This window comes from Carassius carassius, chromosome 27 (assembly GCF_963082965.1).
Source record: "Carassius carassius chromosome 27, fCarCar2.1, whole genome shotgun sequence".
NCBI classification, from domain to species: domain Eukaryota; kingdom Metazoa; phylum Chordata; class Actinopteri; order Cypriniformes; family Cyprinidae; genus Carassius; species Carassius carassius.
In genome coordinates, this window is record NC_081781.1 from 6,537,227 (window position 1) to 6,609,315 (window position 72,089).

The 72,089-nt window shown below is 35.4% G+C and overlaps 3 protein-coding genes across 7 annotated transcripts in view; 2 read left to right on the forward strand and 1 right to left on the reverse strand.

Annotated features, from left to right (window-relative positions):
* The window catches only part of LOC132106540 (E3 ubiquitin-protein ligase RNF217-like), a 13,942-nt gene extending 4,299 nt beyond the window's left edge, over nt 1-9,643 (forward strand). Inside the window, exons 2-6 of the mRNA XM_059512302.1 lie at nt 3,403-3,633; nt 3,775-3,939; nt 6,606-6,807; nt 7,596-7,667; nt 8,834-9,643. Of these exons, the coding sequence (XP_059368285.1) occupies nt 3,403-3,633; nt 3,775-3,939; nt 6,606-6,807; nt 7,596-7,667; nt 8,834-8,913 (750 nt within the window). The 3' untranslated portion in view covers nt 8,914-9,643. The remainder of the gene's footprint in view (nt 1-3,402; nt 3,634-3,774; nt 3,940-6,605; nt 6,808-7,595; nt 7,668-8,833) is intronic.
* Nucleotides 9,644-14,998: 5,355 nt separating this feature from the next.
* LOC132106549 (tumor protein D53 homolog) lies at nt 14,999-32,036 on the forward strand. Of its 5 annotated transcripts, XM_059512324.1 has the most exons (10): nt 15,016-15,118; nt 17,387-17,431; nt 17,919-17,942; nt 22,071-22,186; nt 22,687-22,835; nt 27,398-27,499; nt 29,859-29,873; nt 31,254-31,292; nt 31,602-31,662; nt 31,839-32,036. In XM_059512324.1, the coding sequence occupies exons 1-10, from the start codon at nt 15,100-15,102 to the stop codon at nt 31,953-31,955; spliced, it is 687 nt and encodes a 228-aa protein (XP_059368307.1). In that variant the 5' UTR covers nt 15,016-15,099; the 3' UTR covers nt 31,956-32,036. The 5 variants fall into 5 exon arrangements, with proteins under 5 accessions (XP_059368310.1, XP_059368311.1, XP_059368307.1 ...); XM_059512325.1 differs by lacking the exon at nt 29,859-29,873; XM_059512327.1 differs by lacking the exons at nt 17,387-17,431; nt 17,919-17,942 and having other exon boundaries at nt 14,999-15,118.
* A 1,144-nt stretch (nt 32,037-33,180) lies between these two features.
* hddc2 (HD domain containing 2) lies at nt 33,181-36,068 on the reverse strand. The gene is made up of 6 exons (XM_059513478.1): nt 35,929-36,068; nt 35,733-35,854; nt 34,851-34,953; nt 34,714-34,782; nt 34,488-34,626; nt 33,181-33,542 (listed from the first exon to the last, which is right to left on the reverse strand). Exons 1-6 carry the CDS (start codon nt 35,971-35,973, stop codon nt 33,409-33,411), a joined length of 612 nt encoding a protein of 203 aa, XP_059369461.1. The 5' UTR covers nt 35,974-36,068; the 3' UTR covers nt 33,181-33,408.
* Between the last annotated feature and the right edge of the window lie 36,021 nt (nt 36,069-72,089).

The following is a 72,089-nucleotide window of genomic DNA, read 5'->3' on the forward strand; positions in this document are numbered from 1 at the left end:
TAAGTAAAAAAGCAAAGCTTGTTTTCAGCATCATGAACGTATCAAGTTAAAAATAGTTTTTACATGTGATCCAAGATCCCTGCATTCCATTCTATTTTGTTGTGCCCCTGTCCAGCTGTATTTGAACCTAAGCATGCAGTCTGTGTGAATGCCTGCCTAAACCAACTCAGTGTCTGTTGGACCCTAATCATCCTAATTATTCAGGTTTTCCTTAAGACAGACTAATCATTCAGACATCCCAAATTTCCAGAAACATTGGATTAAAATGGCAATTATAGCATTTTTTACTGTATATGAACATATGATGTGCATATGTGTGATGCATTTATTTAAAGGGGTCATATGATGCACATTTTGTAAGTAAAGCCAGTTCTGTAATCAATAGTAAATTATCATCAATTGCTTTCATATGGAGCAGCATTCGCTACACACAGCCGTAGTTCTCACAAGTTCCGCAAGAAAATCACAGATGATATTATTGCGCAATTGTGAAATCAAAGATTGGTAAAAGTTTTACTCTGTTAATAGAAACATTTACAGGGATATCTGCTTCGGCATTGTAAAAGCAGCATTTAAAAGGCACGGTACTGGAGTAATGCCTACATTTTTATGAAAATGTTTTCTGCTTTTGAATTTTTGCTTAGATGGACAATATATGCCTCAGTAGATTTGATATAAGGAATCAGATTGTGTAAACGTTTGTTAGAAGATTTGTATAGTTGGTTTCACTGACCTTTAGTAGACTTGCAGAATAACTGATCCATTTAAAAACTGTATGAATGTATACAGTTTCTGCTCGACCGAATATTACCTACGGCACTTGAGATGTATAAGATGAGGTGATGCAGGAAATCTGCTGAGAAAATAAAAAAATGTTTAGTTACTTTCTATATTGACATGCAACTTACACCATGAGGTGTGTGACCCACCACACCACAGTTTCTCGTGCAGTTTGTCTTGCGTATGCAGCATAGTTTTCTTAAGTCATCTAAGGATAGGACTCTAGATTAATTTCATCCGTACCTGGTTAGGGCTAACATTAGAAACTAGATGTGAAAGATAAGTGCCACTAATACATTTTTATGTCTGTTCTGCACCTTTCCCGCAACAATTTAGTTGCTGTCTTATGTTTACTGTAATAAATCGGATTTATTCTTAGCAGGCATGTGGCCGGCCTCAAAGATTGAGTTCTAGACTCTTCAAGAGGTGGTGCAGGTCAATCAGAAAACATGTCAAAGTTAATACAGGATGCCAGTGTGTGACATGGCAAGGCTGAAAATCAGACTCTCTGTCCATACTGAGAGGATGGTTCACGCCTGCGGTGAGTGCTGAGTGCCGTTATTGTTCTAGCTGTGTGGTCGGCCCATTAGCAGCAGGCTGACATGTGTAAAAAGAACTGGTGGGTGGCCCCGGGGAGTTCTAGCACTGCTGTCACCAGTTGGTGCCATGTAAGGGCTCAGGTAAGGGCTCTCATGGGAGTGCCAGATCTCATTAGAATGCCAAAGTAAACTCCAAGCACACTGGGCTCTCAGAATCTCACCTGCTGCGAGCACAAGATGCCACACAATCAGCCACGAGAGCCCTTCTCTCAACATGGGTATTGTTAGTGCTGTTTACCAAAGCCATCCTTCGCATTAGTCAGGTGCTTCATTTAAAAAATGTCTCCAGCAGCGTCCCAAAACTAGTACAAGCCTGTTCAAGCTGAAGTTATAGGTAAACTAAACCTGTGTCCCTATACATTGTGCACTCAACCATCTAGTGCATGAGATTGAAAAGTTTATTTTGTTATCCACCACAGGAGTCTAACAGGCCCTCTCCATAGGTGTAAAGAAAGCTGAAACAGTTGAGTGCATGAGGTGTCCAATATTTCCAGGTTTTTTTGTTTGTTGTTTTTTGTATAAGTGCATCATCCACTTTTAATTTCACTTGCTTGAATTTTTAGTGTGACTACAAAATTAACAAGAATATTGCACAAGAACCGGTATGCAAATTAGGACGTGCCTTATTTGACTGTTCTCACTGAGGTGATTTTGAAATTTTTTGAGGAGCATTTAGCCTTTTTTGATTTGATAGGACAGTGTATAGAGGACAGGAAGTGAAGTGGGAGAGAGAGAAGGGAGTGGGTTTGGGAAAGGTCCATGTGCCGAGACTCGAGATACCCAAAGCACAATGTCGCTGTATGTTGACACGCTGCCTACGAGGCTGTCGGTGCCAATGATTTTGACATCCTTAGAAAAAAGATCTCAAAGTGATTCTACTTGTGTGTAAATGTATCCATTTAAATTAAATTAAATTAAATTTATGCATTTAGCAGACGCTTTTATCCAAAGCGACTTACAGTGCATTCAGACTATCAATTTTTACCTATCATTTAGCCCAGCAATCCTCAAATCTGGCTCACGAGATCCACTTTCCTGTAGAGATTAGCTCTAACCCCAATCAAACACACATGAGCTTGCTAATCAATGTCTTCTGGATCATTAGAAAATCACAGGTTGGTGAGTTTAATCAGGGTTGGAGCTAAACAGGAAAGTGGATCTCGCGATCCAGATTTGAGGATCCCTGATTTAGCCCAACTGTAGTAGGCTAAGTGATATTTGTGCACTAGTTTGTGTACTAATTTGGACTTAAAGTTAGAATGCATTGCTTCCAGATGTCATGGCAGATCTTGACCAGTCCCTTTTCTTTGTCACCTTAGATAAAGTCCCCTAAATGCTGTTGCTTGAGCATAAAAATAGGCAGGTGGAGAGTAGATTATTTCTTGCAATGGAAACGTTCACTAATCCTGTCATCCCAGAGGGGGGAGCGGGTGAAGATGGGTGGGGAACCAGAGACAGCAATCCTCTCACAGGGCAGGTGCTGATAGTAATAGTCCTGCAGCTGTAGGGTTACACCAAAGCCCTGTTACATGAACAATCAGAATGAAATGGATCTCACTGATCCATGAGATCCCTTAACTCCCTCTAGGAGACTGGGGAAAGGTCATTCAACACCGATCCATTTATCAACAGATCATACCGCATTCAACCTGTGCAAACTAGACCCTAGGGTTCGTTCCTACCCACTGAGCCCTCTTCAATCACATATTACCGTTCTTCAGTGATTGTCTGAGAGTTGCTCGTTGACTTGGAAGTACCTCAGGTACAATGCTGCTTGTACAGTGGCTATTTAAGTTGCTTGTGTACACAGATTGTTTGCACTTCCTGCTTGCTTCTGTCCTCGCTTGTAATCACTGATTAAAACCCATGATTTCCAAGAACACTAAATCAGATTCCATCCGTCACAAACAGGGTGGATTACATATTTAACTGCACTTAGAGTCATGCAAAGGTTTACCACTGCATTAATGCTGCGCTCTTTAACGTATTTGTCTGATTGCATGTTTTTTTTTTTTTTTTTAAGGTTCATGTAGGTCGGGCACACTTGGTGTGTCCCATCACAGAGTGCAGTGGTTTCTTGGAGGAAAGTTTGGTGGTTTCGCACCTGTCCAGTGAAGAGCTGGCAAAATACAAGTACCTCTTAGAGCTGAGCAGACTGGACTTCAGCACAAAACCATGTCCCCATTGTAGCCTGTTTACCTCCCTGAAGAGTCATAGCCAACAGACGTCCTCCAAGAGTGAACATAAGTATAAGGTCTGTTTTTTTCGCTTGTTGTCCATTCTGTAGTTACAATGTGGAATTATGTGTCTAAACTGAATCAGAATGAATTTGTTTGCAAAAAGGCTTTCTTGAGTAAGCAAACTGTGTGTCTGTCTCTTCAAATATTCCTTACAGATTCAGTGCACAAAGTGCCAGTTTGTCTGGTGTTTTAAATGCCATGCGCCATGGCACGAAGGCCTGAAGTGTCGAGACTACAGGAAAGGAGACAAGCTGTTGCGTCACTGGGCCAGCGTTATCGAACACGGCCAGAGGAATGCTCAGAAATGTCCACGCTGCAAGGTAATAAACATGCTCTACAAAAATGCACTATATATATATGAACTAGATTTTCATACATTTTTGGACATGGAAAAGTGATTACTTTATGTACTGTAATCCAATGTTCATAATACCACATTTGGTATGGTATTGACATCATAACCATGAGTATATTGAAGGGTTAGTTCACCCAAAAATGATAATTCTGTCATTAATTACTCACCCTCATGTTGTTCCAGTCCCGTGAGACCTTTGTTCATCTTCAGAACACAAATTAAGATATTGTTGATGAAATCTGAGATTTTTATGATCCTGCATAAATAGCAACAGAGCTACCACATTCAAAGGCCAGAAACGTTGTAAAGAGTGGCACATCGTTAAAATAGTCCATGTGACATCAATGGTTTGACCGTTATTTTATAAAGTTATGAGATTACTTTTTGTGCGCAAAAAGAAAAAAATGATGTTTTTCAGCCATTTATTCTCTTCACCAATTCAACAATCTCTTCTCTGAAATGTAAATTTTTTTGTAACACTATAAATATCCTTACTGTCATTTTTTTGTTTCAATTTAATGCATCCTTGCTGAATTAAAGTGTTAATTTCTTTTATAAATAAATAAATCTTAATGACCCCAAATGTTGATTGGTAGTGGAAGTAATTTGCATATAGTCTTGGTAATCTATACTAGGGATGTCCAGATCCGATCACGTGATCGGAAATCGGGCCCGATCGCGTGGTTTCAGACTCGATCGGAATCGGACGTTACCTCCCGATCAGGACTCGGATATATATATATTCTCATTCATTTTTAACACATCTTTTGTTATGCAGTGGCACAGAGTTAGACCCTTTTGACTCCACACAGAAACAGCAACGCGTGCGGCATGACATCACTTTGTTTTCAAGAGCTGGTGTGAATAAATATAGATTCAAACTCATAAAGAGACATGATAGTTTGCGCATGACCTGATATTTCATTCGGACCCAGAATACAGCGAGATGAACATCACAGAGCGCTAAACTCTCATGCAGTGTGTGTTTCATTCATACTCGAAGCCAGAGCGCACTCTCGCGCTGATATCAGGAAATTCCTAATATGGACAAAAGCGTCCAGCTATGCTGTGGTGCGCACAGGAAAACAGAAACATATGCAAACACGAAGACGTTAATATACGATCACGACAATAAATTGTTCTTCAAGTCATCTCCAGCAGGTGATAAATAAAGTATGAAAAATGCAGTGCTGATTGACATAGTATTTATTACAGTATAGAAACTGTTCTGCATTATTATGTCATAAACAGTGTTTGTAGTATATTAACAAATCATTATTATTTGTTATTGTCCAGCATTTATAGATTTCTAAGCCAATTAAAAGCTAGAAATTAGAGAAAAATTAAAGTTGCCTATACTACCAGTCAGAGGTTTTTGAACAGTAAGCTTAAGGTTTTTTTTTTTTTTTTAAGAAGTCCCTTCTATGCACCAAGCTTGCATTTATTTGATCCAAAGTACAGCAAAACAGTAAGATTGTGAAATATTTTTACTAGCCTAATTAAAATAGCTGTTTTATATTTGAATATATTTCAAAATGTAATTTATTGAACATCCTGGATCTGTTTTTTCGCTCTTCTTTATTCTTTTTTTATGTATTATAGAAGTATCGGATCGGGACTCGGTATCGGCAGATACTCAAAATCAAATGACTCGGATTCGGACTCGAGGACAAAAAAACCTGATCGGGACATCCCTAATCTATACAATAAAGATCAATTTGTAAACATGAGTTATATATAATATAATATCTTAAATCAATCTAACTAATGTTTATTTGCATAACTTGAATACAACTTTTTTTGTTAGCTATTGCTTTACCTAATGTCAGAAGAACCTTATTGTGAAGTATGACTGAAGTCTTAAAAAAACAAGCATTTTAATTAAATTTTAGTCGGAGTGAGGTGGAAAACTCTTGTCACAATTTTAAGTGCACAAATCTTTACTGGCCTTCAGGTGGAAAAACACAATGCAGTGTAAAATATGCCCCATATAAAATAAGTAGGAGTTACATACAGAGTCAATCATTGTAAAAACCGAATGTTCTCATCTGAGATCGTGAAGAGCTATTGTTTATTGTGAGTTTTTATTTTCCTTTCCTCGTATCTAACTTTAATTACTGACTTGGGAAACATGGCATTCCAGTCATAAGACTGGAGTCTGGGCAAAGTGGTCCTGAATTAAAGTTCTTCTTTCCACTGACACAATTTCAAGAGATCAACAAGTTCTACAAAGGCGTAGCTGTTTTCCATCCAGACATGTGCATTCATGGTGCTTTGGAGGATACATCAGAATATGAGTGTTTGGCATAGTGCACATACCTGAGCCAGATACCTAAGGGCTTACTAGTCATCTTTCAGTTGAGAACCTTCCCTTTGTGAAGGAGTTTCTCAACCCACAATACTGAGAAGTGCATTATTTGATGGAATAATTGCAGTGTAATCATTGTAAATTATAATTTTGTGAGCTCTAGGCTTTCATTAATTGAACATGTCAGTCGCTGGCCCAGATTCAAGAAAATTTGCCCCCCTAGCCCACACGTCTGACTGGAAAGTAAAACAATTAATGGCTGGATGGTGTATCAATGTGAATTGATGACTCATTGCCAGATTATTTCTTCTTTATACCAACAGATCCACATTCAGAGAACAGAGGGCTGTGATCACATGACCTGCACGCAGTGCAACACTAACTTCTGTTATCGCTGCGGGGAGAAGTACAGGCATCTGCGCTTCTTTGGGGATCACACCTCCAACCTGAGCGTGTTTGGATGCAAGTACCGCTACCTGCCTGAGAAACCCCATCTGCGCCGGCTGGTCCGAGGCTCTGTTTGTAGTGAGTTTGCAGCAAAGAACACAACTTGATTTATTTAAATTCTTTTGGAGTACTAGGGTTTGCTTTGGAAAAATAACATTGGATATCATTTCATATCATAATGTGTTTTTAGGATTCCAATATACATGTATTTTACTGTATATCAATGTTTCCTACTGGACTCAATCACATTTGGAAATGATAATTCTTTAACTGTACATTTTTTTGTTACAACTACCAAATTGACAATTTTATTTTGCCTAAAACAAAAACCAATTAACATCAGTGTACAGACATACTGTGTGTATATGTAACTGTAAAGTTAAATATGTATACTTTTTAATTTGTATATAGCTGCATTTTTACGCAGACAAACTATATGTCCACTTCTAGGTTATTTCACAAAAAACAATGGTTCTGATGCAACTAGAGCACCTAAAGGAGCAGTTTACACTGTTTCTGAACATGCTAGTTTAGTTAGCTCCCTAATAACGCTAGTTAGTAATAGAACAGAGATATGACAGACTCTATGATATGCTTTCAGTTTGCATATCTGTGCATACTTTATGTAAACCTGTGTTTGAGTGGTGTCCTCAGGCTAGTGCTATGAACCGTAGTATAATTCCCAACCATTCATACATCACAGACACAGGTGTTTGGTCTACAGGTCACAGGGTTCACTTTAACCAACTGACATGCTGAGAAAGACAAATGCACTTCACCATTTCTTTTTAGTCCAGCAGCAGATAAGAATTGTAAATGTGTTTGTCTTTGTGAGCCTGAATGCTTTTCTGTTGCTCGTTTCACAGTGAGTAAAGTGCTGGTGGCTCCAGTGGTCATTGTCCTCGTGGTGATTGTTGGAGCTCTGGCTTTGGTCATTGGTAAGGATTGTGTTACACTTCCTGATTCTTACAAAGCCTGTCAGGAACATGTCTGGGTTGTATTTTATTCCAAATTCAAAAAGATTATGTAATTTGCTTTTTATAACAATTCTGTCAATTTTTTTTTAGCATTTTCATGACAATTAAGCCCTTTTTCAGTTTTATACTGAAAATATAAATGTGGTTGTAACATGAAATACAATGACTTGATTTACAAATTAAAAAATGTGGAAATGCAATATGCATATTGGGTATTATTCAACTGTCTAGTTGAATTAAGGAATTTATACTTTATTTATATATATTATAAAATGTAAATATTGATATGCATCTTGGCAATATTTGTTTTCTTGTCATTAATTTATGTGTTCATATATTCATTTAATGTGGGGTTTTTTCAGTATATAACAGTACTGAGTTTCACTTAAGCTTTAATAAGGACATTAAAAAGTCTAAGGAAATTGCATGAAATTAAAAAAACTTTTTAAGTATTTGAAAACCGTCTCACAAAATGAATTGCACACATTTGGGAATTCTGAATTTGAGGAAAAAACCCTTCATAGACTAAAAAGTGTTATCTTTATAATCATGAAAATACAATTGAAGAATGAATGAAAAATAAATCATATAAATAACTAAAATGTAAAAGTCTTTAATAAAAACAAAAGTCTGTTATTACTGCTGCAAAAGACTCTGCAGTTTATCATTCTGTTGTAAACAGCAGAAGAGATTTGTTCTCCACTTCTGGATGCAAAATATTTTAGCAAAACATATTTTTAAGTTAGATTTTATTTCAGTTAGAAATATTGTGTTCCCAAAAATATCAATATACCATAAAAAATAATTTCTAAATATCAATAGCTCAGCTTCCGCAGAAGTTCTAAAACTGTATTTATTTGTTACAATGAACCTATCTATCTATCTATCTATCTATCTATCTATCTATCTATCTATCTATCTATCTATCTATCTATCTCTCTCTCTCTCTCTCTCTCTATATATATATATATATATATATATATATATATATATATATATATACTGTATTTGAATTTGAATTTGGTAAATTTTTCTGTAAAGCACATTATTGGATAGATGAGTTTCTTGTTTTCAGTCTTGTTTCGGTGTGACCGAGCCGTCCTGTGTTGTGACTGATCTCTCTGCAGGCCTGTTTGCTTTGCCTATCTACTACACCTGTAAGAGGAGGAAGAAGCGCACACAGGGGTCGGGCCGCTGGCTGTGCTGATTCAGCTTGGGTCATCCTGCTCAGGAGCTGGACACACAAACACCCTAAAAATAGCCCTGGGTGCCAAGTGACCGAACACTGGCCACTAAGATACAGCAGTTTTCCTGTTCACTGCATCTCGTGAATATCCTCATTTGCACACTGACCCTTTCCTCCACATGCCGTTTTTGGCATCGTGATCAAAGACTAATTGAGTATATTCTGTTTTCGGTATGTTTTATTTATAAACCCCAAACGGATTTAAATTCAGTTCATTTTTAGGAATGGAACTATAGACTGGTAATAATTTTCTGCAGGATGTACTGTATTATGCTTTGTAGCCACACAGCGTGAATGATTTTGTCCTTCTATCTATTTATGACGTACATCAGATGTTATAATCTGTAAGCGTTTTAGTGCTTGATGATGGAGAGTTGATGAATTAATGTCTGTCCCTCTTGATCCCCTCTCTATTCCTCCCTGCCCTTCATGCTGTGCCAACATCCGCAGGAATTTGCATGATCAACAAAACACGTTTCTGTCTACTGCACTGTGGAAAACAAAGGGTCCAGAATTACAGGGGACCCAGAGCTCCACGCCAAGACATAGGTCATCTGGGTCATGCAAATCAGTACAGTGTCATGCAAAAGTGTTCAAGTTCTGTGTTTGCACAAATCTAAAGCTGTAAACCAAACATAAAATACACTGTGGGGTCAACAAAACCACTCCAAGACCACTTTTGAAAATGCAATTTTGAATCTCTGTAATTTAATATTTAAATTAGTCCACTGCAGTTGTTAAGTTAATAATATAATTTGTAAAAATCTGAAATGTTTTTATCAATACAAATTATATTATCAGCATAACAGTTAAAGTGAAATTAAATGAAAAATGCACATGAATTGAAATGTAATATTTACATTTAAATAATTTCTCTGATAATATAATTTGTAAGGATAAAGAATTTTTTTATGTTAATATAAGTAATAACCTATATATGTAATATATATAGTTTTTATTAAAAAAATTCTTATTAGCATATATATATATATATATATATATGTGTGTGTGTGTGTTATCAACATAACAGTGAAAACATTTGAAATTAACTGAAAACTTGAATTTAGCCATATTTTAATAGTCTATTTTAGCAGTCCTGGATTGTTTTCAAGTCAGCGTGAAATCTAAATTCACCCTATTTACTTTATTTATATTCAACATCTTATTGTGAGCGATTCATCTGTGCATGTGATATCTGGGGATATCTGGGGTTTGAGTGAAACCTGATCGTGGTATCCAGCATGATTTCAGAAAGATCCAAAGAACATCTCGGCATCTGTAGTTCACATGATTAATATCAGAAATATGTGACCCAGAAATTAAGACTTGTTGAGAATATTCATAATGTTGACTTCAAACCCCACACTGAATCATAGTGCATGCCTTTCACCTTGAACAAACTGCTGGATGCAGGAAACATTTTCTAATCAAGTGTATATTATTCTTTGATATGTTCATTCAAATTGAAAGTCCATAATATGGAAATTTTTACATTCATTTCTAGTATGTTTTAGCTTTGCACACTGCTCAAGACTGTCAGCCCAAATAGGTGTCCCTTTGCTGTATATTGCACAGTGTTATAGATTCATATCCACTGCAATCCATTGCCACATTTTGGGTTTATTTCAGTCTTATGCTCTTACAAAAAACACATACTGTAGCATGTCAACAAGTATATAACCTTGACCATTAGACATAGTATATTAGAGTACATGCAATGAAATTTAAACAAAAGGCAATCCCTAAAGCTTTAAGTCCAAAGTCTGTCCCATGTTTTGATTTGAGCTTGCCATTTAATACTCAAACAAAAGCTTGTCTGGAGGAAAGCCAGAAAGAGAGCTCAAGAAAAGTGTTGCAGGAAAGGTTGTAACCATAGAACTGTGGTCTGGCTGGAGGATCAGGAATATTAGTATTAAGGCTTATAGATACTCATTTGGGAAATCCCCTATACAAAATCATCAATGCAATGTTACCTAATTCAACTCTCTGATTATAAGTGGTTGCCAGGTTTCATTGCAAAGCTGTTATCCATGGGATTTTGGAGACAATCAATTATGAAGATGCACTCAGTCCAGTAGTGAATGCCACTGTTATTCTCAGGGAGAATTTCGTCACATCTGCTACACACTGCTTTATCACTCCAGTGCAGATAAATGAATTATCTGTTCGTTTATAGAGGAAGACACAAAAGAAATCGGTCAGAATGTCAGCTTGGGCTGTTTTGTGACATGCTAACATTATAAAACCGAAAGGTTTGACTGCCAGTGTGGTGGCATTGTTTTTATTTTATTTTTTATTGTTCTCCAGAGACGGTGCCTTTTAATAGTGGGATTGAACTTTACTGACAGGAACTCTATGAATGAGTTTATTTTGTATGTTTTGAGAGCACATCTACTGTGTTTGATTTTCAAAGACCGTAATATTTTATTCCCTAAATATACTGTAGTATGTGTCTGAATCTATACCACAACACCTGACTTACATTTGTTTTCTTCTCTTTTTTAAATGCATAATGTTTTTATTATTATTATTATTACTATTATTGTTTCATTTGCTGCTGCACTTTATTTTCAGATTAAAAGAGTCTATTCAGGCCTGCAGACAGCAAATATGTCTTTTTCATATTTAATTAAGAATTAAAAGGAGCTGCCAACATTTGGTCTCACTTGGCTTTTAATTAGTGGTGTTTGCTAAGAACAGTATCAGTATTATAATTGTTAATACTCCGGGTTAGTGATCTGGGGGGGACTACACTGTATATTATTTTGCCATGTCTTTCATGCTCACAATTTTTGCTCCAAATTCACTACTGTTTAGGGTCAGTAGTTCAGATTTAATTTAAAAGTTGTTTTTTTAATGAATACTTTTATTCACCGAGGACACATTGATCAAAAATGACAGTTTTAAAGACATTTATAATGTCACAAAAGTTTCCTCTGTCAAATAAATGCTGTTCTGCTGAACTTTTTGATCAAAGAATCCTAAATTGGTCTGTTTGACTGTTTTCAACATTAATAATAATAATAATGTTTCTTGAGCACCATATCAGCATATCAAGAATGAAGGATAGTGTGGCACTGAAAACTAGTGATGTGCTGAAAATGTAGCTTTGCCAGCAATAATTTATATTCTAAAATATATTAAAATAGGAAACAGTTATTTTAAATAGCAATAATATTTCACAATATCAGTGTTTTTACAGTATTTTAGTGAAATAGAAACTTCTATCAAAAACATCTAAAAATCCAACTGCAAATGTTAAAAAGTTAATCTTACCATGCTACAATGATTTATTCTAAACATGTATATTTTAGCTAATACGGTAGAGCCAGAAAAACAAGTTTACACGTTTATCACGTAGCCTAACAAATTCGTACTATAGCTACAGTAGGTGACTGCATCAAGGAAGTCACTGCTGAATGAAAGCTTACTGCTGTGATTTACATGTGCAGCGAGATAAAATATATGCAAGTCTGACCACACGTTGGAGTAAAATAACTATTGTCTTCTTTTTTCTCATCTACAGAGCTGTTGTCCCTCTCATTATGTGGTCTGGGTGCAGCTGTCAGCTGAACTACCAGCTGTCACTTGCTAAGTTTAGAAACTTCAACCAAGTGGCAGGCTACAAGCTTTTACAATGAAACGCATGAAAGCACATTTTGATATAGCGCCATTATGCCGAATTCCTCATGTCATTCCAAACCTGTATGGCTGTGGAAAACAGAAGGTGTTTTGGAAAATGTTTTAGTTTTTTGTGTCTATATAGGCATAATGGATGTGAGTGGGTTCCAATATTGTTTCTGTTCAATTTCAAATAAAAAAGAAGGTCATACAGGTTTTGGAACGACATTTATAAGGTGAGCTATCCCTTTAAATCAAGGATTGCCTACATCCTTATCTGCATAGCGACCCTGATGTGCCGTTTTCAGCATCTTCCATTAGGATATCATTTTTATCCATAAGTGAAGATCACCATCTGGACACATAGGATTCGACCCCCACGTGTGGTCAAACAACATCAGCAAGCAAAGATTACAACCTGTGTGTCACATGACATGACTCACGCTTTCCTCAGATTTCCTTCTTTGTCCCTCCCTGCTGGTAGTCTCTGATAATGCACATTCCAGTCAGATCAATTTCCTGCCTGTCTAAGCACTTTGTTAGGGTTTGCTGGCCGAGGAGCTGCTTCCTGGGGACAGCTGACTGACTGACATCCTGTTGACACCAGCTCCACCACTATAACAGGCTCTAATAGCACTTCAGGCCAATGAAGAATGACAACGAATATCAATCTCTGTCAGTGTAATACAATAAAAGCGTGACTCACAAGTGTATGTTGTAGTTCTTACTCTTAAAACATAGCCTACTGCAAATATTACTGGCTTATTGACGCTTCCTCGTCTATCAGTAGTTTTTGATTAATTGTATTTATGTTTACGAGTCATGAAAGCCTATAAGCTAAATGAATATTTCAATGAGCAAACTCAAATGAAAATGGGTTGTCAAATAAATGTCATGTTTTGGCAATGATGTTTTTGGGAACTATTGTTTCTTGCGACTTCTGGATTCATATTTGAGCATAATGCTTTTTATTCGCCAAAATTATATATATATATATATATATATATATATATATATATATATATATATATATATATATATATATATATATATATATATTATGATTGTGTTGTTGTAAAGGTTTTCATGTATTAAATGTTTTTTTGTTTTGACCCGACATGTTCGTTAAAATAATATATAATATTAACAAGTAAATGCAACAATTAATATCATTAACTTTTTCAAATAAACACATCTAATTGAAAATGAAAGTAGGATTTTAAACTTATACCTTAAAGCAAAACATCATTGGAAGACATGGCAAAAAAGAAGAAATTGTTAAGTTTAAAAAGCAAATGCCATGAAAATCTCATTTCGTCATATCAGTCAAATAGCTTAATATTTCCTTAGTTCTGTTTACACAAGCTAAGTAGTTGAAGTAGTTTACTGACACCTGGTGGTCAAAAGGAGATTTGAAAAATAATAATATTTAACAAAGTATATGCACGCTTCATTATAAGCATGCATATACTTTGTTAATTTTTGTTTTTCAAATCTGCCTTTGACCACCAGGTGTCAGTAAACTACTTCAACTGCTTAAAAAGCCACTAAATAACCACATTCTGACATGGTTGGACCAAGCAGACCAATAATAACCACCCATTTAATTAAACTGTGCCATTATTGTATGGGATCATCTATTCTGTTTGTACATCCATGCTCGGCGTAATGTAGACTCGTTACAGTTTTAACCTTCCTTATTACAATAATGAAGTTTAATAATTGTCTTAAAGCTCCCGTAATCACGTCAATAAATATTACGTTAGCTCTGTTACATATCAGTAAACGCTTCTAGGCTAGCTTGCCACAAGCTGTAGCAGCATACTTAAAAAATAAGCATGTTCTATTCTGTTATACTCTACCGTTTTAATACTTTATGTTGAATTATTGTTTTATATTAAATATCTGTTAAATTCTGTTTTTCCGTGTCTCACCAGAAGATGCCGCTGTTGACTGGAACGATAATTTAACCGACCGTAAACTTGCTCTCAGGTAAACGTGTCACTCATGACGTCATCGGTGTGGTATGCCAGATTTGAACTTTGAAGATGTCTTGAGTAAATTAAGGTCTGTGGTTTAGATTTCTAAAATTGTTAGATTTCTTAAACATGAATTGCAAATAGTCACATTTGGATTTTGAAACGGTTGCTTAAAAAACCCAAGTTGCTAACAATTTGTCAAATAGGATTACATTGACCACAAATATGAAAGTCTACGTGCTTTAGGAATCAGTCAACCGTTGTAGTGTTTGATCACATAAACATATACAAAGGTTTTTTTTTGTAGGAACGTACGGCTCTTGTTATTTACCATGACATGTATCACATTTGAATATGCTAATTATAACAGTTCCCATTGGTCTGTGGCTGAGGCTGCCCCCGGTAATGGGCGGGGTTTTGAGAGCAGAGAGAGAGTGTGTGTGTGTGTGTGTGTGTGTGTGGAGCGGTTGTGTTGGACGGGGTATTTCTCTGAACTGAGACGTGCTGTTAATGCGAACTGGACCTGCATTTACACACTACCGCTGATATGGAGCCCAGACAACAGGGTGAGCTCACTTTCCAAAAACATTATACCCTTATTGTTCTGTAAACATGTGTGGATGTAAATGTATTTGAATACTTCTGCAAATATGGTTTCACTTTCTTGTGTATCCTCAAATAAAGTGAGTAGTCTGTACTGAAGAGGCACGTTATGTTATACTGCTTTTATTTTTGCATACTAGAAAAATAGATATGATATATTAGAACAGATAACTAGACAGTTAACAAATATTAGGCTATTTAAAAGTCATACAGTACAGACCAAAAGTTTGAAAACATTACTATTTTTAATGTTTTTGAAAGAAGTTTCTTATGCTCATCAAGCCTGCATTTATTTTGTTTAAAGCGCTATATAAATAAAGGTGATTTGATCAAAAATACAGAATTTTTTTTTAATATTGTGATATATTATTACAATTTAAAATAATTGTTTTTAAATTTATTATACTTTAAATTATCATTTATTTCTGTGATGCAAAGCTGAATTTTTAGGATCATTATCAAATGATCCTTTAGAAATCATTCTAATATGATGATTTATTATCAAAGTTGGAAACAGTTCTGCTGCTTAATATTTTTTTTTCAGAACATGTGATACTTTTTTAGGATACTTTGATGAATAAAAAGTTAAAAAAATAAAAAAAGTTGTTTTTTAAATATAAATGTTTTTAAAATATAAATATTTTGTAATAACAATATACACTACTGGTCAGTCATTGGGGGCAATATTTTTTTTTTCTTTCTTCTTTTTAAATAAAATCAATACTTTTATTCAGCAAGGATGTGTTAAATTGATAAAAAGTGATAATTAAAATTTAAGTAGAAAGTAGAATTTTTTTTTTTTTGAATAAATGCAGTTCTTTTTAACCTTTTATTCATCAAATATATTAGACAGCAGAACTGTTTCCAACACTCATAATAAATCAGAATATTAGAATGATTTCTAAATGATCATGTGATAGACTGGATGTTACATGTGACACTGAAGGCTGGAGTAATGATGCTGAAAATTCAGCTTTGCATCACAGGAATAAATTATTTTTTTAAAGTATATTCAAATAGAAAACTATTATTTTAAGTTGTAATAATATTTCACAATTATTTTTTCTGTATTTTTCATCAAATAAATGCAGGCTTGATGAGCAGAAGAACTTCTTTCGAAAACATTAAAAATAGTAATGTTTCCAAACTTTTGGTCTGTACTGTATGTACATGTCTCTGTAGTCTAGTTAATTTAGGCTTCATTCTAACGATGTGCATGAGTTTAAGCCAGACTTGTGATAAAGTTTTCCATGGATCTGTTGTCAAAACACGTAAACAAATTAGGGAATTGGATGCAGCTCCTCCCTCTCTCTCTCAAGTTCCTTTAGGCACTGTGATCTACCACGTGACCTTCCCATTTCCACGTGACTGTCCTGAGCTAAATAATTGAAATCTTGTGACCAGATATGTTCCAGTGGTGGTACCAGTGAAATGGCTGGGCTTTAACTAAACATAACTGTACAGTTTAGTAATATAGACATCCTGTTGGCACCGAATACTGTGTTGTTCCACCAATCTAACAAGCACTAATTATAGGGTTGGGCAATGAAAAGTCATATAATTATCAATCAATGACAGTGTAATAAACTTTTTGGTGTACTGTTTGAGATCAAGGCAAGGATCATCAAACACCTGTACCAACAAGACCAGTGATAACCAAATAACCAATGAATTAATATTAGATCAGTAAGCATAAAGAAACAAACATTAACATAGTTAAGCTATAGTATAGTAAATTAAATTATGGCAATAATAAAACAGCTCTGCTGTTGTTATTGTAGTAGTACAGTGCAATGAAGTAGTAAACTGCAGTTTATGATAAAGTGTAGTATTTTTTCATTAATTTTTTATTTATAATGATGTATTTTAGAATTATTAACTTTATATTTATGTAATTTTTATAATTTGACTGGCCAAAATTCAAGTAGATTTACAGTAAAGTATGAGCTTGTTGATTGTAAATATATAGTAAGTCTATTTTTGCACTCTACAAAAACTCTTTTTACATTATAGTAGGATTTAGTATAGGAGTACAGTATAATATAGTACATTATTGTAAAAGAAGTAAACAAACCTGAAAATAGTATATTTTTAATATGTAGTTATAGTTTAATGTTATTAATACATTTGTTTAATATTTAAAAGTGCTAAAGTCAATTCATATACAGTATGTATACATTTGTGCATTTATACTCTAATCTTTTGTTTGTTTTGCCAATCATACTTCATAGAGCTGTACTCTAGCGTACTGACTCCTGAAGCAATAGTAGACTGGGGTAAGAGCTTGCTGTGTATTGCATTGAAAGTGAATGTGACAAACCCAACCTCTGTAGCCATGTAGATCACTCCATTTCCACCTCTGAGCTGATGGATGCTGAGTTGTGTGTAGCTCTTTGACATAGGTGCTTTTAGATGGAAGTAGACAGCCATGTCAAAGACTTCAGCACATTCAAAACTTGTAGACAGTGCTAAACCCTAGAGATGTGACATTATTTGATTGATAGACCCTTCGTTGTGCTTTAAATGCATGCCATGTTGAAGTTCCCTGAATGAGACAACATGGGTTTGATATGCATGTCTGTGTAAGTTTGGTTTTTGAATGATGTTGAATATCTCACTTCAGTCCTTTGCTGTTGAATGCAGGCTGATTGCATGTTATTGTGAGATTTGAGTGGCATTTTTTAGTTTGTAATCTATTTGGTGTTTTAGCTCATGAATCAGATCATGTAATGTTCTCCTCATTTTCAATCTGCTGAACCACAGAAGACAGAGAAACTTTCGATTCAGGTAAGTCTCAAAAACATCTAATTTCATGTGAAGGATGTCGCTTAGCAGAGTTTTAAAAGCAACCCATTAAACACTTTGCATGGTCACCGTCTGGAATTTCCAGCCAAGTCACTAAATACTCTGTGGTGTTTCTGTGCAGCAGTCAGACAGAAGTAAATCCAGTCAGATAATCACTAAGGAAAAATCCCTCAGATTACTCCGGCAAGGCAAGAAATTACGCAACAGTTCACTGAAACCATGCCCCTTAAATTATACTGCTTTATTTTAAGCTCCAAATAGATTGTGCTTGCATTATTGAAATGGAGTTATTTTAGTGACTATTAGATGTTTTGTTTGTTAGTGCTGTCAAATTTAGCCCGATAACACAGGTATTGCTATTGTTAACTAAAACTAAAAATATTAGTTTGCAAGGTGTTAGTAATGTAAAATAAAAAAATAAAAAACCGAAATCAATTAAAACAATAGAAAATATTATTAAATATATTAATAAACACAGTAATAGTATTCCTGTGGCTCAAGTGGTAGGGCATTGCATTAGCAGCACAAGGTTGTGGGTTCGATTCCCAGGGAACACGTTAAGTAAAAACTGTTAGCCTGCATTCACTAAGTAAGCGTCTTCTAAATGCATAAATCTATTTATTTGAATTTCTAAATCTAACTTGTGTTGTGCAATTGGGTTAATGTTTATTTAGCTGTTGTTTTATAGAAGTTTTGCTGATTTGCATTGAGTTCAGTCTTTGGATACAAGAAGTGGCGTGCGTCATTAAGACTAATATTACAGAAATGGGTGATAAGAAATAGGCGTTTTGTTCATCTGATGATAATAAGAATGCCCTCCTCTTCCTCACATTGAAATCGTTCTCTGAGGACAGTGAAGTGATTCTTTGTGAATCTGTTGCGTCGTCGGGAAGGAAAATGGGGACATTGAGAGAGCTGGATGCATAGTCCAGTGAGCTTGAAGAAGCTGAACTGTCGAGTACACTGCCCTGAAGTGACACTTAGTTACTCCGATGACACACCGAACACCATGACACGACTCACCCAGACAGAAGAACATGAGAAAGATCAACTCTGATTGACCCATTAATGACAAAAATAGTCAACTGACCCAGAAAGGGAATGTTTGAAGATATGGAGGAGGTTTCTTTCTGATTATCACTTCTGTATTGCACTTTTCTGTCATTTTAGTGATGGTAAGACATGCTCATTTAAACATTGGTTCATTTGAGCAGTTCATTTAAACATATTTGATCAATTCATTAAAAAGGAATCCACTCAAAAGAATGATTCCATATGTTTTTAATGCTATTTGATGAAAGAAGACAGATTTAGAATAGATGACCATCCACTTCATGTTGTAATTGATTAACCAGCTCAACCAGGTTCCTAGTTCTAGATAGGTTAAAAATAATGGTCTACATTCAAGGGCAGTCTAAGTTGTACTGGCTTATAGCCATCAGTAATCAGTATTAACCATCTAGAAACCGTGCAGGAAACATGTTATTATTTAAATTAGTTTTAAAATGAACCATTTTGTCCCTCTGAAATGCACTATAGCATTATCTTTTCGAATGATCTTGGCATAAATATTACTGTGGATGTCTCAGCATTTCATCTTGATGTTGTTGAATGAACCAATTTGATATTGCAAAGCTCTCTTTTTCCGGTAATAAACCTTCAACAAAATGTAGACACAGTAGAAAGGCAATGGAATGGAAAGGGTATTATTTTTTTTATATTTAACATGCAAATGATTCTCTTAGCTTCCTCTTATTCGAGATGCAGACCCTTAAATAGATTTAGGGAATCCGATTCATGGCATAATTGGGAGCTTGATGCCAGACATCAAGAAAGTTGCTAGGCAACCTGAAAACGAGGCTGTGGAAGTGTGAGATAATTGCTTTATAAAGTATCTTTTCTTCTGAGTTATGCTAAAAGATCCAACCTTCAGATTTAATCTATATCAAGAAATCAGTTCAAATAAACAGTGTTGACATCTTAAAACTGAAGACCCAGAGGGATAATCTAGCGTCTCAGATAATGTCAGAATTTTGCATGTGCAAAGTCAATGTACTGTGTGTTGTGTTTCTATGCAAAAGTGATTTGGAGGACATGCCGGGACTCTGATATTTCATATTGAATATTTTCTCATTTTAAATGTCAGCCACATAGGACAGGTTCATGCTCTATGTTGGAAACTTTTTTTCCATCATATTGACATTTAAATTTCTAGACCAAAAATGAAACTAATCAAAAACATTTTGATATACTGATTAATTCTTCATCAGATTCATTCACAAATAATAGTTACAAAATAAATGCACAATTAATCACATATGTTAATATGTGTTTAGAAAGTCTAAATTCGTAATTGTTAGGCCATATGTCCATATAACATGTAGCCTAAATTGTTGTTGTTGTTGTTTTGTTTGTTTCATTTTTATAAAACATTGATGCATGTTTTTATAGTGAATATGTGCACTATTTTATTTGCTTCAAAATGAAATCCAAATGGGTTATGTGCAAATAGCAAATATACAGTATGTAGTTGAAAGACAGATTAAGAAAACTGTAAATGCATAACATACTGTACAAAGTCTGATTTTATCATGTTAATGTCCTTAAGCTACCAATGCACCAGCTTGCTTTAGTTGTAAACAGATAGATCTGATCTTCTGTACAAGCTGTTGTGTATGGTGTAAATGCTAAATCTGAGATCTCATTTCTTTTCTTTGCTTAGACCGTCCAGCTCTGCTCTTCTACCTGCTGATTGCATTAGCCACTAAAAGTGTATCACGCGTTTCATGCCACATTACTCTATAATCAGTTTCTCGTGTAATGAATGACCAGATCTCTGATATGTGACTCTTGTTTCCCTGTGGACAAAAGCAACCTTAACATTTACTCACATTACTGGAGCCATATCAAATGCATTAGTGCTAAATCATATGAGCTTTCTTTTCTAGCTATTGTAGGATTTAGTTTTTCTTTCACTTTAATCATGAGTGGTTTTGACCTCCAGCAAAATGTTTCTGAAGCACATTGAGTTTCCAGGGAAATGAATTCTAAAAGTAACAGGGTGTTTTGACATTTAAATCCAATTCTAAAGGGGTCTGAGTTGTTTTGTGCAGTCGTGTTACCCAGAATATATGCTGTGATTTCAATATAATTTCACTCTTGGATGAATACTCTAAAATATTGATTTATGTAAGTCATGTCAGACATGTACAGTATTGCATTGTAAAGAAACTAAAACATGATGTACTGAGTGGGTGATTCTGCAGTTGAAACTGGGATTTTGGGGAACTGGGTTGAGGTTTCAGTGATAGTTGCGGTAATTAAACCATATTTCTACTTTCATGTCCTCTTCTGTTAACGTAAGTTCAGTTTAAATCCTCAAATGCGTAAGAGAATACTGTTGTTTTGGTGTCTAGTCTCTACATGTCTACTATGAGGTGCTTTAGACTGAAATCAGCCTTATGTTGCCTCTAAACATGCTGCCATAATGCTTGTAAAAATGCCATCATATTTGTAAATCATTTGATCAATTATTATTATTTTTTACTTTAATGTGATCTTAAAGAAAACATGTAAAGCTCTGTTATATGTCATCAATCTCAAGGCTCTAGTGCAAATTTCTAGGGGTTTTCAGTCTTTTTTGTACAACCTTTCATTATAACTGCAAATATACATTCATTATGAGGTGAGGCAGGATAATTACACAGTTAAGGTGATGGTTAAATGTGTTTAAAGGCTTTTCAGACTGACTGAACGGTCAATTCTGTACAGTGCAAACAGCATGATTTAATTTTCTACTATTTTAAGTTGTTGAGAAGAATTGTTTCTTGAGCACCGTCAGCATATTATCATGATTTTTGAATATATAAATAAACACTGAATTCATTTTTGGGTAAACTATTCCTATTTCGTATATAAATTATAGCCTCATCCTGAGTTTTTTTGGGACTCGGAAACTTTTGGACTAAATGGTTCTAAGGTTTTATCAGTGGATTGACTTAACACAAGTTATTTCTGTGAAATCAGATCTGTGCAAGAATGTGTCCAGTTGACTGAGACATGTTAACAATAACTTTCATTGTTCTGCTATTTTTGTACATTTACGTCCAGGTTTGTTGGACAAAGAGCCTCTAAAGGAAGTGGACGAGGATATGGTGTCAGAGGTGGATCTCAACAACACTGTCACAGAAGAGGAGCGAGAGGAAATGGAGAATGAGCTGATTAAGGTATTTTCTCCAGTGTTTTAGTGCTAGACCAGGAAAATGGGCAGGCTGATCCTTAGAAACTGCTAGTCTCTGAACCTCAAGGATAGTGCATGTTATGTAAATCCTGCAGATCTGTTATGGGAGTTAAAAATGACAGGAATTAGTGTCAAAATATAGTAAGGTGATTTCAGTCAAATTAAAGCAATTAGTATTGAAATACGATCCAGTCTACTGTACTGTATTTCCTGAAATATACTGAGCTGTTGCCACACAAATAGTTTGCATTATCTCATCCAGAACCTACACCCATGATTGAAAATCATGTGGCCAAAGCGTTCCCATTTTTTCATGGGCTACTTTATCCTCCCAGATCTCCACGGTCCACTGAGCCATGTAAGGCCGATGTTAACTGTAAGACAGTTTGCATATGAGACAGAAAGAAAAGAGAGGAGGCTTCATATCAGAACTGAATTACTTGTTAAGCTTCAGCCCCCAACCTTGACTTATTTTCCTTCTGTCAGTTAGATGAAGAAATCACTACTTTGAAACAAGTCCTGGCCTCCAAAGAAAAGCGTCACTTGGAGCTGAAACAGAAACTAGGGATCACACCCCTGAGTGAACTGCGACAGAACTTCTCCAAGAGCTGGTATGACATGCAGACCACCACAGCGTAAGTAGTCTTTGCTAAACCTCGTGATTTATATCATATTTCAGTCTGGCTTATGATATCAGATGCATCATGCATCTTTTTGAAAAAGACAACAGTGGTGGTCCATGCTCACTTGGAGAAAAGGCATGACCAAAATAGGACATAATCACTTTTTAACAACCTAGTGGTTCTATACATGTGTTAGACGAGTTAGTTTAGTGGAACAGTTTTTACTTAACAAGAACTTCATAGTTCATAGCAGAAAAAGAAAAGAAACTGAAATAAAAGAAAATAAAAAATATTAGAAATGTTGCAAATAAAATTACTAACTAATAAAAACTAAAAGTGAACTAAAATTGCAAAAATATATATAAAATAAACCTTAAATGTTTAATTAAAAAATACTAATAAATATTACAAAGCGCATAACAAACAAACTAATAATTAAAATGAAAACTGAAAATATAAAACAAAAGCTAGTTCCAAATGTTCATAAAAAAGTATAATATGATATACCGTATTTTTCGGACTATAAGTCGCACCTGAGTATAAGTCGCATCAGTCCAAAAATACACCATGATGAGGAAAAAAACATATATAAGTCGCATTTATTCAAAACCAAGAACCAAGAGAAAACATTACCGTCTACAGCCGCGAGAGGGCGCTCTATGTCTTCAGTGTAGACTACAGGAGCACTGAGCATAGAGCGCCCTCTCATGGCTGGAGACGGTAATGTTTTCTCTTGGTTCATGTCTCTTAGTTCATTTCTCTTGGTTCATGTCAAATTAATTTTGATAAACAAGTCGCACCTGACTATAAGTTGCAGGACCAGCCAAACTATACAAAAAGTGTGACTTATAGTCCGGAAAATACGGTAAATACTGTAATACTAAAATAACACTGAGATGACGTGTCCTTGTCTGTAGCACAAGAGTATGTGCAATAGTGATTTAACAATATTTGACCTTGGAGCACAAAACCAGTCTTAAGTCGCTGGGGTATATTTGTAGCAATAGCCAAAAATACATTGTATGGGTCAAAATTATCGATTTTTCTTTTATGCAAAGAACCATTGGATATTAAGTAAAGATATTGTTCCATGAAGATATTTTGTACATTTCTTACTGTAAATATATTAAAACTTAAATTTTGATTAGTCATATGCTTAGCTAAGAATTTAAAAGAACTTTGGAAAACTTTAAAGGCGATCTTCTCAATATTAAATTGTTTTTGCAGCCTCAGATTCCAGATTTTCAAATAGTCGTATCTTGGCCAAATATTGTCCTATCCTACTAAACCATACATCAAATTGGGTCACATATATATCATGCAATATTATTGTTTTTCTATTAAAATCTAGTACTTTGCATCAAAAAGAAAAACATTTACATTGACCGTTTGTTTTATTAGCCAGCTTCCTTCTTGAGAATGCATTGCAATCTGAATGAACAGGTTGACACAGTGGTGTTTCCTTCTGTCGATGTGTATTTAGGTTATTGCCGTCACAGTGTGATCCATATCGGCCTCAGTTCACATTCACCCAGACAGACAATGACTTTCTGAGACACACAGCCCATTTGCACGATAATAACGTCATTGCAACAAGGTTTCTCTTTATATACACACACACTGAACAGACAAATTAGCTATTATTGTCAATGAAAGACAAGTAAAGACTTCCTTTAAATCATGTCTTTTTATGACTCATGAATAATATAATACTCATAATAATGTTGTTGTGCATGTTTACTATCACTACCCTCAGGAATAACACAGACGAATTACACAGATTACAAGCTGGATGAACAGAAACCATTTATAAGAAATGATTATGTGAATGTTTTCTTTTATTCATCAAGCAGATGCTTTTACCGAAAGCAGTTTACAAATCACAATAATACAAGAAGGAACAATTAATCAAAAGAAGAAGTTGCAGTAATTCTGCTGTACCAAATTAGCAAATGCTTCTGCTTGTCAGGTTGGTTATTGTCTATAAGAAGCATCATGTTAAATGTTACTTTTCTCTTGGATAAATAACAGAAAACAGGTTTGGAATGACTTTATTGGTGAGTAAATACAGACGTCATCCATATTTTTTTTTCAAGTCTACAATTTATGCCATTTCTTCTTATTTTAATAAAGAGCATTTTTATTACACCAATTTAAATTTCTTGTTAGTTGGTTGTCATTCTTGTTATAGTACCTGTGGTGAAAATGAATTCTGTGATAAGTCTGTCTGACTTTGTTTATATCCCTCGATCACCTAGTTATTCACTTACTACAGTGACATGGTAACTAGCGTCTCAGATGAATAGTCCTTCTCATGTCGCAGTTGCCATGGTGAAGAGTTTGTGGGCTGGGAGGGACAAAGCGATCAGATGGCATCTGCTGACAGATATGATTGATTCCTGCATTAGCCCGAGTGTCTCTGCACATACTCTGTCAAAAGACTAGATTTCCATCTCTTAGACTGGTCTCGGGTCTTTCTAGATGTGCAGTTCAAACCTTTAAGAGTTTCTATCGTAAAAGATGTTTCACACTATGTTCATGCTGCATTTTCCATACAATAAAGTGAGATGCAATAAACCAATCATCTCATCATCTCAGTCTCATCTTCCATTTTCAAGCTAACAATTTTCTCCTAACGTGTTCCCTGGGATTCGAACCCCCAACCTTGCGCTTGCTAATGCAATGCTCCATCATTTGAACAACAGGAACATATATATATTTAATTAGCCTACAAAAAATTATTATGCATTGCAATCCTTAATTTTTTTATGTTTGGCATGTTTGTGTGCTGCTGTGTGTTTAATAAGCAGCGTTTACGCTCTTTAAATAACAAAGAAAAAACATTTTTTTTCATTTTCAAGCACCAGACTTTAGACCAGGTTTGAGTTGGTCTATGGCGCAGTCTATTTTCAGCTCCTTAAAATAGCATTGTGCCAGCATTGCACACCTCTATTATAGGCCAGCACGCCCATGGGCACACAAATGGGCGCAAATGCATTTGCTAATTAAACGATGTGGCGCTGGTCGGGAAAATGTAAATGCCGCCGGACTGAAACTAGCAAACACACTTGTGCTGCGCCTTGCGTCACATTGCGCCAGGTGTATTATAGGGCCCATACTGTTGCTTTGTGTGAGGGACACACCAATGTTGTTTGTAGACTTTCGACTGATCAGAATGTGCCGGGTTTGGATAGTGTGTTGTAAAATGTTATTAAATATGGGAGTTTTGTTCTGAGGAATGTAGAGCTCTTGGGTTCAAAAAGTGACTTAAGTTGAATTGCTGTTTAAAATGTGATGGGACTTCATCTAACAGACCTAGTAACATTTAGGAAAAAACAAAGAATAGTAAGTAATTTTTATACAATACAAACCTATAATTAAATGAACCTATACTTCATTTATCTAAATGTCTGATTGTTATTTCTGCAGAGTATTAATAGCATTGTGGCTGACTGTAAGTTTTCCCTTTGTAGACTGTCTTATTATATTCTCTGGATTAAAGCAGCATTTCTTCCTGTTTTGTACGAAATCACAGAAAAAAAAAAATGAAGTGAAGTTCTTCCGGTCTAAAATTCCGAAAAGGCGCCATTTTATTCTTTGCCTGTACATGTTCTAAATTTGTTCTCGTTCTTCAGTCTCTTCTGGGAACTGGCATGTCTAAAATGTAAATGTCATGTTTAATGTACTCTAAGATGCACTAAAGAGTTAAACCAAACTTTTTTACAAGTCTTGATGAATCCTTTGAGATTTTAATATTTGAAGTTAATATTAAAAAATAAATAATGACACATTTTAATTTTCATAGTTCTCTGTGGCCACGTGACATGCAATTGAAATAAAAAAGAATCTTTTTAGTACATTGTTTAATATCAAATGTTTTATTATCAAGTTATTTATATATAGTGCTGCCCATATATATGGCTTTTTGGTGGTGTTATTATATTGTTTTACCTCTTATAAAAATGTAAATGTATAACAAATTATATTATGAATTCCATAAATATATTACTGTTTTAAATTACAGTTATCCTGTAAAATTAAAAAATGACACTTATAATAATTCATATGTCATACATTTTTGCAAATTCTATTTTACACAGAAAGTAATATATAACTCATATTTATGTTTTAAATATATTCAATTCTTCACTTACATATTTTCATATCCTAAATCTTTATTTTGGCAGAATACTGGTGAAAAAATGTGAACTTTACACGTAACACAATTGCAGCCTTTGATTTGATCACACTAAGCTATTCTATCTTTCAGTTTTATTTTGATTAATTGTGCAGCCACATATATTTATTTTAATTATATATTTGGTTTAATTATTAGCTTTCAATCACTCGCAAACCCTCTGCACTACCCTTGTGGAAACCCAGGGGTTCGTAAATTTAGACAAACCATATTTGAGGTCATTTCTGCTACGAAATATGTTTTAAACTGTGTAAATTTTTATAAAAACATAAGTATGTTTGTGTGCAAATTTTATATTTATGAGAAATATTTTATCAGTGGCATCTATGATAGTAATATCTGATTAAGAGTATCTGCTTTTGTGCTGTTCTCCCAGATACAAAAAGACGTCTGAGACCCTGACCACAGCAGGACAGCGGACCTCAGTGGCCTTCAGTAACCTGGGCAATGCCATCACCAGGAAGTTCGGCGATATGAGGTAAAATGTCACTTCCCCCTCTGCCTCTTTCTGCTATCTATCATTTCCTGTTTCTCTTGTGCAGGAATCTCCCACAAATGCACAGTACACACGCTGTGATTATTGCACAGTGAAATGACAGTGGTCTTGAAGCATTTACTTTGGCCAGTCTGTTTGAGTGGCATGTTTGTGTTACGTAAGTCTCATTTAAGCAGCTTTCAGTGGGCCAGATTGGGGGCAGGTTCAGCTGGCATAAAAATAAGAGCTTGTGATGGCATGAAGAATTTACCAGCTCCTCTTCACTGGCTCCTGGATGGTTGAGACACTCTTTGACAATAGATGCATTCAGTTAAGAAGAACAGTAAGAGAGAAGTGTCCACATCTACAGCAGGGTGATAAAGGATTGACTGTTGACAGTTTGTTGTAAAGTGAAGTGACATTCAGCCAAGTATGGTGACCCATACTCAGAATTTGTGCTCTGCATTTAACCCATCCGAAATGCACACACACAGAGCAGTGAACACACACACACACTGTGAGCACACACCCGGAGCAGTGGGCAGCCATTTATGCTGCGGCGCCCGGGGAGCAGTTGGGGGTTCGATGCCTTGCTCAAGGGCACCTAAGTCGTGGTATTGAGGGTGGAGAGAGAACTGTACATGCACTCCCCCCACCCACAATTCCTGCCGGCCCGGGACTCGAACTCACAACCTTTCGATTGGGAGTCCGACTCTCTAACCATTAGGCCACGACTTCCCGAGTCGACTTCCCGAGTAATGAGTAATGGTTATTCTTATTATACAGATGGAAGTACTAAACACTGGGAAATAATAATAATAATAATACGATTTTTCCTCATTTTTTCCCAGTAGAAATATATAACTAAATATATTTATAAAATAAAATACATTATTTTGAAGAGCAAAATTTTGTAGAATAATAAGATTGTTGTTAAAATATGTAGTGTTGTGTATTTGAGATTTTTCCACTATATTTGTTCTATTTTTCTAATAACTAATTGTTTACAAATGTATAATATATATATATATATATATATATATATATATATATATATATATATATATATATACATTATTTGTATATATATATAAAAATGTGAAAAATGTAAAAAAATCTAGACTGATAAGTGACAAAATATATAATTTACATGATGCAATAGAATTTGCAGGAGTGTTATAGGATACATATGTTGTGCATTTGTGTGTTTGTAAGACAATGTTCTATTCATCAATTAATTATATATTCATCAATTAATGATCAAAATCATTGCATGATTCCCAGTACTAATTTGCCACTCATTCCCGCATTTGCTTTAGCAATATAGTGTTGATTTTACTGTAACTGGACATTTCTGTAGATCCAAAACCTCATTACCTTGTTTTACTTCAGCATGTTTGGCCTTCAGATACTGTATCCTAGGAGGTATGTGTGTTCGGTTGCCAGTGTGTGACACCATCTCTGCATGTGATTGGGGGTTTAATACCTCATGTTTGCAGTGAACTTTCAAAAAACAATGTTAAGCCTTGCATGCTTATTGGCTTATAGCTATAGCAGCATATTGCATGATTAAAATCCATACTGTATATGGAGTTAATATGGAAATTCATCAATACTTCAAAAAGAGTCAAAATTCACATTATTGTTGAAATGTTGATAAATATTATTATAACTTCTGTACAGCTTATTTCTGTGTGTGCTGAGTGCTGTGTTCAGCCTGTTACATCAGGCCTAAACTGGCAATTATTAGAAATGGTTAAAGTTCATTAGCAACTTTAACTGCCAATACACAGTGGCCCTAAAAAGTCAAGACACTTCCTAAGTAAGTCACACTTAAAAAATTGTGAATGCTATTGCATTAAATGCACACTTTTAAAGCTCATTTCACAAGGTTTCATGTGACAGAACAATTGTTTAAAAGGAAAACAGCAAGTGTTTGTATGTAAACCTGAGGGAAACTAAATTCAGACATCTACTAAAAAATGAACTTAACACCACTTGGACAAAAGTTAGGTCTAAAAAGACCCAAGCATCATTTGGCTTAATATTTTTCCTATTACTATTTAAGTGTCCAAACATTTTTTTGTGACCACTGTATTACAATTCTAAAACAATTTATTAAATTTTTTTTTAAATAATTTAAAAATCAGTTGGTTTGAAATAAGTCTGATTTATTGTTATGGTTTTAAAGGCATGAATGTTCTACCGATATAGTTGTTCTTAACTTGATAACTACATGAATTTTATATGTCCTCAAATATGTTTTGACACTCATATGACCAGAATTTTGTTGTATGCCCTATAATCTGTCAGTGAAAAATTATGTATAATTTTCTTTCCCTGTCTCTGATGCACACCAAAGGTCATATTCTCTTGGGTAAGATATTGTGTTTATAGATCTTAGAGATTAGCAATAGCTGCTAGCAATAGCTTTTAGCATCTGCATGATACATGAGAACAGTGACGGTGCTGAAACTAAATCTGAATTACTCAGACGGTGTTTCCATAAATAATCAATATGGGTGTGAAAGGGTGTTCAAGTATCTGAGCAGCTTCTATGAATATTTAAATACAATTTCAATGAGTGTCTTACATTCATTCTGAGAAAGAAAGAAAAACTGTGTGGAGCCATAAATTCATTAGATAATAAATAATATGAGATCTGAAATGGTTTAATATTTCAAACTTTGCTGTAGCATTATAAGCAGGTCTTATTTTTGTTTTTGTTTTGTTTTTTATCGGCAATGCGTTTTCAAATCCATTTTGAGCCAAAGTAACAATCATTGCTCTGTCTCCCACATTGACTACATGCATCTGTTTAATAGATAACTGGATTCAGCATGTGTTGCTTTTCATTTAACTATTTATGTGTTGACAAATAATGCATGTAATACTCTTGTTTTGATATATAGTTCATGAGAGAAATAGCAAAAACCTCCTTATCCCACCCAGTTTGAATAGCCAGTTTGTTTTTTATCTGTCAGGTATGCGGTTTAGTTCTCACTGTGCATAGAAAACAGGAAGTGCACAATGATCACAGTTCTGTACTGTGTTGTCCATTGGAAAGTCACCAACCTATGCAGTATCATTCTAAATTTGAGGTCAGGTCTTGTTTAGAAAGAAGTTAGTAGTTTTATTTTACAAAGATGCATTTCATCAAAAGTGACAGTAAGTACATTAGTTACAATAGATTTCTATTTCAAGCAAATGCTGTTCTTTTGGGGGGGAAATGATGCTGTTTCCACAAAAATATTAAGCAGCATATCTGTCAACATGGATAATTATGTAATGTTTTTGAGCCACCAAATCAGCATATTAGAAATAGAATGATTTCTGAAGGATCATGTGACACTGAAGACTGGAGCAATGGCTGCTAAAAATTCAGCTTTGCATTACAGAAATAAATTCAATTTTAAAATGTATTCAAATAGAAAACGGTTATTTTAATTAGTAGTAATTTTATTATAATATATAAATATTTATTATAATATTATTATATTTTAATATTTTTTCTTTTTTGATCAAATGCAGCCTTGGTGAGCATAAGACATTTCTTTCAAAACATAAAAAATCTTACCAATCCAAATGTTTGGTTGCGTTGGTGTAGTAGTGCAATGTACCACTGTATGCTACACTTACATATAACTAGATCTTTTAATTATTAGCAATGTTTATATGTTTCTTATTTGCGATGTATTTGTTTGTCCATGATAATGATCGAACCTCTCTCTTGCTTGGCCATGCTTTCATGGGGCAGCTATTCTATACGGCATTCAATGAGCATGCCTACAATGAGGTAAATGTGTGCGATAGCTTGCTTTGCATGTTTGTTCTAATGTTGCATTTAAAAAACTTTTTAAAACATCGAAGGATAGACAAACAATATATAAATGCATGTGACATTTTAAAGCACATATGAATATATAAAATAGTACACTATAGGTTAAGTGTTGGTGTGTCAGATGTATAAAAAAATTAATCCTTGCATGTACCATCTTGCATGCACCTTCATTACACTAAAACAACCTAAAGAGGATATTAGGACTAGAGTTGAGGTTTACTGTTTAGATTAAGTAAATAAAGCTAAACTATTTTTATTTTACAGGAACTCGCCTAGCTTCAAGTCCTTTGAGGAGAAAGTCGAAAGCACAGTTTCAAACATTAAGGTAGGCCTGACATACCAGCGACCTTATTAGTGGCCAAACAAGCAAACTGTAGCTCGGCTTGCCCCTTAGTTAAGTGCTGTTAATAATTGATCAGCTTATCGTTAGGAATTTTCAGCTTCACTGTCCTGAAGGTCAACATACTACCCAATGTCATTAAAGTTTTGTGTTGTGAGCAGTCAAAGGTTGGAGGAACAGGAGGGGCGGGCAGTTTTGAAGATGTCCTGTCTTCAGCGGCCCAAGCCAGCGCCCAGGACACCCCTACTAATAATGTGACCGAGAACAGTGAGCGCTAAGGGTTTCAATGGTCAGCCAGTGGAACTCTGATGACCCCTAGTGGTTTGGAGACCACAGTGAAAATTGCAACGGGGGCCCAAAAAAACAGTAATACATGCCTTTCAAATGCGTGTTGGTGGATTATCTGTGCACGGGAGGAAAACAACCAAGTGGAGACTGTTTATTCTTTTAGTTCTTTTCGAAATATGTATAGTTTTTCGAGGATATTATATTTGGTGTAGTCCTGCGTTACTTTATTATTTATACTAACTCAACATTGTTTAACTGTAACAAAGCATGATATATTTCCTGGACCAAAAATAATGGCTGCATATACAATCCTAAAAGAAGTGCTTGAAAGAATGTTCAACAAAATAGACGTTAGATTTTGTTTTCCTGTTATAAATGTGTTAATGCTCCTATTCCTGCTAACTAGAGGATGTTTGTTGATAACAGATGCAAACAGCAAATTAAACCATGAGGATTTACCTTGTATTGCAGTTTATTATCTTATTGCCTGATGTAAATTGTAATGTATTAGTAATGATAATTGCCACTGACCAAAAATGTATAGCATTATTATATCCTGTTTTTTTTTCTTTACTTCATACGTTTGTGTGAAATTGGTTGCAGCTTTACATATTTAACATTGACAATGAAGTCAGGTGTTGTTTTAAGATTTTATAGCCAAAATATTGCTTCAAATTCATACTCTGTGTTGAGCTGCCATTCAGTAATACTGTTGGTCATTAACGTTTCTTTTTACTTTTAACGGTTAAAGTCAAAGTCCCGGCTCATCAGTCATGAAATTAAGGTGAACTGAACCATAATCAGAAACCATAAAATGAACATTAACTTTACTGTTCTTTTGTAAGTAAAAGGGTAAAGTGTGGCAAAGTCTTTGCAAAAATGTTCGCAAGATAGTTGAGTTAATAGAGTTGTTTATAAAATCATTTTTGTAGCTTCTGCTTAATGCTTACCACTTGGAAAACTAGCACTGTTGTAACTCAAAATGTTCCAGAACTGAATGCGTATACAGAACGAACGTATTTTGAAAGTTGTTATAATTATTGCAGGATGAGTTGTATTTACTTTTCCCTTCCGTTTTCATGCATTCAGCAAAGTAAAATCAGTTTCAACGGATATGAAATACTATTTTTATTGAAACATCAGTTACTGGAAGGCAGTAAATGCTGATCAAACTACAAATAGAAAGAAAAACAACATTTAAAAAACAGTCACATTTCATTTTGGTCTAAATAAAAAAATGAATTTTTATCAAAATTTCAACCGTGGAAACAAATTGTGTCCTGCAGAGCATTCAAACAAACAAGACACAAAGGTCGAACAAATGCAAACAATGCTTCTGTGCAATTAAATAAGATTAGAATAAAACACAGTTAATCTGGCCAAAATAAACACTCTTGTGTCCAGATGTGTGGAGGTAGCTTCATAGCCAGACAGGAACTGAGATCATGGTGTCGCTAGGGTGTGAGGGTTTGTGTCAGTGGTCTTCGCTGTATCATCTCCTTTGGCAGCGATGTGTCGAGCTCTCTCCTCATTCAAACTCTTCACCAGACCCAACACCTCCGGATGATGGAACCTCCCTGTGATCAGAGGAGAAAATACATAACAGGCAAAATATAAAGCTATTATTTGTACGTTTTGAAAATTGCATTCTCAAATATATGCATAAAATTAAAGGAATAGTTCACCTCAAAATTAAAAGATTAAAACTGGGTGTTTGTTAGGGTGTTTGCATACATACATGTAGTATATATATATATATATATATATATATATATATATATATATACACACACCACACACATACAGTATATTTTTTGAAAATATTTACATGTCTATATTTATATAATTTAAATCATAAATAACTATTTAATATATATTAAAAAAAAATCTGAAATACATACATGCATGTGTGTGTATTTTACATATACACAGCACAGTACATATACTATGTAAACAATAACTAGAGTTTTTGCTCGTAAACAGTCCTTGATCAGTGCATATTTCGCTCCTAATTGAGGCAAGATGACTTTTTCACTAAAGAATGCAATATATATATATATATATATATATATATATATATATATATATATATATACACAGTTGACTGGAGATGTGGATTACTTGTGGATTATTGTGATGTTTTTATTAGCTTTTTGGACTCTCATTCTGACGGCACCCATTCACTGAAGAAGATATATTGTTGAACGACAAAAGTCTTCTAATTAAGAAATAAACTGATCTACATCATGGATGGCCTCAGGGTGAGTACATTTTCAGCAAATGTATTTTTGGGTGAACTGTTCCTTTAGGTAGGTGTAAAGTGTAGTGAGACAGACTTGATTAATACATTCACATTTCTTTATGGGAGTGCACAGCCACTGTTGAGCATGTTTGATACATTTTACTTTTTCCATAGCAACAGTGATTTTTCTGATTGGTGGATCTCTTCTTAGAATTCCTTCTACATTTAGATCCTGAGCTGGTAGAAGTTAGGATATGTGTATGACTGAGAAAGATCAAACCTTCAGTGGAGGTGAAGAACTCCTGCAGTCTTCCAGGTTTCCCCTCTAACTCCTCATACTCATGAGCTTGTATTATCATCTCCAGTTGGTCCAACTCCTTCACCAGTTTGGCTTCTGGACTGGACTGAGTCTCATACTCCTTTGAAAGATGTAGTCCAGTCATTCCGGAAAAAAAGAAAAGAGGAACACAAAACTCGGTCCAGTTGTTTAGTTTTGATCAACTCACCTCCCACAAGCTGTAAATCTCTTTCCGTAAGCCATCATCTAACAGGCCTGTGATGTGCACCATTGCATCCTAAAGAGAAAGATTTTCAATGTTTAATGTGTACACACACAAAATATTTCAAATGTAAACCATCATACCTTTTCCCTTCTGTGCTTCTCTGCTTTGCTAACATTGTCTGCTGGTGCAATATCTCCCACAATACACTCAGCCAAGTCATGAACTAAAGCCAGCTTCATGCATCTGTGGAGACAATGTAGAATAACTGTCTCTGTTTCATTTTAAATAAATGTTTTTATTTAACCTCTAATACTGGAAAGGTATTTATACACTTTGTACCATTTATATTGTTGTAGAAAGCTACTTACTGTACAAGGGATTTAAGCATTAACCTAAATGGGTTTGGAAAAAAGACTAGTGTATATGAATGAACGAATGAATGAACGTACATTGATCGAACGAGTATGACTGAAACAAAATGAACTGCACAAATAGGAATGAATCTTAATGAATCGAACAAGTGTTAATGAATCTTAATTAACATCACAAAAGAAACTACACGAGCTTCAGAAATGTGAATGATTCTAATGAACCGAATAAGTGTGAAAGGGTCAAAATGAACTGCACAAGTGTGAACAGCTGAACAGCACAAATGTGAATCAATCTCAGTGAACTGCACATTGCATAAATTAATTGACTCTTCTCTAAACCCCGCCTTAAAATCATACCTTGGCAACTGTCGTCTAACAAACCTTTACTCCCTTAAAATGAGGATCTGTGTGTTTGGATACATATGCAGTTTTATCGACACTGACGAGAAATACGTTACAAATACTAAAAATTTCGAGAAAAAAATACGTTTTCTTCCCAAAAGTTACTCAAATGTTAAGAGGCTCCTTTGGATTAAACTGTCATTCCCAAATAAACACGAAGAACATCAGTAAGAACATCTACGTTCGCTCAAAGGTAAACAGTCAACATATATGCAAAAAACCCTGTGTTTTAAGACCCCTCATACAAACCTTTCTTTATTGACAGTGATGTCTTGTATGGTTAAGGCCATCATAGACATTCTGTACATATGATCAGACACACTCTCAGGCTGTTTGATATTTCTGTACACCCATCCTGTTCGTGGTACACGCTGTAACACAAGCAAACGTTAATATAACATAGGTTAACGCGCAAAACATTGGTATTAATCCGAATTTCACTCACTTTTAGCTGTCCGACTAGTTTCATGAATTGTAACATGTCGTCCATTCCGTTACATTCCCAGTAGGACGCTGACGTTAGCGACCCGGATGTAAACCACGGCGTCAAGTTGCCGGTTGTTGTAATGACATGCAACCACCACTAGATGGAGAAAGAATACAAGCGTCTCGCTACACAAGTCCAGCAAAATCTGTAAATACAGTACTTAAAAAAATAACTAAATCATTTTTGTAAATAATAATTAAAGATAATATAATAACAAAATATGATAAAATATTAAATAATAAAAAAATTATTAAAGTTAACATTTTTACATTTAAATAGAACACATTTGCACAATAAATTTTTTCCATCATTATTTATATTTATTGGATTTTTTTATTTAATTTTTTTGATTACACTGATAATATAAAGTAATTTATTCTCATAAATTAAATTAACACTTTTGTTTGCAAAAAGTACAAAAGCGTTGATTTTTTTATTTATTTTTTTATTATTATTATTATTATTATTATTTACCATTGTTTGTCTTCTCAGTACTCCAGTCAAGTGTCTATGGGAAACATCAATGTTAAGTGTAACTGACAAAAACACAGTATTTGCTTTCTTTTATCACTGATTAAAATCATGTGCTTCTCAAATTTGAATAATTTAACCATCTTGTGACTGTTCATTCTCAATCATTCTTCCCTCAGTTGTTGGCCTTGACATTCACTTGTCTACAGTGTTTCCTTAAATTAAGTGAGTGGGATTGAGAAATGCCCACTTTACCATGTGCACATTCCTCAGAGAATACAAAACTAAACTAAATCAAGGTTAATACAGGAAATGTAAAACTTAAATGATGAGCTTTGTATTTCCGTATAGAATATGATATAGATTTAATCACAATGATTTAACGTTTCATTATGCATTGATAAAATGTAAATGAGAGGCTTTATACAGTGTTGTATGTGAGGCGGCTGACTCATTATTTACAGGATACGAGTCTCTTCCTCACGCAAATCTTTTTTTGGGTGTGTGATGGTGTGATTTTCTGTGATGGTCATCTTCCTCTACCTAAGTCACTGCTTTTTCTCATGACACCGTTTCCTGGAGGTATGGTCTATTTATAGAGGGTGTAGACAATACATCCTGCTCGTGGGTGTTCTGGTTATCACTTATTGAACATCAACCAGGAAGGATGTACTGTGGATATTTTGCACATTGTGGGATACCTGCTATCAGCTTTAATGATATAGGATTTGAAATGGTTTGATTAGCTCATGCGGTTGAAAACAGAAGATGCGTTTAGTAAAAGTGTGTCTGCTTAACATACAGTATCAGTGTTCAAAGATATGTATTTTGTCACACTAAATGACACGTGAAATGTTATTTTAAAAATCAAGTTTTGATCAAGTCATTGATTAACAAGATAAATTTAAAGATAAATTTATTTGATCAACGATACATTATAAACAGTAACATTTTGAAATATTATTGTCATTCAAAATAACTGTTTTCTATTTCAGTATATTTATAAAATGTAATGTATTCTTGTGATCAAAGCTGAATTTTCAGCATCATTACTCCAGCCTTCACTGTCTCAAGATCCTTCTTCAGAAATCATTCTCATATGCTGATTTGCTGCTCACAAAATATTTCTTATTATTATTAATACTGAAAACAGTTGAGCTGCTTAATTTTTATTTTTTTTATGAAAAATGTATTGTCACTTTGGATTAATTTAATCCAATCTTGCTGAATAAAAGTTATAATTTCTTAAAAAAAAATATAGATTTTTTTTTCGATTTATAAATATAAAATCTTTTATTAAATATATAATTTCAGGATTTCTTTGTTGTGATTCCTTCTCGATGTTTGGTGCAATTTGCATTATTGCAAATGTAGTCTATTAATATTAGATATTACCATCATTTGGAACTGTGATTGTGTTTTAGATCACTTTGAAAAGAAATTCAATATAGGACACGTTTCTAAATGCAGCTTCACGGATGTAATTTGAACCGCTTCATCCCTTTGAGTCAAGAAACTCCAGTCACCTGACATAGAGATCTTCATTTGAACTTGTGAATGGTTCTAATTGACCCCTGGGCCAGTAGGGAATGCTTCTTTTCACACACAGATGTGACGAGTGTCAGAAAAAGACTGACACCGACGTTGCTTCCGTTGTCAAAACAATGATAGCTGCACTCCTCTCTTTATTTACAGGAAACACGATGTTCCTTCCTCTCTTCTTCTGGCAGCAGAAAATAGACCCACAGCTGACTGCAGAGAGACACTGGGCTGCTGACCGCTCATCTCCCTAATTGTCTCTTCCTCTATATTTAACTGTTTGGTTGTATTACATTTCAAGCGTTCCGCTGACCTTTGATCTCAGTTGACCAGAGAAGGTCTAATATTAGAAACAGAAGCTAAAAATGCTCTGGGAACTCTTTTGGGGGATTTTGCAGCTCTCTGGAAGTTGTGTGAACTGCCTCGGATGTGGATAGTGGGACACAACGCCAGTTTCTCGTGAGAATGTGGTGCTGTCCCGTCAGTGGAGCTGGGTATGTTTACAGAGGGCACGTGGGGTCTTCAGAGCATCACTCACAGGGGTGTGTTGGGGACGACGGCAGGTCTGCTCCCGGCACCCCGCTGATACTTTAACAGGCCGTCCTTGCTCAGTGCTGTGTTGTCTGTGTTTGTGATTAGATTCTGACCCGCTCTGTTTACAGAGTAAAGAACTTCCACACATATTGTCAAGTGAGAGTGTCTTGCCAGACATTTGAGATTCAGAAATGTCTAAGAATTGGCCACTAAACTACACGCACATGAATATTTTTGTTTTAATCAGAATTGACTGATTATATGTGATAATACTGATTATATGTGTGTCGTGTAAAAACTTGTTTAAAGGAATAGTTCTTCCCAAAATTAAAATTTGCTGAAAAAGTACTCACCCTCAAGCCATTTAAGATTTAGATGAGATGTTTCTGAGATGTTTCTTCATTAGAACAGATTTGAAGAAGTTTAGCATTATATCACTTGCTCACCAATGAAAACTCTTCAGGGTATGGGTGCCGTCAGAACGAGCATTCAAACAGCTGATAAAAACATTACAATAATCCACACGACTCTAGTCCATCAATTAACATATTGTGAAGCAAAGAAAAAAAAAACTCTTTGTAATGAACAAATCCATCATTATAAATTTTTAATGCTTTTGACTAAAATATGATTACTTATACATAATGTTGTACATTTCTCCTAATATTTTGATATGAAGAACCAAGTTCATTTTCATCTTGGATGGCCTGAGGGTTATTAAGTTTTTTTTAGCAAATTTTCATTTTTGGGTGAACTATTCCTTTCAGCTAATATTCTGATTTCTAAAAATCCAAATAAGACGTGTTGACATATCCCTGTATTAACTGATTTTCTTTGTCATGTAAACACCTTATTTAGGAAAAGTGACTGCAATGGGATATTCATTGACTTTTCTATTGAAAGTAATTCTTTATGCAGGTAGGTGTAAAAAGTAGAAGACATACATTTTTGGTGCAATTTCTTATTTAAAAGAACATTCAAATTTAGATAAATATATTTATCAATGACATGTAACAATTAGATTAAATTACTTAGCAGTGTAATAATGGCAACATATTTAAAAAATGCAGATTACCACACACAGTACCAAAAGTGGTTAGTATATATATATAATATATTTTTTTGCAGTTAAATTGATCTGAAGTGATAGTAAAGACTTACATTCCCCTTCCACTTTCACAAAAAAAAAAAAAAAAAACACGGATATTGCAAATAAATGCTGTTCTGAACACAACTGTTTACAGCTGTGATAAAAAAAAAAAAAATCTTATTTTCACCAAATCAGCATATTAGAATGTTTTGCATCACAGGAATAAATCACATTTTAAAATGGAAAACAGTTATTTTAAATTATACGAATACTTCAAAATATTACTGTTTTACTGTTATTTTTGACCAAATAAATGTAGCCTTAGTGGGCATTATAGACTTATGCTCTTCGGAAAATCATACACACGCCAAATTTTTGATCAGTATATCCCAAAATAAGTACAAGCTTTACATTGATTCATTTAGCAAACACATATGTGACCTACAAGGTACACACTAATAAATAAAACATGCATCCTTCTTGTGCTAGATTGCCATGGCGATGGGTAATGGATCTGAAATCCCCCCGGCTGCTATACTGAGTGTCAGGGGGCCATTTCACCACAGTCACGCATTGTGTGAGCGGACAGTGCTGGGGCGATGGTGGCTAACAAACAGCACTGGCAGTGATGGCTTGTGGGTGCTTTGTGTGGCGGGGCAGGCAGACAGAGAAGGGCCTTGTCCCGTAGGGCCGTGTGAATGAGGAGAGGTTAGAGCGGGGGCAGGTGTAACACGAGCCCCGGCAACGCCACTGTTCAAAAGAACACTACCTTGAAGTGAGCAACCTCAGCCCAGCCATAAACTGAGTTCAGCGGTGGGGAGGGAAGGGGGGAGGCCACGCTGTTCCCTCTCAGGGAGCACATTGGGGGCTCGCAGGCCTTTCTTCCTCAGAGGGAAGAGCCTGAAGAAAGGGATATTGTCATTCATGGCTCCTGAGCTTTGATTTAGAGCCTGTGAGAGGCTGCAGCGGTGACGCACAGTGAGAGGTCTGTGCCTCCGCTCTGCTCACTTCTTGTTAAAGTAGAGGTGAAGCCTTTGGCGGCCATGGAATCGATTATTGACGCGCTTTAAATGCAGCAGCGCTACGTCCTCTTTGACTACAAACATGTTGAAATGCCATCATTGTAGCTCTGAAAATTTAACCCCAGCGATGACATCTAAAAGAGCATAAATTACATGAGGTGTTATTTAGCTACAGTACAGTAAACTGGTAAATAATTTATAAATATAAAAAAAATTGTTTTAATTAATTGTCCTGTGTCTCCTTTATAGGACCATATGAGAACTTATTTCCTTATCTCCCTATCTGTCTGTCTGTCTGTCTGTCTATCTATCTTTGTTTCTACCTTTCTATCTTTCTTTTTGCCTGTCTGTCTGTTTGTCATCTAACATTTATGGTTCACCCCAAAAAAATTAATTAATCATCTTTTGTCTTTAAGTCTAACATGTATAGATTTTAAAGTAATGCAGATAATTACAGATGTGCTGAAAACCCAATATCACCACACTTATTGAATTTATACAAAAGTCTATAACCAATAAGCAATAGTAACTTAAACTTGAGTTAATTAGTGTAATTAGTTATTGGTGTGGAAATGAAAAGTGTCCCAGTGTTGTTATAGTACAACATTATAATTATCAGCAGTCTTGGAACATCTAATCAGGTTAGAGGACATGAGCATGTGGAATTGTCATAATTTCCAAAGAACACAAATGAGACCACAGAAAATCTCATATCAGCTCCTGTTACCAGATTACTTACTGCAGGCTTAAAGATGTCCCTTCAGTTTCTCATTTCATCTTTTGCAACACTTCTGATAAATTACGTTTTGAAACGTTGCCCTGTTATCAAGGGAGTAGAGCTCATTCAGTGGAGGCTCTCAAATGTAACCGTACCTCGGCCACCAAAGCTGACCCACTTCTCCTGCGTGAGAGATAAAGGGCTGGGGGAGAGAAGCACAGTGCTGCCAGGAGCCCTGTCCTCCTCACCATCACTCCCACGGCTCACCAAGATCGTCCTGTTCCCAGAGCAACACCAGCACCACGCCGCCCCGCCATGCCCCACACTCTCTCACACAGAGTGCCACTGTCTGCCCAGCGACTGCCCCCTTCCATTGCATAACGCAACATCTATGAAGTCTCTTTTTTCTCTTGCTATCCCTCTTTTCTCTCGGGGACAGCATCGGTTATGTATTTTCATAGAAGGAGTCTGGTTAGGAAATGTTTGAAGAGAAAAAGGAAGAGGGTGGTGGTTCATTCTGGCAGGCAGTTTGGCTGTCACCAGAGCATGCACAAGGAGAAAAGCCTGGGAAAGAGTGTGGCGGAGTGGTTGAAATCCCAGGTCATGATGATTTAGCCAAAGAGCATGTGATGGGTAGGACCTATTGAACAGCAGCACAAGGCCAGACCTTTGAATCAGTCTTCTGAAGTGCTGGCCTGCTGTCACGTTTCAACGGTGGTACTTGTAAAAAGGAGCGTGGATCAGAGTCCTAACCCCCCGTGCTGGCCACCTCAAAGGGTATTCAGAAGGGTTTTAGGGGTCTGAGGGACAACTTTTATCTTTAAGCTGGTCGAGTGTTTCGAGCATTTTATCATGGACAGATATGTGCAGAACTTTTATAAAGGACCAAAAAGCACAAAAGTAATATTAGCATTTAGGGATCACTGATCAGGAATTATGGCAGCGGGAGTCACAACATGTCCATGATAAGAGGGATTACTGATCACAAGTTATGTGCTTGCTTTTCAAATGAACTTAAATATTAAAAGAAAATGAATACTTCTCTAAAATATTAAAACATTAAAATGGACATGGACAGATGGCCAGTCCATCACAAGACAAATCTTTATTTTATTTTTATTTTTTTATTTTATTTTTTACTAGAAAGTTCATTTATACTATATTTGAATAGATGTGCCCAAAGTGATGAATAATGTACAATCAGCAAGTGACTACAGCAAAATAAAATAAAATAAAATATATTTTATGGAAAGTCATATGAGTTTCCAAAAAAATTTAAGTTCAGTTATGACACAATTTCATTTTTAAACCAACTTTAATTTGTGTGTGTTTTATTTGTAAATATTTTTATTCTTTAGTTTTTTTTTTGTTAGTTTTTTTTTTTTTTTGGTTTTGCTTTGTTTTTTTGAAGAAGCATGTAAAACATCCTTTACATAACTTCCAGAGTTGCAGAGTGCAGGAAGTTCATTTTGTAACTTCAGACCTATTCTAAAAAACACTGCATCTTTTCCACACACATGTATTTTAGTGAATGTTTGTACTACATCCTGTTCATATTGCATTCATTGGACCACCGCCAGAGAAGGTTAAAGCAATGGGAAACACCCCCAATCTATCTCTCCTTACCGATGTAGCTGAGAACCTCTGTCTGTCACGATGCAAGCAACTGGGCGAGAAGGAAGGACAGATTATATTTAGCCCCATGAACTAGAGGCAAAGAAAAAAAAAGCAGGGCAGTCACTTGATAAATAAGGGCCGAGAGCCTGAGAACGACGGTAGTAGGGCCTACCAAGCAAAACAATTGTGGAGTGGACACAGAGAGGCCTGTGAAAACAAACAGAGCTGATGAGAACGTCGCTGCCTGTGAGCGGCTCATTAGCGACCAGATGCAGCCTTTCCCCTGCGGCTCTGAGTGCCGCTTCCTCCCTGCGCTGCACACCAGCAACCCCGCAGCATTGCTTGCTCGCCCTCGCCGTTTCCGACAGCTCTCCATTTTTCATGAAAGGGCAATGCTTTTTTCCCCTAGCCAGACTCCTCCACCCTGATATGACAGCACTAAATCACTGGTTTAAGTAATGAGATTTGCATTTTTCACTAGGATGTTTAATGAGGATGTTTCTCTGACTTTGGCTGTTCTCCCTTACTTGTCTTTCTCATGTTTAGACCGTTATTTAATATGTTAGCTTAAATCTTTTTTGGTTTTTTTTGAAAGCTTTTTCCATGTTGTAATGTTTGAAGATTTGATTGCAGTTCATTTGTTTGACATGAAGTTCTGTCTAATCTCTCAAACTTCAAACCTTTTATGGATCCAAAATGTATTTAGCTGTCTTAGCTAGGGAATATTTAAAACTTACACTTCCGTTCAAAAGTTTGAGGTCAGTTATTTTCAAAGTAATTAGTACTTTTATTTATTTTATCTTTTTTTTGTGGTTTGAAATAAATCGTATGGCTTCCACAAACATGCAGCACAACTGCTTTTAAGAATGATAATAAAAAGAAATGTTTCTTTAGCACCAAATCAGAATATTAGAATGATTTCTGATTTCTGTGACACTGAAGACTGTAGACCACCATCACTTTCTTTTTTCAGTGGAATACACACAAACACACAAACACAAAAGGTATTCTGAGGAATGCTTTAACTATTATTGTCCATACAATACAAGTCAGTGGGGTCCAAAACAACACTGGACACCAGTGACTCTCATTATATAAAAAAAAATAATAATATTAATTAATAATAATTTTCATTTTCTGTAGTGTTCCAACTAACAAAGAAAGTTATACAGTTTTGAAAAAAATAAGGGTGAGTAGACAATGACATAACTTTAATTTTTGGGTGTACTATCCCTTTAATTGCCCACTGCTACATCTTTAGACTGCTGTTTGATCCGACAGCAGAAAAAAACACACAAAAATAACACATAGCTCATGAAATAGTCTCTTGTTCTTTACCCTAACCACCTTCCCTGTTTTTCTGGACTTAAACTATGCCATCCGTCCACAGTGCATCCCGAGGGGCTTAATTTTCCACTTTAATGACCTGCAGTGAGTTACTGTTAATCAAATGTTAATTAGTGGAGAGCATTATGAGCAAACAACATGAAAACAATTTAAAATCGCAGTCCAAGCCATCAATCTTATAAACCAAGCACACGAACCCAAAAGATGTTACACAAAGTGGTATTTTTATATTGGCACATTGCTTTAACCAGACACGCCTGTCACTTTAACTTCCCCTGGTTTCCCAAAGGCTTGTTGAACCCGAGGACGTGGAAGAGGAGTGTGTTGCATGCGTACGCATCGGGCAAATGTGGGAACGGTACTAAAGCGGCAGCGGTTCCAGATCTTGATAGAGACGTGTAAGGGTGGAGAGGGCACTGTTTATCGGTGAGGGGATCGCCCAGCACAACACTGGGAAGTGCTGTGAGCGCACTGCAGCACAGACTCATTGTGCTGGCCCTAAAATACCAACCTGCCTAGTGCAAGAATAAAAAAATGCATGAATCTGAACCCAGTGACTTAACTAACAGGTTTTATGAAGCATGTGCAAACTTCATATTTTATTGCCATTATTGAGGGGGCTCCATTTGGATCATGCACTGTAATTTAGAAACACAAGAGATGTGTTAAACAACTCAAAATTCACATTTATTTAAAAACAATTTCAGAAATCTACAGATTATCTAAGCCGTGTGTAGTGTATGTTTGCACTAGGTGTCTATCAGTACTTGCACTGACTTTTCTCTGTGAATCTATGCAATTTTTTGCCTTTTTTAACATTACAGTAGGTGAGAATCTTCAAGTAGCTACATTGAATCTGAAAAGTTGAAGTTTAGAAAAGTAATATAGGGAAGTTCTCACTATTAACTAGTTTGCATATAATTAGCATAATGGTTGTTTATTAGTACTTAAAAAGCACATATTCCACATGACCATATTATACATCCTTAATCCTACCCAATACCTAAATTTAACAACTACCTTACAAAGATTTATTAATAAACAGTATAATTAGTAGTTTATTGAGGCAAAAGTCATAGTTAATAGTTAGTTAAGCAAGAACTGGACATGGCCTATTTTCTTATTATTTATTTATTTATTTATTTATTTGTGGCATATTCAAATCTACATAATCAAATTTTCATATTTTCAGCATTTCAGCATATTATGGCATTGTTGTCCAATATACCAACTGTTAACATTATGCTCATCAAGTGCTCTCATCTAGAACCTAGAACATTATTTATTTATTACAAAAATGTGGTGCAGAAAAAGCATCTGACCTCATCAAACAAGACAATATCCACAGTCTATAATCTGCTGAAACTCAATCCCGAGAGAGATTCTCTAGGAGCCAGACGGGGTCTATCATGAAAGCTCATTGGCCGGACCCTCCTTAGCCCCCATTTCACCGGCCAAGACATAGTGCCTCCATGTAACTCATTCACACTGGACATGTGATAGTTTCAAAGAATAGAAGTCAAGAACAAAGTTGAATGGGAGGAAGTCAATCCAGATAGTGAGAATCCCAGATGGTCAAATCAGCCAAATTGAAGGTAATTCCAATGGCTCTTCATAAGATGACTGGAGATAGAAGGTGTGCACAGCTGGGAATTGCCTTCTCTGCTATTTTTAACATGATTTAAAAAATCGAGAGCAGTTCAATTCATAACTCATGTTTACAAACAGCACTGAAGGAACTTTTGATCACGAGTTATTTGAACATGAGTTCAGAATGGAATGTACTTTATATTTGTTACTTTCTGTATTTACTGAATTAATGAGTCTTGGGGAGTGAACAATGTGTATCCGTGGGAAAGAGGAGTGTGTGTGTAAACGTGCATGTGTGAGTGTGCTTTAATGTTACTGCGAATGTGGTTGAAATTCACAAAGGGAAGATGTGTGTGTGTGTTGAATACGTGTGTGCCAGTCTCTAGAGACGTGCCGTTGTTCCTGCTGGTGAAGGAGTTGTGAACGCAGTGGGAAGGTCACCTGATCAGCACCCTGGGGGCGACCCCGGTAGGCTGCCACTGCAGCGTGTCCAGGAAGATCGAATGCAAGTGACAGGCGTGGGCTCCCATCACAAAAAGCTCTCTGTGGTTGTGGCGCAGGGGCCGAGGAAGTCAGCGATGCTCCTCTCCCTCCCTGGCCAAAGAGCCATGAGAACAACCCTGAGAGAGGATGGAGGAGAGAGATCTGGAGGAAAGCCAATACTTCCCCCCATCTCCACTGTAGTGATTGGACATTCAGTTCACTTCAGTGAATTGATTCTTTTGAGTAGTTTATTTTAATTAATCAGTTCAAAGATTTGATTCAGTGGTTCTTTGAAGCCATCCACATAAAAATGTGATACATTTTTTTTTTCAGTTTTTTATTTATTGTAATTCAGTACGTCTCAGTTTAGTTTGTTGCAGCCATGATTTAGTTTTTAGAAACATAATCTAGTTTGTTATTAAAAACTTGACAAAATACGAGTAAAAATATGTAATTACTTTTAGTTGAAGCACTAAAATTATATCATGGAAATAAATAATAACTAAAATAAAAAATAATATAAAGCCAAATATTAATATTACCACAGATATAAGGGAATGTATAAATATTGTACAATATAAAAATATATTTTTAAATATATTTAAGTATATTTAAAATATTAAATATATTTAAAAGCCAAATTTCATATAATTTAGAATCTAGAGTTATTGATTTATTTAATCTTTGTATGCAGTACATTTCTTCTATTCCACTCTAACAGTCATATACTCAGTTCATCGGTCACTTGTCCATTATTGAATCATTATGAATCGCACATTTCTGAAAAAGGCAATTAAATTGAGTAAACTGTCAGCCTGGATCATTACGAGATGAACATATCTGAAACAAATTTTTCTTGTTTCACTGCATAAGCAAATCCTTATTAATATAGCTGTGAATCAGTGAGTTTCGAAAGAGTGTTATACTATAGTTGTTAGTATTTTAAATTTGCTTTTATTTTTATAGTTTCAGTTTTCATTTTAAGGTTTAGATTTCGGTTTCTTATCAATATTCATATTTAGGTTTTTTTTTTTTGTTTTTTTTTGTAAATTTAAGATGTGTCCCTTTAAAAAAAAAAAAAAAAAAAAAATACTTTAGTTTTTGATACTATTAGTACATCGATTTTTGTTAATGCTTCGGTTTTTCATAGAATAATTATTTCAGCTTTATTTCAACTGATTCAAATTTTTTAAATAACTTTAGTCAACAATAAAAACATGGTTTTCAGAAAACCACTCTAACTGATTGACTCTAAGTGAATCATTCAGACTCGTTATGCGAACTGGTTCAGCTGTTTCATAGAAAAGATTCAACTCAAGCAAACAATTCATTCATGAATCGAATATTATTCTCTCCCTTCCTGTCACCAGACACACTTAACCCTGCTGGTGCCCTGCCTCTTTTTTCTCCTTCTCTCTTTCTCTCCATCTCTCTCTCTCTAGCCACTCACAGCTCAAGTCCCACTCGTCTCATGTCTCTCCATCCTCTGTTCACCTTTCCCATCTCTCCCACTTACTTACTTTCAATCTTATTTTCATACAGTTCAGTACAAGCTCTGAGGGAGGTCTGCGGAGTGTGTACGTGCTGAGGAGTGTGTTTGGGGGAGGTGGTTGGAGAGATTAAAGAAAGGGAGAGCTTGTGTGAGACACAGAAAGAGAGAGGTTTTGTCCGTGCTGCGGGAAAGCACACAGAGCACTGTGTGTGTGAGAGACGAGGACTTCACAGAGATAGTGAGCGTGTGAACATCACAGAGATGGGACATTAGAGTGTTTGGCCACTGTGTGTGTGTGTGTGTGTGTGTGTGTGTGTGTGTGTGTGTGTGTGTGTGTGTGTGTGTGTGTGTGTGTGTGTGTGTGTGTGTGTGTGTGTAAAATTGTAAGTGTTAAAGGGTTGAGGGAAGTATCAAAGCAAAAATGAGTGAAAAAAAAAATTCACAGACAGAGATTAGTGAGCTGCCTTGATGTCTACTGCATACATAGACAGATGTGTTTGAGGCCTGTTTCACTCAGCAAATGTGAGCAGTGCATTTTTATTTCAGAAGCATGTGGTAAAATGTGTGTGTGTTTATATATAAAATGTTTAATAAATATCTGCTGGCTTTAGCTTGTTAGTTTCTTTGTTGTGTGGGTAGTGGTCTTTTCTAAATCAGTAGTTTAAATTGTCTTCATGCAAAGTACAGCAACAAAATCTATAGAAATAAACACATTAAATTAATCTTAATCTCACTGTCTATGTTTTACAATCACTAAATATCTTACAGCATCCACAAGAAGAGAATGATGAGTTAACAAATAACAAAATATCTATTGTTATATTTCTGGCATATACCATATGTTATCTTCCATTTGGCTTTCCAAAGTACCTCTTCTGTGATGATTTTCATTAGGTGAAAAAAAAAAGAGTTTGACTAACCTCCTACAACTTTTCCTCTTGGTTTGTAAAATGAATCGCTCTCTTTCATAAGACCACATACAATTATCCAGAGGAGTTGACATAAAAAAACCGCAAAGATTTCTCAATGTTTGCATTGTGTGCAATTAAGTCAGTGTTTGAAATAATCCGGAAATGAGTCAGTCTTTTCATTTGAAGCATTTGAGCATCATCTTTGTGTTGAATGCCTTGTGGCAATGTGAGACGTGGGTTGAATATGTAGGTAAAGCTGGAGGAAAAAATCTGAAGAGGGTTTGTTGTCCTTTGCATTAATGCTGCATTGCAAGTTACTGTATATATTGAATGCCTGGACTTACTTTATGGTCTAAAAATACTGCGCAAGTAATCATAGGGAGGATTTTATGCTGAGTAGGCAAGGGATTTTTATTTATTTAATAAAGAAGAAACAATACTGTATAAATACATGTATTATAATAATTATTTTACATAATAATACATTTTATTTATTATAAATATAATTAGCAATTCGTTGTTTATAATATAATATTGTGTGTGTGTGTATATATATATATATATATATATATATATATATATATATATATATACTATTAAATATAAAAAGACATTAAAATTATTATTTATAAAGATTGTCCTCTTATTTTAATATGTATTGATGATTATTTAACTTCATTTACATTTTATTTTAATGCATTTTATTTATTTATTTATTTATTTATTCTAAATATAATTATCAATTAATTGTATAATTAATTGTTAATAGTGTGTGTGTGTGTGTGTGTGTGTGTGTATATATATATATATATATATATATATATATATATATATATATTACTTGTTTTAATTTATTATTGTAATTTCTTTACTTATTAAAAAATTAAAAATGCAATTATAAAATAAAATGTGATTATTATTATTATTATTATTATTATTATTAATAATAATAATAATAATAATAATAATAATAATAATAATAATAATAAAAAATATTCTAAGACAGAAAAAAAGATTGTGTCACCCTCTTATTGTCCTAATAATAATCTAATTTATGTTTTATTTTAATGCAGTTTTATTTATTTATTTATTTTTGCAGTGCATAAGGAAAAAGTGACTTTCTGTTCAAAATCCTTGGGATATGTAGGCTGTCATAATTGTTTGACAGCTCAACACACTTTTTTATTTTTAAGTGCCTCTAAACATTTGCCACATTGTTGAATGCATTACGTAAAGTTCAAGCATCCAAACACTCCAAATGCATCGAATAACTAAGATATATCGTATCTGCATCAGATGTGCATGAGATTCCAGCTGGTAGTTATGACTGTGTATAGAAGCAGAGTCATTTGTTCGTTGTCTCCCACCCCACCCAAAATCTGCAGCACTCCAGTATTATTTCATCTGGTGAACCTGCAAGGGAAAAGACCCAGCCCTTCTCTGATAAGAGGTAAATGACAAGCAGAAATGTGTCGAGGGTAGATTAATCTGGGTATTTTTTGAAACGCACTGAATGCCCAGCAACCAGACACGCTGGCCTGCAAGACCAGGGCTCTTAAGACCGATCAGGAAATGACTGCTGTGGTTGTTATTATTTCTACTTGTCAAGGGCCTATTATCCCAGCACGAACGTTTAGTCTTATTAGTAGCCCCTCGTATGTTTGAGGACAAGGGGCTACTCCCAGTGGGATGGCTGGTCAGAAAATACAACATGTTAAGTAACTTCAGGAAAATACTCAATCATTCAACACATTCAACTTGACCAAAAAAAATCTGATTAGTAAAGGGGAAAACATCGAGGACCTGTGCCAATGCACTTGCGCTGAGACATGGGAAAATGGTTCGAGAAGTTGGCCACTGTCTGGATCATCATAGTATGGCACATTCAGTATCCCACAGACCAATGGCAGGATTGTAATTCAATTAAGGCTTGAAGGCTGTCTCCCATACAGAGATTCAGTATTGTTCGAAAAGATGAAAGTCACCAATATCCACCACTTCTCATGCTTCTTATTTTAGATGTTATGGGAATCAGAGAGATGGGACATTTATGAAGCTCTCCTTTCATATGGGATACTTTCCCAGACCCAGGATTTGTGACTGGCAGATATTCTGCATGTCTATCCATTAACCTTATCGTTCTTCTGTAGACCATCCATTCAAAGCTCCACAATACTTATTTTATTTTGATGTTGTGGTTGTTCTTTGAGAAAAATGACAGGAATAGTTCACCCAAAGATGAAGATTTGCTGAAAATGTACTCACCCTCGGGCCATCCGAGATGTAGATGAGTTTGTTTCATTTTCAGAGCATCACTTGCTCACTGATGGATCCACTGCAGTGAATGGGTTCCATAAGAATGAGAGTCCAAACAGCTGATGAAAACATCCACAAGTAATCCACATGACTCCAATCCATGAGTTAATGTCTTGTGAAGTGAAAATGCCTTGTGAAAAAACAAAGTCTTCATTAAGGTATTTATCTGTAAACCGTCACATCTGGATAAAAAATGCAAGTTCATAATCTAGAACAACGTTTCCACCAGTGAAAAAGTCTATCCCCTGTTGTCCTATCACATCAAAATCCACCAACAGGTTTGTTTAGAACATTCTTGGATGTAAACGGTGTTTGATATGTGCGTATTTCTCTCCTGATTCAGACGGGTTATCTTTTTCACACGAAAAAGCAATATTATGGACTCCTATTTTAGCCAGATGCAACTTTTTAAAGTTAAAATGTCTTTATGGGTTAGTTTATTATATACAAACAGCTTTTCTATTTTACAAAAACATTAACCAATAGACTTGTGTGGATTACTTGCAGATTATTGTGATGTTTTTATCAGCCATTTGGACTCTTATTCTTATGGCACCCATTCACTGCAATGCATTCAGTGGTGAGTGAGTGACGTAATGCATAATATCTTGGATGGTCTGATGGTGAGTACATTTTCAGCAAATGTTCATTTTTAGGTGAACTGTTCCTTTAAATGGGAATAAATGGAATATGAGACCCTTGCAAAACCCTTGAAATGTGCATCAAGTTGAGCTCAAATTCCACACTTTTTAAACATCTTTTGATCTGAATCTGTCAAGGCAACAAAAAACCTCATCATAATTTGAAACAAAAACATATCCCCACTTGAGTTAACATTTGCAGCCAACTCTTTGAAAAGCGTGCACCACTGTCTGTGACAGTAGACTGGTTTGACAGCACCGCGCATGGGTGAGGAGAGGGCTAGCTGCAGGTGGCACCACGCACTGCCAGAATCAATTTTACTGTCAGTGTGGAGCAGTGTGAGTACTGGAGGATGCCAAATTGGCAGAGGAAGCTCTGGTGTGGGCATGATCCCAGTTCAAAGCAGAGGTGCCCTGAAGGCCTCACACTAGCTTTCTCCAGCTCTGGTAGCTTGCATCCACAGGTACTTACTCCCAACCATCTACAGAGAGCCTTGTAACCTGCCAAGAACTGATGTTTTGTCTCTGGTTGGGCACTTGGCACACAATTACAGGGAAGGCATGTCATGAAAGCATGTCATGCTCACCACTCCTGAAGGCTTTTAAGGTAAAGTGTAGGCAGAAGAACCATAACTTGTGTTAAAGTTGCACACTCATTTCATATGTGGTTTGGAAAAATAAACAAATTCAGACAGCTCTATAAGAAGCTTGTTTTGCTTGAGCACACAACTGAGAATCCAGGAAACTGGAAAGTTGTTGATAATTACAGATGTAAGGCACTGAACAGCCCGAGTATGTTTTTGCCTCGATTGATGATTTGTTATTTTAGAATGTAAAACTAGATGCTCTAAATTGTGTTTATGTGTGTGTGTATATATAAATATATATATATATAATTATGTTGGTTCATTAATACATTTCACAATAATATTTAATATAAAAATTAATTTATTAAATAAAATAGGTATTTATAAGGTGTGTTTAATTTGTGTGTATATTTCTTTCTACAAAAATCGCATGAAAAGACACAATATAATACAAAATAATAAGCTGTATATTTAAATTTGTATTTTATAAATTCTTTTTAAATGTAATTTTTATATAAAAGAAAAATACAATTATAAAACAATCATATTAAAAATGACTTTGTAATTACATGTATATTTTGCATAAAATAATTTCATTAGATTTTACTACAAATTTATCATTGTTAAGCGAATGATTTTGTTCCAGGTGGTGTAGGCAAAAAACCTTACCTTGGAAAAAAAAGGATTTAAATTGCTTTTCTAAATTGTTGAAGTAGTTTATTTTTTTGCATTTTTACATGTCAGTGCTTTATTAAACATTGAAGCATAAATTGAATAATTAGCAGATGACTGTCTTTGTGTTCAAACAAAATGTCCAGTGCAACATCATCACTGCAGTCTCGTTCGGGAACTCTGTGTGAAAACAATCCTAACGGATATCTGTTTTTAAACAAGCCTGTTGACAGAGGAGGAGGCGATGAGATCAACACGTAATTATAATCAGCATTAGCTCGCTCCTCTGCTGCCGGCCAGCCTAATTGTGTTGTGTTGGACGTGCCGCCTTGCGCCTTCGAACAAGTACCAACAATCATGTTACCACAGAAACACAGAGCCTGCAGATGCCATGGGGCTTCCTCAAAGTCCTCGTTCCCACTGTTAAATATTAAACAGGTGGTGGGAGCATATGCTCACCTGCTCCCCAGTCATGTGATCATTAGTTATGTGAAAACCACCAGATCAAGTGACTGCATGGGGGCTTTGTGGTTAGTGCAGTTTACATTTAGTGAACTTTGTGGTTAAAAACAATTTATTCACTGTGAGTTAATGTGCATTTGGTTTAAACGTCCAGGTCATAGAATTTACATTTTGTTTTACTTTTTTTTTGCTTTTCTTTTTTGCACAGTTTTGCAGTTCCAGTGCTATACATTTCAGTAAATAAACAATAAAATGTATTTTTTTATCAAACGTGGTTATCCAACCTCTGAACTCTTATGCTGATTTATACATATTGTTTTAGCATTTCAAGACATGATACTAAAACAATAAAATGTTGACAATTAAATTTTTTTTAATGAGAGAACAATGAAAAAAAATATAATTAAAACAAATATTAATACCTTAAACTGTGAAAATTTTATTCAGTTTACCAGAACAATAATAATACTATAAAGTAAACTGTATTGTTTGAGAAAGTTAACCTCATATAAAAAAAAGGTTATTTCCTTGAAAAAAAAAAAGATTATTCAACAAATTAATAAAAAACTTCAATAGTATCTCAGTTATATTAAATATATAATTATTTTATGTTTGTACATAATGTGTATGCTTTGTTACATTTTATGTTGTTTAGTAAGTGTTTATAGCTTTTGGTTTTAAAAGGAATGTTATAATTGTTTTCAAATTGCAATATGATTAATTATTATTATTATTATTATTGTCCTTACATACAGACTTTAGCATTTTCATAATCTAATGTTTCATGTGATTCTTTCCCCCCTCTAAGTGGAATTTCTGGCAAGTGCAACTGCCTTTTTTTTTAAAAATCTAAATTTAGCAAGATTTTTTGTGTTGTTTAGAATGCTGTTTGACCAATTTTTTAGTTCTTGCAGTACAACAGTTATTGTTAAATGACTAGTAAGTCATCACTGACCCACCGCAAGCATTCTCTTTCATGGACACATAATTACATTCTCAGCCTCCACACGATTCTCACAGTCATTTTAGCGGCGAACTCCCAAAGCTTATTCTCGTGCGTCATTGAGACGCTCTAATTTCCACGGTCACACTCTCACTCACTAATTAAAGTATAATTTAAGATTGCTAATTTGATTTTACACTCAACACTAAAAACATATTAAACATTTAGCAAAAATATTTTTGCACAAAATGATTTATAGTATTGCACTTTCGTCTTCTCCATACGGTTTGTTTACGAAGTGCAGGAAATAAAAGACTATTTTCAAAGCCTTAAAAAGAAATAGAGATCAGTTAAACCTTCTCATTGACTTGTTTGGGCTTTTCTCTGCGGCCCGAGTGAATCGCTTTGATTAGTGTGGCGGTGGTCCTGCTATATCTTTCAGCATTCCTTTGAAACTCTGAACACATACAAAGGCCATTTTATTTAGGATGCTACATGCATCTGCACCAACACAATCAAAGCAATTTAGAAGTCACTACAGCCTCTGTCTATATTCTGATGGAGCTGAACCCTGTGCGATAGAGCCGGACCCCCCGCACAAATGGAAACTGTACCAAGAATTAAACATGAGGATGAATCAGCTGATCCAACCTCAAGGTCTTTCCCACACCCCCTGCGTTCCTCATAGGAATGTGCCAGAGCTAAGACTCTGCATCCTGCACCCCACTGCTTGCATCTCTGGAACGTGTGGGGTTGCAAAGCCACAATGCATGCTCTGACACGCTGAGGTCACGCAAATAAAGGGCCGAGTCGTGTAAGTAGCTGGTTGATTTTGCATAATTGTGCACTGGTCTGAGGGGTTTGGCCCATTGTACCCAAAAATGAACCACCCTCTCTCATTCTATAAGTGGGCCTGGGTTTTGTACATGCTTGAAAGACAGTGATGTAGTCCATGAACTCAAATAATCGAGCTTTCTTCATCAAACGGGACTGAATTACACACCTCTGTAATGCGCTGTCAATAAGATTTAGGTTTAAATATGGAAATAGCAAGCAGCTAGCCAAAAGCCCTATTGCGATGGTAATTTGTAATGAATAATTCTGATTTCATTATAATAACAAATCACTGGCTTGTGAAACCATTCCTGTGCTGGGATCGTTGTCTGCGTCGCTTTTCTGCCATACTGTATAACCAAGTGTGACAGATCATATTTAACATTTTCAACCATGCACACTACACAATTTAAAACCACAAACGTGTTTTTTTTTACAAAAAGCTTTGCCAGTTGATTCCCATAGCAATGTGTGATGATCTGTCTGCTGATTATAAAAACAAAACAAGAAAAAAAATTATATTCTCAACAGTTTCCCAATGTTACATGTTCTTGATTCCATGCAATATCTCAAAATAATGGGGAAACTCATGATGACTAGTCAAAACAAATACAATATTCCATTATTCCCAATTACCAAAGCCTAATTAGAGGTTTGTGGCACACTAACGTCTTTGGAAACTCTGGTAACAGCAATACCTATGGGACCTGAGAACTTGTTTGTCTCTCACCAGTCTCTCACTTTATAAATAGATCCAAACAATGACTGAAAAAAACCATTGTCTACTCAGTAGACCACAAATGTGTCACAAGCCAGAGAGTGAAAATGACAACGTAGAGTGCCAGAGGAAGAGAGGTCTGGCTCTGAAAAGCTTGTATTCAGCATAAAACAGACATTGTGTTGAAAGACATTGATACTGACACTGATACACTGATCTCTTTGGAAAGCTGACCACGATTAATGAGCAAAGTATGGTTCTTGTTAAAACACAATTACGTCTCTGCCTTTTTTCCCGTCAGCAAATGTTGACCAGACAAACACCGAAAGTTTGACCATGACATTTTAGTGACTGATGAAGTTTGTGATTTGAAATGAAGTGAAATGTAAATCAAGGCCTTTCCATATATATATATATATATATATATATATAATTTTATAATTTTAAATGTAATATAACTTTACATATTTATATAATTTCTTATTGAATTGTATGTATTAGAAATTATATAATATTATGTATGGTATATATTTTATACAATGATTAATTTTTTAATAATTACATATATAATTTATTTTATATTATAATATTTTATTAATATTTATTACCCTGTTTGTTACCCATATATATATATATATATATATATATATATATATATATATATTACCATTGATATAATAAAGTTAATGATTAAAATTACACAGTGACACAAATCAGGATGCAAAAAAGGAATTAAAAATCAAATCAAAAAGCTTATAAAATATTTACTTTGAACTCATGAGGTTGATAAGCATTTTCTAAAAGTGTCAAGGACTTGCAATGAGCATTTAAATATATATAATAATCCAAGAGTTTCAGGTTTTATTTTGTGTCCTATTTGAGCAAAGTGCCACTAAAATAAACTTGAACTTTCAGTTAACTGAATTGTTCCTAATTACTTTTTAGTGCCCCAAGGGCCTTTTAAAAAGCCAGTGGTCTAACTGACCATTGATGACCAATGAGGGATGAAGCCAAACAACCGGCAACCGAAGAGCACTTAACATGCAGAACTGCAGGTTGACTCATACTGTATGGTTATTTCCATATGATCATGCAGTGCTTTGAGCAGCACTAGACCAGTCACGTGTCTTCTGTCAGACGGACTGTGTGTTTCAAATGCTAAGCATTGATTTAAGGCCACACACACTCTGCCCTCTGTTGATGCTTCATGAGTCAACAGGGCCCATGAGAAAGAGTGTCTCACAGACTTTATTTAGACCCTTGAAGAATGTCCGCCTCCCTCCCAGTCAATGCCACAAGTCTTTCTCCACATCCAGTATTCCCAAGGTGAATGTAATGTTTTATGGAGTGTTGGAGAGGACAAGAGGGATGCTTTCCAACACCAGTGCCTTACAGGAAAGTCTTGAAAATATGAAGTTAAATGACATTACCCCATCTCATATAAATTTAAAAGTTAATATTATGTATCAGGTTTATTTTTCGTTTGTTTTTTTTTTACATTTACAAGCAGGCCCAGATGGGAATCTGCTGGTATTTTCTGTGGTGATTCTGGAAAATCTGCAGAATGGATTTAAACACACTTAAAGTGCTTACACAGAGCTGAGAATACTACATTTATGTTAAAAAATAATAATAATAATAATAAAATTTACCAAATGCTTAAAGTCAACATGAACTTGTATTTGCAACCCCTTATTTTCAGTAATTACATGTATTTTCAAGTAAAACAGCATGCTTAAGGAGAATAAATGTAGGATAGGACTTTATTTTACCAACTGAAAATTGAGTAGATCATGAAAAGTAAGATTGAAGCCAGTTAGTTTTGGTTTATTTATATATTTGGTTAATTTTATCCAATAGCCCATGTGGCCCTATGGAAGCCTGTTTTCATCCTGGAATAACTTATTTTCTCGCAATTCTGAGTTTATATCTTGCAATTCAGACTTTTTTACTCAGAACTCAGGAATTCTGACTGACTTCCTGAGTGATGACCGTTTCACAGGCTACATGTCATTATGGAGCTATAACACAGTTTGTATTTATGTATTTTCATCAAAGCTTTCATACCTAAGGGACATTAGCAGAAAAATGGTCTGGTCACAATTACTTTTTTCTTAGAATTGTGAGACATAAATTCAGTTACTTTCTCACAATTCTAAGTTTACATCTTCCAATTGTGAGTTTATATCTTGCAATTCAGACTTTTTTCTTTTAATTATGAGTTTATGAGCTCTTGCAATTGCGAGTTTATATCTCACTATTAAGACCCTTCTTCAAAGAAACAAAGTTCATAGTAATTAATTCGGAGACTGTCGCATTTGCAAATTTTCTCAGACTTACAAGAAAAAGGTAATAACCATTTTACATTTTTTTAATCAAAGCTTCCGTACCACACTGATATTAGCTAGAAAAACATAGCAACATTGCAAAAGAGCAAGTAAAATAGGTCATCATTATAATTATATTTCGATTAGATATTTTCTTATCTCTGATCACTGTAAAAATCAATGCAAGAAACGAGGTTCACTATAATACCGTTAACATTATTTATGTTATAAAGGAGCCACCGATGTCTCATCAGTGACATCACTCATCAATTAGCTCAGGGTCGACGGTCTACACACGTGCTTCCCGCGGGGTAGTCGGCGGCAGCTGACTTTCTCACAGGCTTCATGTCATTACGGAGCTATGCGAAACACAAACAATTCCTCGCTCCCAGAGTGTTTATCTCGTGGCACAGAGCGCGGTGTGCCCACACATCAAAGTCTGAGGGAACAGACGCTGCTCAGCGGCAGCAGCTGCGCTCGGATCCTGTCCACACCCTTCCTGTTTGCCGCGGTCTACCCTGGGGCTGTTATTTTCCCAACAGAGCGACGATAAACCCCCTTTGCCTCACTCCCATCACTGGCTTCAACGCCCCCACCGACCGCTGCAGCCTCGGTCACCACCGCAGCAGCAACAGGCCATTGTTTCCACAGTTACAAAAGAGCGGGATTTTGTCTACGTATTTACATTGTTTCATAGAAGCTGCATATATAGCCTACCACAAAAAGCTGCATTTGCACACTGCTTTCAAACTTTTAAAACTGCAGGGTAGTTGCTTTTATACAAAAATTACTTTTGCAGAAATAATGTTATAAAATTAATTAATATATTATGAATATAGAAAGAAACATGGAATTATGAAAATGTGTGTAATGATAAAAATAATAATGAATAATATTGGAATATGAAAACAATTATTACGTTGCTTTTTAACTTTTAAAACCAAAAGCTAACGAGACATTTATAAATGTCAGAGGTGGAAAGAGTACAAAAATATTCTACTCAAGTAAAAGTACCATTACATTAATGAAATTTTACTTAAGTACAAGTAAAAGTACCAGTCTAAAAATCAACTCAAGTAAAAGTAAAAAGTAGCTCATTTAAAATTTACTCAGAGTAAAAATTACTTAGTTACATTTTAACAGTGGGAGGGAGTCAAAAATGGGACAGGCCAAGGGTGTCAAGCTCAGTTCCTGGAGGACCACAGTCCTGCACAGTTTAGATATAACCCTAATTAAACACACCTGATCCAGCTAATCTAATCATTTAGGTTTATTTGAAAACTACATGATATGTGTGCTGAAGCAGGGTTAGAACTAAACTATGGTTATGGCCCTCCAGGAACTGAGTTTGACACCCCTGGGATAGGTCTATTAATCTCAAACTAGTTGTTTTTAATTAAAGGAATCAGTTATTTAGAATAATAAAACATTTGGGCTGTTACCAGGCAAATCAGTATCAACAAACTCATCTTTTAATGCAGAGGAAATGCAGAAGATTCATTGGAAGTGGCATTTAGATGTATTACACTGTTTAGTGCAGGACAAGAATGCATTTAACCTGCAGTTACAAATGCATGAATAATGTTTTGATATACAAAACATAAAATGTTGAATACTCATTTGAAATGATAAGAAATTAATTATTTAAAAAAAATCAAAAGATACTTTAAATGTGATATTAAAATGGCCAGTATGTGTCAGCAAGTCACTGTTAATAAGTGAGTCATTGCGACTGAACCGAATCATTTAAACGGTTGATTCATTCAGGAACGAAACACTGTCACGTTGCTCAGAGACGCAAAACTGTGCTTTGGTGGCTGTGTTTGGAATTATTTTCTGTTGTAGAAATAGAGCTAAAAAAGGCAATATGGTGTCTAAAACGCAAGTCTCTTAATTAACTTGTTTACTGAACTGTTATATATATGTATGTATATATTCATGATGATTTTTGGAGGAAACGATGGCATTCTTTGTGTGATTTTGATTTAATGTATGAAATTATATAAATATGTGAATTTTCTGCCCCTATATCTTCAATTTTGTGATCATTAAATGCATTTTAGGAGACTGAATCACACAGTGAAAGAACGCACTATAAGCGCGCACATCATTAAAACAAAAAATATGATATTATCGCAGATGATATATATAGCACACTCCTCACCACTGTCTTTTTGGCTAATTTGTGCAAAACCTCTTGCTAAAATGTCAAAGCTTCATTTTAACCACCAATGCAACGATGCAATTACTTAGCATACCTCTACATTCTTGCGAAGGGTTGATGTCTTGTCGAGATTTTATAAGCTGCTCGTTTGGTCTTCCTAGGCAAGTACAGCTTACACTGCATAATAGAGCATACATATGGCCAGGGGTTCACTTCATTTCCTTCGAGTTCAACTTCAGAATATGACGGGGTTTCGTTTTCAGCGGTGTCTGCACCACTAACGCCTGTTTTGACCGTCTGCATCTTTCTTGTGATTTTAGCGCCAGTTTGCCCTCCTGCCCATTATTTACTGACGTAGTTTCCAGGGAGCGATTTTTTTTTTTTTTTTTTTTACTCAGTAATTAATGTGTTTTAAAATGTAGCGAAGTACAATACTTTAAACAAAATATACTTAAGTAAAAGTAAAATTACAGATTTAAAAAATTACTTTAAAAAGTATTAGTACACAAAAAAGCTACTCAATTACAGTAACGCGAGTAAATGTAATTCGTTACTTTCCACCTCTGATAAATGTATGAGGGTTATCCAAAGGGTCAATATTTTGAAATATTTATACATCATCTGCAAGCTTAATAAATAAGATTTCCATTGATGTATGGTTTGTTAGCAAGCATAGGACAATATTTGGATTCAATTTAAAAATCTGGAATCTGAGGGTGCAAAAAAAAAAAAAAAAATCTAAATATTAAGAAAATCGCCTTTAAAGTTGTCCAAATGAAGTTCAATGCATATTACATTTTGATAAATTTATGATAAGAAAATTTACAAATTATCTTCATGGAACATGATCGTTTCTTAATATCCTAATGATTTTTGGCATGAAAGAAAAATCTATAACTTTGACCCAAACAATGTATTGTTGGCTATTGCTACAGATATTCTATACCCATGCTACTTATGACTGGTTTCGTGGTCACACATATGAATATAGCCACACAGGCCTACAAACATGCAATTATAGTGATTAATGTATTATTGCAACATAAAAATGTTTGTTTTCCAGCACTAAAACCGATATATAAAATCCCCCATTATATATCTGTCTGTCTGTCTATCTCTATCTATAGCCATACTAATTATGATGAGTATCCTAGAAAATGCATGAAATGAAAATGTATATAATGCATTTTGTGTAATATGCTTTTATATACATTTGGATGAAAGTGACTGATGCAAAAAAAAGGTATCTGTATAGGCTGTATAAGAGAAAACAGCTGTTTAGTGAAGATTGTCCTTAGAAGATCTGTGCTCATTTTCTGTTACCATCTCAAATCCACAGAATTCTCCAGCTCTGGGTCAAGACCCTCATAACCCTGTTTCCTCAGCCAGGCTAGGTCATGCAGGTTTCTCTGGGAGAGAGAGTCTCCAGCTGCCATCACACAAAAACATCTTCACAGGCGTGCAGCAGCAGCAGGCATACTGAGCTACATCAAACAGGGCTGGTCAGGCACCCCATATACTTTCAACTTCAGAGCCACATCTAGACTTTTCTTTTGACTCCCTCTGTCTCCAAGACCACCACACAGGGTCAGAGAGCACTGTACACTGTCCTAGGGACTTTTCATGCCAGTTCCTCAGAGGTGTGTTGCAAACAGTATTTCAATGTTCCATCAAAGGTGCAGTAAAATTGTTCAATTATTAAAAAATAATGATAATAAATTAATAGTGCTTTTGAGAAATGATTAATATTCGGGTGTGTGGTGTGTTGTTTCCAGTGAATGTGATTCCTGTGTAAAAACATTTGACCACTTATGCAACTCTTTTTCAGCATAAAACAATGGACCAACATCAACGCACAGAAATTTAAGACTGAATACAAGGACATCAATATTGATGTTTACTATGAGAAAAACAGATATGTTTATGTATAAATGTATTCACAAATTTACTGAATGAACATTTAATTAGTAAAGGCCCCATGGTCATTTCGCAGATAATTGCTGTTATTTTTTCATTCACTGCTTTAAGTATGTGTCAGTTTCACATTCTCATACAGTTTGCCTTCTAACTTGGCAGACGAGATGGCAAAACAATCAGGATTCCAGACTAATGGAACAGGAAGACATTTATTATGGACAACTTTGGTATGTAATTGATTTTTGTTTGGCTTAAAGTTTCATCATCTTTTTAATCATGAAATATAATGTATAATATATTTACAAATATTAAATGAAATATGTTTATTCCGTATCACAGGTGAAATGCAATTCTAGTGTTCTGTAATGTAGCATTTTATCTCTATATTGCGAATTTATCATTAATTCTAATTTAGTAAATGCAGTAAATCAGAGGTTCCCTGTATCAGTGGTGTGACATTACACCAGCTCGCCTCATGTCTTGTTTTATAGTCTATAATTCACAGATGAAAGACCTGACCAGCACCTGTCATGCAAAACACCACAAGCTTCACGGTAATTTCCTTAAAGATTAGCAGAACCGTCTGTTACGTGTTAAACAACCTTGATATCCAGCTAGTTTAGCTTCTAAGGGTTTTTAGGAGTTTTAGAGAGAACTGAATGAATGTTTGAGTGTAACAGGATGTATCAGCTTGTCCATCAGGATGTGAGTTCTCAGAGGTCTGGAAGCATCTACTATAATCCAAAGTAAACACTCAGGCTGAAGGAAGGAGATATCCTTACTATATAAGCAGCCCAGACAGTGAGAGCGTGTCAGGGTTTGCTTCCCCTTCTTGTCTCAGTCATTTATCTTATCAGATTCACAAAGAAGTGTTAACGGGTTGCAGGGATTCGCTAAACTTCCTTTAAACATTTCAAGGAATAGTTCACACAGACATGACAATTGTGATTTTACTGTGTATTAGATAAAGAAAGTCAAAGAATAATTACTGAAATTTTGGTCAGTTTAACACACAAAGATTGACATTGATCATTCCCCAGCATGGTCTTTGTCAGGTGCCTAACAGCGCCGACTAGTTACTCTTACTGACCTTCTCTGAAAGCCAGCTTTCTGATCTCTGAGCGAACATCAACCTCTGCTGCAGTAAATCCAGAGTGGCCGGAATAGCTTGACTTGTAATGTAGCCTGACCACTATATTACAGGAAGAAAGAGAGTGTGGCTACAAACAATGAAAGTCACAGCTGTTCTGTACAGTAACACACCACACTTCCATTCAAGACAGCTTTGGACATTATCATGTTCCCTAGTCCAGCAAAGATCTGTGATTTACAGTAATAATGTTCTCAATTAATAATCAGCTCTCCAGCTACCATTTTATGAGTTATATACTTGTAACACTTGACCTCATCTGCAGCATGTACTGCATTTACACAAATATTCATTTCTATTCACTAGAAGCTAAAGTGCATGTAAAAAATAGATTCTCAATAGTTCTCAAAAAGAACTGTGTGTATTCACTAAACAGTATACAGTGCACATATAAGCAAACAATCAACCCTCACAACCCACACAGTATTTACATCACAACCCAGTGGCGTGTGGCAGACTGCTGAAGTGAAATGTCAAGTCTCTTGATTTAAGGATAGTTTAGTTCTTGCATTCATGCATTCTGGTTTATAGTCAGCTGTATTTTTCATGTTTTTTTAATCACTTATGCAGTATTTATTTGATCAAAAATACAGTAAAAACTAATATTGTGGAATATTATGTCAATTTAAAAAATGTATTTTAATAAATTTCAGAATGTTTATTCCTGTGACAGCAAAGCTGGATTTTCAGCAGCCATTACTCCAGTCTTTAGTGTCACATGATCCCTCAGAAATCAATGCTGATTTGGTAGTGTTGAAAACGGTTGCTTAATATTTTTGTGGAAACCATGATTTCAGACTATGTATTTACAAAATATAGTGCACATGGATGCAAACAAAAAACCCACACAATATGTACACCAGAACCAGCTTAGGCCCTTAAATAAAATGCTTTCTTGCAGTCAGTACCTATGTAACAGCATTGCACAATATGTCAGTATGTGCCAGTACAAACATTTTGCACGTAAACGGATATTGTAAGTAAATGAATACAGACATATTTGATGTCCCTCAAAGCCATCATATGGCTCAATACTTTTGATCAAATCTTGTTTGTGTTCTATAGAAGAAAGAAAACATTTAGGGTGGATAAATAATGACAGAAATGTTTATTTTCAGCCAAACTTTTCCTTTCTTTATAACTCAAGTTATATTTCTGAACAAATAATACATTTTATTGAACCTTCTTAGACTGTCTGTCCTACCCAAGAGCTTTTGTAGCTTTATTAGACCGTGACAAGTCCTTGTGTGTTTTCAGGCAGTGGGAAAGACAGCAGCAGAGGATCTGGGAGCTGTTGTGGACACCTCTCCCTCCCTGTTTCTGCTGGTGTGAATGTTGCAAGATTCCTGCAGCTGACCGCAGCTCTTCCGATGACAGGTATTGTCCAGGCTCGGACCTTCAGTCCAGGTTTTCCCCTGCAGGGTGTATGAAGAATTAGCAGACGTGTTGCTGATCTGGGGTCTGCGTATGGTCAGCTGGTGAGCCTGCTGTTGTCACATTCTCCTCCAGATTCAACAGTGCTGTCTCAGGTGATAGCAGTAAAACCAGAGAGGCTGGGGGTCAAGCATGTGCACTAGCGCTTTTCAACTGCTCGCACTGATAAGTCAAAGTGTCTGGACTTCCAAACAATGATGGAGGGCCATCCAGTCAGACCTAAAATAAACCACACACATATTTAGGCTTGTTCAAAATTAGTCTGAAATTCTTAAATCTTGTGCTTGAAACTCATTCCCACCATAGACAAGGCTTCAGTCTTCATCTTAAACCCCTAAAATCCACCAACCAACTTACAAATTTGTGACTGTATGATCTATCTTCATGTTGGCTGCGGAAAGATATCTGAGGGTTATTTAATTCAGAATCCTTCCTTGCTAATCATAAAAATAAAATCATATTGTGACATGCAATGTATGCCACTTCTGCTGTTAGTTTTTGCTCTTATAGAAATCTTTATTTTTTCCATAGCAGCTCATATTCAGATAAGAGATTCGGTCCTCCTTAACTAACTCTAGATTTGCCCCGATACCAAAAAAAATGTTTTTTGCTCATTTTTATTGCATTCAAATTGTCAAACTGTTGCTACATGATTGTCCAAAAATCATATTAAGATGTGTTTGAAAGTTTAGTATCAGTAAGATTTTGGTTTAAAGGTATACAAATACTTTTATTCAGCAAGGGTGAATTAAATTGATTAAAAATAGCAGTAACATTTTCAGATTTCCATTTCACATTAAAATCAAGAATCATTAAAAAATGTATAACTGTTTCCACAAAAATATTAAGAAAACATAAAAACTGTTGCAAAACTTGAGCGGCAAATCAGCCAATTAGAATGATTTCTGAAGGATCATGTAACACTGAAGACTGGAGTGATGGCAATCACAGAAAACAAAAACTTTTTAAAATGTATTAAAATGGAAGCCAGTTACTTTAAACTGTAATATTTCATAGTTCTATTGTTTTGCTGTATTTTTGATCAAATAAATGCAGTGATTATCCATCTTAATGGGTGATTACACTGTAGAGTATAGACTTTATACAGATGGTCAAAAGTCTGGTTACATGAGACAACGATTCCTTGATTTTCATGTTACTAAAAAACTGAGACATGTTCAAATTGCAATTAATTTCTCTTAACCATGATTAACTTCTTTGCCACTTATATAACTTCATCATTCTGTAGCACACCCATTGCATTTCACAATCATGGGGAGTGGAAGGATGCTTGCTGATAAAGAACCAGAGGGTGCAGCCCAAAACAACAGTATGCAGCATTGTTTATCACCAGGCAGTGACACACCATATCAGTGTTGTGGCTCTGTGGGGTCTTACTCTGGTAGAGATTAGCAGAAAACACTTTCCTGGATCTCTCTCTAACCTTGTGCTTCCTCAGGGCCAGTGATACCCAAGCCAAGCATAAGGAGAAAGCCCCGTCTTAAAACGCAGGTTAATGGCTGTAGCTATTGCCTGGAGGCTAGACTTGAGTTCACAGTGTTATTAATTTGTAGGTGTTTTCCACATCACAAGATAAACCCTGTACACAAGCTTGTGTTTTGAAAAACAAAATTTGCCTACATAGATTAATGTTAACAGTGGTAACTTGTCTTTCAAGAGGAATATATATCAATTTTGGTAATACATTTACATACATAAATGTGTATATGTACATATACCTGACAAGCCAGTAATGATTAGCACAGTTGTCCCAAGAGGACACCCTTCCTTTCTTCTGTTTGTTTTTGGTGTTAAAGAGAAGATTATATTGTTGGCCTTCACTGACTGGTGCCACGTGTGAAAGCGTATCTCTTTCTCGGACTGTGGTTATATCCTGCTGTCTAGAGTAGTGATTTCACCGTGGTCAGGTCACTTAATGTGTATCTGATGACTTCTTCTTTACTTGTCTGTTAATTACTTTAACACATTTGCCTTTGGAGTCTGCTCAGACTGGGGGCGGCCAGGGCAGCTGCTTCCCTGCAAGCAGAGCGAGCCAGAAGCCACCGATATGGAAGCAAAGCCAGACTGCATATACAATTGGATTAAAGAGTTGAGAATTTCAGTGTCAAACAGCAACATCAATGCATTTTTTAAGTGTTTTCTTCTCTTAAATTACTTTAAAGGAATATGTTTTAGCTAATTACTGCAATGAGAGAAAGTTTAATGTGTTAATATTTAATCTGGGTTGTGTAATGTTCAGAATTTAAATTAGAATGCCATTTCAATGCAAATTTCAATTGCACTGAGGTAGCAAAGAAGATTCAAGGTTGGATTCGAACAAAGCTGCATGTCCCAGCACTGACTTTTACAAGGATCTACAATTACTTATGTGGTAAAAACAAAAACTAAAAACATGCAAAAATGTTCATTTGTTTTAGTATTCAGCTCGAGAACTTTGTCTGAAGAGCTGACAATGCATCAAAATCAATGGATTCCGACAGTGGAAGCAAAGCTATTGTGTAAATATTGTAGGTGCCACAGTGAATAAAAGGTATGCTTAACAATTGGGTAATGATGCTTGAACAATGAGAGCTGAATGCAGAAGGGGAAACCCATGGCTTCCTCAAACTCATGTATCCTGACAGGAAGCTCAGGTCATAAGACAGGAAGTAGAGAAGGGGCACCTGTCTGTGTGTGTTCTCACCCCATATATGCCATTTTCGTATTTCAAACCCTCACCACACACTACATCAGAGTTTAAAACATCTTTTAAAGATTGATAAACATGTTTACATGAGTGTACGCTCCCTTGATAGCCATGTAAACAGACCACATTGATATTGTTCTGAAGCTGACATAATTCTGACAGGCGCTTTGTGTCGAGCCAAATCCCACTTGCAGTGCAGATTAGTGTATTTGTGAGCGTAGCATGCGTGTTGATGGGTGCCGAAGCCAAATGCCGGACACAGTTCGATGGAAAGCCGTGACAGAAATACTGCCCCAAATCTGAGAATGGCAGGAAGGGGCCTATTATTCTGAGCCATTCTCTTCAGCGTTGGCCCATACGACGCCTGGAGCCTGTCTGCCATGAACTCGCTTCCCAGGATTTCCGACTCACGGCCGGGGCTCCGACTAAAAGCCAAATATTTCACTCCAGAGACGCACAAGGCTTCCTGATATAGGATGCACTTGCTTGTCTCTCTGTGACCTTAAACACTAATAAAGCACCTATAATATGACTTTGGAGTCAAAAGTCCACAATCCTAGGATATCGTCGGTTTGTGGCTGTTTGCTCTTCCATTGACAGGAAAAATAAACATGCCCGTTTGTCTCGGATAGAGTGGATAACAATGAAAAAGAAGTAGATTATTTACTCAGGAGTTAATTGTTTCAGGTTGGCACTGAAATGCAACCTCCTTGTGCTCGAATCGAGAAAGACATCAAAGGAAATTTATGAGGTTAGATTAGATATAATCTTAAAATCTTGGTTGGTGTTTGATCAGCAAGAAGATGAAAGTTATCATCAGTAGATAACTAGTTTATTTTTGATTAGCAAACACTTTTCATTCATTCCAACTCCATTCACTAATCACAAGAACACCCCTCGGGTAACTGAAATAACATGAAAGTGATGATGGTGCTAGATTATGATCTCAGTAACTTCCTAAATTCTTATACGACTTTTGTTGCAGATGTTGTGTTAGAACTGCTTAAAAACCAGTTTAAACCAGCATAAGGTGGTCAGACTGGTCTATTTTGCTAGTTTTAGAAAAGTTTTGAGCCTTTGTCAGATATTCAAACCAGACTTGAAGACCAGAAAACAACTATAAACTGGTTTAACACTATAGTTTAACAGTGAATCCTGGTTCTCATGTAAATAAATAAATAAATGTCCATGTTTTCTCAACCATTTTACTTGCACTACACTTGAATTTAACAGGACACATGTTTGTTTGCCCTGAATGTAAAGCAGGTCAGTGTACTCTCAAGGAAGAGTCCGAGCTGAGGAAGCTGGTGCCCAGGCAACAGTGTCTGTTGCCATGAAGCAGTTAACTTGGTTTTAAAAAGGCAGTTTGCAAGTGACTAAGGGCAGCCTTGTGTTCAGAGAAGGGCTTGAGATTGTGGCTGTTGCTGTTGTTTTCATTGTGTGCTTGGGACTCGGGGAGGGTAAGAACAATAATGCATGTAATGCTGATTTTGGAACAGGTCCACCCAGCTTTTCCCAGGCTGGCCAGCCTTGGGAACCACTGATAGCATGGCACATCAGGGCTGGGCCCCTCTCGCCGGGCCTAGGGGCAGGGCCGCCCGCCTTCTCCAAGCAAGCATGTTTGGGATGAAAGGAATCCTTCCTCCTGCCTGGGAATAGAAGAAACACACACAAACATCCACAAACGCTTGCACTAAGTTGTGTCCCAGCGTTGGACCTACTTTGGCCGCATGCTATAAGAAGTCTCAGAGGTGACAGTGACAAGCTTCTAGCTCCATGCTGCCCGACAGCAGACAGCAGTTTGTTTTGTAATTCTGCCCCGGACTGATATCACTGGCACTTGTTTTCTGTCAGCCAAGGATGAAACTCAAAAACAATCATAATAGGAGTTAAAGTTGCTTTTCACAGTAATATACATTACTGGTCATTAGTTTGGAATAATTCAGATTTTTTTGTTTTTAATAATAATATTTCATATTTCCAAATAAATATATTACACTAAAGAAGAATGTATTTATTTGATCAAAAATACAATAAAGTTGTGAAATATTTTAATTTAAAACAACTTCTTTATTTCAATATATTTTACAATGAAATTTCAATACAGTTAATTTTCAGGATCCATTTCTCGGGTCTCAGTGATCATTTTGATATGTTATTATAAATTGTATATAATAACATTATTTGTTATAAATATAAGTTATTATAAATTGTAATATAAATTGTCAAAAACAATTAAAAAAAATCTTAACATGCATCTTTCTAGGTTTGTTTAAATTATCATTTTTTACTTTTTTTGTATTTATTTTAAGGGTGACTGTAACATATCCAAGGTCTACAGATGAACAAAGCATTTTTATTTTATTTTGAATTTTCATAATATTTTTCATATGCAACAAACAGATCAAAACAAAACTATAGGGCTTCGTGTTTGTCTGCTCTCCTGTCAGTATTTTCACTATACTGTCTTTATTTATCCTAAAAAGAACTTTGAAAACTCTTGAATGGGCATATCCATCAACAGGGGAAAACGAGGGAAAGTCCAGGTCTGTGAAACTGGACAGACTGCTTTAATTAGCCCTTATAAACTTTAGGTCACACATGGGAGAGCTGCAGCCTGCCCTGGGCTATGAGAGGCTGTTGACAGCTTGATTGGAGCTATCTGTGGTGAGGACTGGATCTGGTGCAGGGTGTTAAAGGCAATAAGTGATGCAGAAACCTGTCAGCAGTACAGAGGTTTGTGTCTTTATATTAGTCACTATATTAAGGGATCATAAAATTTTTGCACAGTTAAATTACACAGATTATTGTTGTTGTTGTTTTGTTTAATCGCAAAATATCAAAGCAGTACATTCCCTTTTAACCAATTGGTCTCAAGTTCATTTTAAGGGATGTATAAGTCAGTTCCTCTCAAGTTCATGCTAGAATAACCACAGTACATACAGAGAACTGAAAATGTGTTACTCTCAGACCCTTGGTGCATACAGATAACACTAACAATATAACATTAAATACAGAAAATAAATAATAAAGAATATTTATTACATAAATGTACTTTTATGTATTTATTTTTGGTCTTGATGGTTGTTCTCAAAAATCTCTTAGTTATGCATTTAAGCATTATTATTGTTAAATGCAAATACATTTATTTCTTTTTGAGTATATATGATAATTCTTTGAGTAAATGAATGAATGAATTTGTGCTGTAATGTTGCAGTAATGGTATATGTGAAAGGTCACAAGCTCCCCTCTTCCACAAAGCCATCTTTATTATTTCTATGGTTTTATAACATGTTAGTTAAATTGGATATACAACAAACAAACAATGTGAAGACTAGTGTTAGGAGCTGTGGCAGCAGTGGTGGGAATGACGCTCGGCTCGCAGTAACCTCCCAGTGGCAGCGGCCCTGCCGGCCCTCCCTGTGTTCCTGGCCGTCTCTCACATGGTGATTGGGTTTCAGCGCAGGGCTCAGAGCTGTGGGAACGAGTCATCATACTGGCGGCCTGCCTGGGAGACTGTGCTGCGCTCCACCAGGGGGAAGGCACATGACAAGTGGGGTTTTGTAAGCCCAAACAATGTGCCATCTTCACTGTTTAACCCAGGAAATTCACTACAGCTGGAGCCTCCAAACAGATGAGAATCCCATGTGTGAAAGTGTGTCTGTCTGTGTGTATGCAAATATTCCTGAACAACTTTGAGTACATTTATGATCTTGATATCAGTGTTTACTGAAACATTTTAAAGGACTTTCAGTATGTCCACTATTTAACATGCTGCGCTCATTTTCCCATAAATAAAAAAAGTTATGAAAACTTAGATTTTACCATTAAAGTGCTGTCTTATCAAATATAGGTCCGTTTTACAGGATGATTTTTTTTTTTTTGCTTTACTGCATATGGTAAGGTTACCCGTAAGGATTTACCATAGTTTTGTTGTTGTTGTTCTTAACAAGCATTTTCATATGGAACGCCGACGGTGCCTATATTCTTTAAACGAAACGCGTGATTTTTGACCACGTCAACACGCACTGTTTGTTCGTGTTAACGCGGTAATTTTTTACGTGTTTCTTTTGTATGTGTACACACGCACATTCTGGTTGTGTTAAGGCGTCAGTTGTCGTCGCGTTACTTTAGCATGTGTAAAGACGCACAGTTTTTCCATGTTAATACGACCAACTTGAACGTGTTTCTAAACACATACATTCTGGCCATGTTCGAAGGTAAGTTCCACATATTAATCATTTAGTTTCTTGTGGCCTTGTTCTGAAAGTACTGATATCTTAAGTGCTTGAGTAAATTAATAAATGTTACATTGTAAATAAATGCTGTTATCCATATTATAAATTCTAATTTATCTAAATGAGTTATTGCATGTTAGTTTTAAGTTATTGGCCTATCATTTTCAAAAGTATTACACAGAATATATATATATA

Excerpts from the sequence above, each read along its gene's own strand:
- LOC132106549 (XM_059512324.1), top strand. Across the intron at positions 22,187-22,686 it reads TGGAGAATGAGCTGATTAAG|TTAGATGAAGAAATCACTAC; the intron begins GTATTTTCTCCA and ends TCCTTCTGTCAG. Across the intron at positions 22,836-27,397 it reads GACATGCAGACCACCACAGC|ATACAAAAAGACGTCTGAGA; the intron begins GTAAGTAGTCTT and ends CTGTTCTCCCAG.
- hddc2 (XM_059513478.1), bottom strand. The coding sequence starts at position 35,973 with ATGGACGACATGTTACAATTCATGAAACTAGTCGGACAGCTAAAA. Across the intron at positions 34,783-34,850 it reads AGAAGCACAGAAGGGAAAAG|GATGCAATGGTGCACATCAC; the intron begins GTATGATGGTTT and ends CTTTCTCTTTAG. Across the intron at positions 34,627-34,713 it reads AGATTTACAGCTTGTGGGAG|GAGTATGAGACTCAGTCCAG; the intron begins GTGAGTTGATCA and ends CATCTTTCAAAG.